The 69655-nt window shown below is 45.8% G+C and overlaps 4 protein-coding genes and 1 pseudogene across 4 annotated transcripts in view; 2 read left to right on the forward strand and 3 right to left on the reverse strand.

Annotated features, from left to right (window-relative positions):
* Positions 1–933: 933 nt before the first annotated feature.
* On the forward strand, positions 934–17356 carry LOC122754178 (glutathione S-transferase Mu 1-like). Its single transcript, XM_044002336.1, has 8 exons — positions 934–963; positions 2027–2102; positions 2293–2357; positions 3196–3277; positions 3413–3513; positions 8947–9042; positions 10711–10821; positions 17267–17356. Exons 1-8 carry the CDS (start codon positions 934–936, stop codon positions 17354–17356), a joined length of 651 nt encoding a protein of 216 aa, XP_043858271.1.
* A 9819-nt stretch (positions 17357–27175) lies between these two features.
* Positions 27176–34835, forward strand: LOC122754177 (glutathione S-transferase Mu 5-like). The gene is made up of 8 exons (XM_044002335.1): positions 27176–27282; positions 27746–27821; positions 28491–28555; positions 28820–28901; positions 29232–29332; positions 32111–32206; positions 32304–32414; positions 34746–34835. The coding sequence occupies exons 1-8, from the start codon at positions 27247–27249 to the stop codon at positions 34833–34835; spliced, it is 657 nt and encodes a 218-aa protein (XP_043858270.1). The 5' UTR covers positions 27176–27246.
* Positions 34836–44943: 10108 nt separating this feature from the next.
* Positions 44944–48984, reverse strand: LOC122755210 (annotated as a pseudogene).
* A 7864-nt stretch (positions 48985–56848) lies between these two features.
* LOC122726232 (glutathione S-transferase Mu 3-like) lies at positions 56849–62300 on the reverse strand. The gene is made up of 8 exons (XM_043963833.1): positions 62172–62300; positions 61265–61340; positions 60340–60404; positions 60093–60174; positions 59744–59844; positions 57966–58061; positions 57773–57883; positions 56849–57271 (listed from the first exon to the last, which is right to left on the reverse strand). Exons 1-8 carry the CDS (start codon positions 62205–62207, stop codon positions 57176–57178), a joined length of 663 nt encoding a protein of 220 aa, XP_043819768.1. The 5' UTR covers positions 62208–62300; the 3' UTR covers positions 56849–57175.
* A 2766-nt stretch (positions 62301–65066) lies between these two features.
* Positions 65067–69655, reverse strand: part of LOC122725625 (glutathione S-transferase Mu 3-like) — a 5551-nt gene continuing 962 nt past the window's right edge. Inside the window, exons 2-8 of the mRNA XM_043962827.1 lie at positions 69384–69459; positions 68655–68719; positions 68408–68489; positions 68218–68318; positions 66159–66254; positions 65966–66076; positions 65067–65490 (exon numbers count right to left, since the gene is read on the reverse strand). Of these exons, the coding sequence (XP_043818762.1) occupies positions 65395–65490; positions 65966–66076; positions 66159–66254; positions 68218–68318; positions 68408–68489; positions 68655–68719; positions 69384–69459 (627 nt within the window). The 3' untranslated portion in view covers positions 65067–65394. The remainder of the gene's footprint in view (positions 65491–65965; positions 66077–66158; positions 66255–68217; positions 68319–68407; positions 68490–68654; positions 68720–69383; positions 69460–69655) is intronic.

The raw sequence follows: 69655 nt of genomic DNA on the forward strand, positions 1-69655 counted from the left end.
GGGGCGGGGTAGGGAGAGATAATATGTGAGCCCGGAATCTTGGCCCTTTGGAATAGTAGCATAATAAAAGCTGAATAGGCCATGACGACTCTCTCGCTCAGCCCTCTGGCTGACTTCTTGGTAACATTACTAGATGTGGGTGTCTGACTCTCCTAACAATTTTGAATCTTAGAGCTGGCAAGGACCCAAGAGGCCATCCTTTCTTTCTCCAGTGGATTAAGGCAAACAGAGGTTAAGTGACTTTCCTAGGGTCACACAACTAAGTAAGTAACTGAGGTCATATTTTAACTCAGGTCCTAGCGCTCTATCCACTGTGCCACCTCATTGCCTCCTAACTCTTACCTGAATATAAATCCCCTCCACAATGTCCCAGCCTTTGCCCAGAGACCTCCAGGGAGGGGAAGCTCCCTCGCTGCCTCCTGAAGCTAACCATTCCAGCTTTGTATAGCATCCATGGTTAGGATGTTTTCCTGGGGTGGTGAAAGCAGATGAGGCCAGAAGGTAAGAATTCAGACAGAGATGGCGTGATCACCCAATCCTACCTGGCTGGGCTGGGGTAGACACCTGGGGTGGGCAGGAAGAGAATGAAGAGCTGGTGAGGTAGGGCCCTCAGAGCATGACAACACAATGTCTCCTCCTCCCCCCATCTCCTGGAGCTAGGGACAAAGGGGTGTTCTGGGGAGATGCTGGAGGGAGATGTAGATACGGAGGCAGTGAGAGTAGATTGAAAGTAGCCTGTAGGCTGAGGTGGGGTGGGGTGGGGTGAGGACACGGGGTGAACAACGTTTGGGTACATGAGGACAGCAAGTGTCTGCCCTCACTGGGATGCACCTGTTTCTGGCCTTTCCTCTTTTGCTTTTCCTGTAGTCCCCTTCTTCCCCTTAAGGGCTTCCTCAGGACAGGTTCAAGTCATTGAAGTATTTCCATCACCAGATGATCCTGGCATATTGGGAAATTCGGGGGGTGAGTCCATGGTATTTGGAGTGGGAACCAGGAAAGGGGAAGGGAAAGGGGGGTGTGGGGGCTCATGTCTTTTCTTATAGTTAACATTTCAGTGACCCAACCTCCACCCCATAGATCACATAATTCAGAAAGGGGCCCAAGAAGTTATGGCAAAAGGGCAATGACTTCTGTTAAGAACTCACGGACACTAGGAAGAGGTTGGAACTAAGAGAGAGACCCTGGAGAAAGCTTAACTCTATCTTCATTTCCTGTCCTTTGTCCACTTTCCTTTTTTTTGTGAGGCAATTGGGGTTAAGTGACTTGCCCAGGGTCACACAGCTAGTAAGTGCCAAGTGTCTAAGCTGGATTTGAACTCAGGTCCTCCTGAATCCAGGGCCGGTGCTTTATCCACTGTGCCACTTAGCTGCCCCTCCCTTTCCTTTTTTAATAGGGCTTATTCCCTACACCTGTTCTACCTACTTCTAAGTTTGTATCCACTGGATTTTTTCTGATATTCTCACCTCTAACAAAAACAAGGTGGTTCTGTACCCCATTTCTCCAGGGCCCTTCACCGAATTTTCCACATGACCATCAATGAGTCATATAAAATAATGTACAGTGATGTATTAATAGATGATGGTGTATTTATATGAAAGAGAGTCATTTCTTGTCCCTCCAATCCCAGTATCATATTTGACCCTATATGGTCTCTATCCAAATACAATGTCATTAACCCGAAAGAGTGTCCTAATCCCAATGGTTGACATTTAAAGCTAGATAATGTGTATGTGAGGATAGTTAGAAGGTATATATGTTTAAGGGGGCCTCCAATTGCCCCTCAAACCATGTCACATATTGATGGTCCCAAAGTCTGTTTCTGACATGACCAACTCTTTCTGTGTGGTTGTGAGAAGGCTTGGTTTATCTCACTAGGATGGAATTGAGAGTCATGGGTACAGGGAGTGGGTGGGGTTTCAGTAGGCTTGCCAATACTTGTGGTAAGCCAATAAGGGCTGTTGGAAGCTCACTTGAGATCCTCAGGCCTCCTAGGAGATGAAGGCACCTTCCTCTTCCTCTTTCCCAGCTTGCCCATCCAATTCGTTTGTTGCTGGAATATACAGGGACCCCATATAAGGAGCTGCTCTATGACTGTGAGAAATGTGAGTATAGAGGCCCAAGTATGTGTGTATGTGTGTGTGGTGGGGGAGGGGGGGCAGTGTAGCCTTATGAGTAGGTTGCACTGACATACACTATTGGCAGGGGAGGTGGGGGAGGCTATTATTATTGGAGCCGCTGAGCATAGAACCATGACCCAGTCGAATAACTTTTTCAATTTTCTTCTTTCTACAGCCTTTGATTATGATAAAAACGAATGGGTTAAAGACAGATACACCCTTGGCCTCGACTTTCCCAATGTATGTTGTTTCAAGGAGTGGGGGATTATTATTGTGTGTCTCTGTATGTGTGAATGCAGGCTGAAGGGACCTCAGGGGGCTCTCATTGAATATTTTCCTCTGGACCCTTGGTGTCTTTGCTGGGATGCTAACATTCCTCATTCTGCTTTCTTGGTCCTACCCTTCACATTAGGTACTGTGGTCCAAACCCCTTCCACATACTGACCAGGCACAGACAATCACGGTGGAAAGTCCTAGGGCATAGACCTCATGTATCATTATCTGCCAATCCCATCTCCTTCCACTGTCCTCTGAAGAATTTGAAACATGTGAGGGCTATCACTCTCCCTTTCTTGCCTTTCTTTTCTCCTGGGAACTCACCTCACCCAAAGTGACTTTCCCACTAAGTACCCTGACATCCTTCTCTTTTCCCTACTTTACTTGGTGATACCCAACCAAGGACCCAAGCATCTAAATCAATTCTATGGGCACAAAGTGTTGCTTTCTCCTTCATTTGGTGCTCTCACTGAATCTCAGTGATTTTGTACGTCGTGTGTGTGTGTGTGTGTGTGTGTGTGTGTGTGTGTGAGAGAGAGAGAGAGAGAGAGAGAGAGAGAGAGAGAGAGAGAGAGAAACGGGGAGGAACAATGTGTGTGGGAGCATTCTATTGTACCCAATTCCATGTTGAGTACACTATGATTTCCTAGAGGGCTAAGTTGGGCCAGGAGCAGTGGGTGTTACTCAAGCCAGAGTCTACAAAATCTCTTAGTTCTTGTGTCCCTAGAAGGAAGGCACATGGGTCTAGCTCCAGGATGTGAGCAGAGAAGAAACATCAGTCATTTTCCTGTTGACCTTACAGCTACCCTACCTGATTGATGGGAAGACCAAGATCACCCAGAGCAATGCCATCTTACGCTACATTGGACGCAAGCACAGGATGTGTGAGTGGTGTGTGTGTGTTTGTGTGTGTGTATGTGTATTGGGGAGACAGGTCGAAGAGTGGTCCAAGACTTCTTGGGGGAAGGCAGGGGCAGGCAGAGCAGGGCAGGATGAGCCTGTGTCATGCCTGTCTACAGGTGGAGATACTGAGGAAGAGAAGGTGCGGGTGGACATTTTGGAGAGTCAAGCCATGGATTTCCGAATGCAGCTGGTGAGAGTCTGCCATGACCCAAACTTTGTGAGTAGGATGCTGCCTTCCTGGGGAGGCAAGCAGTGGTGAGTGCTCTGGGAGAGAGGGAGGGAGGGAAGAAATGGAAGGTCTCTGAGAGAGGGATCTCCTCTCCTTACATCATCTCAGTGTGGTGTGTGTGTGTGTGTGTCTGAGTGCATGCACGCGGAAGGGGGGAGGGAGGTATGTTCAGGCAGGTGGACAATCTACACTTTTTTTTTTTTGGTGAGGCAATTGGGGTCAAGTGACTTGCCCAGGGTCACACAACTAGTAAGTGTCAAGGGTCTGAGGACGGATTTGAACTCGGGTCCTTCTGAGTGCTCTATCCACTGCGCCACCCAGCTGCCCGACAATCTACACTTCTTACTGGGAAGCCAGGTGTGTGTGTGTGTGTGTGTGTGTGTGTGTGTGTGTGTGTGTGTGTGTGTGTGTGTGTGTGCACGTGCGTGTGCCTACACTCATGAGCAGGCTCCACTGCCAGGATATGACTATCACTGATGTTACAGAAGCATTGTCTTCTCCATCCTTTCCCTTTCTTGAAGGGCAGAGATGAGGCCCCTCCACCCACCCATTCCTGGCCTCCGAGGGGACATTAACCTCAGGATTCCCACTTAATCATTGGACAAATATTTACTCAGCACCTGCATAGAGTGTAACACTGTGCCAGGCATTGTGAGGGGTACAGATATGGGACAGGAGAGAAAGCACTGGCCTCAGAGTCAGGAGTCATGTCTCTGAAGCTTGATGCAGACATGTACTAGCTCTGTGATCCCAGTCTTCTCATTTGTAAAATGGGTAAAACCATACCTGCACCGCTGTTCTCCCAAGATTCTTGTGCTTCATAAACTGTAGAGAACAGCATAAATACACGCTCTTATCATTGCCCTTTAAGGAGATTATAACTGTGTTTACAATACATGCAAGAACAAACAATCGTGGACAAATGCAAGACATATAATTAAATGCTATGGTAGGATTAAATATATTATTACGTGCTTTTGGAGCAGGGGGTTCTTATCCTGGGATCCACTGGGGGTTCCATGGATAGATTTCAAGCAGCAATGACCTTGGATAGGGGAAAATATTACACTTTTATTTTCACTAAGTGCTAACTGAAAGTTAGTATTTTCTTCGGTCACTTAAAAACATTCTGAGAAAGGGTCCTTGGCTTCTTCAGATTGCCATTGGGGTCCATGATATGAAAAAGGTGGTAAGTCCCTTTTTAAGAGGCAGTTGGAATGTGAGATGTGAAGTTGGGAAGATGGAAAGGTGGAAAGGGGTCCAGGTGGGATTCAGATGATACTTCTCAGACTGAATAGGTGGGTGACAATGGTAGAATCTCTTAAATTTTCTGAGTCTTTTGTTACGGACTGATAGTAAGTTATAGATTGATGAGGATGTGAGGGTTTCTCCAGCCAATGAAGGTCCAGGTTCTTAATGTATAGCTATATTACCTGTTTGGTTCTGTGGTCTAGAACACAGCTTCTTAAACTGTGGGTTGAGACCCCAAATGGGGTCATGTAACTGAGTGTGTGGGGGCGGTGTTGAAAATATTTGGCAATGGTAAAAGGTTATGTATACCTATTGTATATACCAATAGACCTGGAGTTGTGTAAAAATTTCTCTAGAAAAAGTTTAAGAAGTCCTGGCCTACAGCAGCAGTTTTCAGAGTGTCGTCTGAATTTCAGAAACCCTTTTGGGGGCTCCTCGAGGTTGAAAGGATTTTTATAACAGCACTAAAATGTTTTAATTTCTAATGTGATAAATATAGAAAGACATAATCCATATGAACAAAAGCTCTTTGGGGAGGGGCCCTCATTTAAGAATGTAAAAGGATCAGTGGCAGCTAGGTGGGTATAGTGCATAGAGCACCAGCCCTGGAGGCAAAAGAAAGAAATAAAGAAAGAAAAGGGAGGGAGGAAGGAAGGAAGGAAGGAAGAAATAAAGAAAGGAAGAAAGAGAGAAAGAAAGAGACAAAAAAGAATGTAAATCTAAAAGAATGTAAAAATGGGACTAAGAATCCTGAGACTGCTGGCCTAGACCACGAGCTTGTTATGCTACCCTGGGTAGGATGTGATGAAAGCCTTGAACTAAGAATATAGTTTGTTTGTTTGTTTTTGGCAGGGCAATGAGGGTTAAGTGACTTGCCCAGGGTCACACAGCCAGTAAGTGTCAAGTGTCTAAGTCTGGATTTGAACTCAGGTCCTACTGAATCCAGGGCCAGGGCTTTATCCACTGCGCCACCTAGCTGCCCTCCAAGAATATAGTTTTGAAGGTATAGAAAGGAAGTGGTAGATTTGAGAGATCTTTTAGAGGAATAATTAGCAAGATTTGGGACTATAGTAAGGGAGCAGAATGGGAAATAAATGAATCAACCAACAAGCATTTATTAAATACCTACTATGTGCCAAACATCGGGGACAAAGAGACAAAAATGAAATAATCCCTGCCCTCAGAGAGCTTATATTCTATTGAGGGATGGGGTAAGAAATATGTGCACATGTAAGTAAATATTCAGGGTGCAGCTAGGTGGCACAGTGGATAAAGCAGCCCTGGATTTAGGAGGACCTGAGTTCAAATCCAGCCTCATATACTTGACACTCACCAACTGTGTGACCCTTGGCAAGTCACTTAACCCTCATTGCCCTGCAAAAAAAAAAAAAGTACCCAGTAAATACAAGATAATTATATTAATTTTGGGGGAGAGGCACTAGCATCCAGGAAAGGCTGTAGGTAGGAGGATAAAGAAATTTATCTGATCTTTGAAGAAAGCTAGGGGTTCTAAGGTGGAAGTGAGGAGGAGGACAGCCTGTGTGAAGGCAAGGAGAGAGGAGGTGGAATGTTGTGGGTAAGAACACAAACAGACCGGGATTACAGGAGCATGCTGGAGGCAGTTCTAACCAGCTTGTGCAGGGCCAATTGTTAAATTTTCAGTGCGAGTATTTATACCTCAGAAATCAGCAATTGTTACAAATGAAGGCTTGATTTATTGTTCTGTTGATTGTTCAGACTTAAGAAAGTGTTAATGTTCTAGATTAAACCCAAAATGGGGATATAACTATTTTTTTTTTCTTCTGGAGAGCCCAGTAGTTAGCAGTTTACCAGCACATCCCTGCCTATATGTCTGTGTAAAGGGGACAAGGTCCTTTAATATGTGTAAACTCTTATCAAGACAGCATAAAAGGAATACCTTTCTGTGCCGGAGAGAAGAATTGAATAGGAGGACTTTGAGATAGCAGTTAGAGACCTGAACACTCTAGAACCTGATTGCTTAAAACAAACACTGGGACAATTCAATAGATATATCCACATTCTTTTCCTCATTCTTGATTTTCTGGTTGATAAGCCTGGAAAGGGAGGTGAGAGCTAGGTGATAAAGGGCTTTAAGGCCAAAGAGAGGACAATCAAGATCCATGGAAGCCTGTTGCATTGTAGTGACACCATCAGATCTATGCTTTAGGAAATTAATTTGAGTGGAGAATGGATTGGAGAGGAGAGAGATGACCTAGGAAGATCAGTTAGGAGGCGATAGTTTGTTTAAGAGGTGATGGGGGAGGGCAGCTAGGTGGCGCAACGGATAGATAGAGCACCGGCCCTGGAGTCAGGAGTACCTGGGTTCAAATCTGGCCTCAGACACTTAACACTTACTAGCTGTGTGACCCTGGGCAAGTCACTTAACCCCAATTGCCTCACTAAAAAAAAAAAAGAAAAAGAAAAAGGTGATGGGGGCCCATAGTAGATAGGGTGGTGACTGTGTGAATGGAGAGTAGAGGGCAGATGCAAAAGATGTGGAAATGGAACTGACCCGTCTTAGCACTTAGATAAATGAGGTGGAGGAGAACGAATGGAGGACTCCAAGACTGTGAATCTGGGCGATTGGAAGGATGGTGGTAACCTCAACAGAAATAGGGAAATTAGGAAAATCATCTCTGAAGCCCCTTCAGGATTAGAGATTGTGTGAGGATGTGAAGCCTGAAGAGAAACTGGTAAAGGGTCTGAGTTTGGAGAGGGTAAAGAAGATGAGTCTGGTTTAGACGTTGAGTTAGTGGTGATGATGGGCCACGGAAGTGAAAATGACAAGGCAGCTGTTGGAGATGAGAGGCCAGTGACCAGAGATAAATATCTGGGGGATCATTATCTCAGAAGTAAGTGATGGTGGTCATTGTGAAAGCGATGGTGCCCTCGGGGAGGAAGAGAGAGAGAGAGAGAACAGAAGAAAAGGGACCTGGGAGAAGCTTAAGACCAGATAGTGTAAAGTCTCCAGTCCATCCTCACTTCTCCCCCTCAACCATCTGTTTCTACACCTAATTTCTCACCCTTTATTCCAGGTTTGAAGGAAAGGGTATGTATAGCTTTTTTGCTTGCTTTTTTTTGTTTGTTTGTTTTGTTTTGTTGTTTTTTGCGAAGGGCAATGGGGGTTAAATGACTTGCCCAAGGTCACACAGCTAGTTAAGTGTCAAGTGTCTGAGGTTGGATTTGAACTCAGGTCCTCTTGAATCTAAGGCCAGTACTTTATCCACTATGCCACCTAGCTGCCCCCATGTATGGCTTTTTTTACTGTAAAGTCAACACCTCTGTTGTTGTGCTGGATTTTATCCCTTCCTGATTCCTGAGGGACTTTGCTCAATCCCTCACCACTATCTTCATTCTGTCTTTCTCTTTGTTTCTCTCTGTCTCTCTCTTTCTCCTCCCTTGCCTATAGACATGCACAGCCATCTCATGTTTTGGAAAAATTCCCCAGATGATCTCACCATTCCATGGTAAAGTGGAAAGAGTGCTGGCCCTGGGTTCCATTTTCACCTCTCATACCTCCTACCTTTGTGACGTTGGTCAAGTCCATCCCACCTGCCTGGGCCCTGCCTGGGTGATGGGACTATACCTATCACCTCATACCTTTATTTTTTGTCTCAGGCTCCATCAGACTCCATCCAGCAAATGAGAGGTGTACAGCCTCTGCCTCAATGTTCTTACATTGTCATCTCCATCCCCTTCCTTTTTTTTTTTTTTTTTGTAGTGAGGCAATTGGGGTTAAGTGACTTGCTCAGAGTCACACAGCTAGTAAGTGTTAAGTGTCTGAGGCCGGATTTGAACTCAGGTCCTCCTGAATCCAGGGCCGGTGCTCTATCCACTGTGCCACCTAGTTTCCCCTCCATCCCCTTCCTAACTCTTATTTTGGTTTCTGCTACCACTGGTCCACTGAATCTGAGCTCTTGACATTCTCCAGTGTCATCTTAATTGCCAAATCCAATGGCCCTTTCTTCTTCTTTATTATCTTTGCCCTTTCAGCACCCTTCCCACCCCCTCACTCCCCTTCTTTAATTCTCCTCCCTTGGCTTCTGGGATGCCACATTCTCCTGGTTTTCTCCTTACATCTCTGACTACTCTCACTACTTTCACTGGTTCTTCTCTTCTTCCTCCCAGCCTCTCACTCTGTCTCCACAGGAAACCATGAGACTCATCTACCTACAGCACCTACCTAAAACTCTACAGCTCTTCTCCCATTTCCTGGGCAAAAGGAGGTGGTTTGCTGGAAAGAAGGTTTGTGATGAACATTGTGTGTGTGTGGTGGTGGTGGTGGTGGTAAGGGAGGTGTGGTGGGTCATGGAACAATCAATTAAAATCACCAAATATTTATTAAGTATCTACTATTGGAAAAGCACTGTTTTAAGCACTGAGGATACAAATTTATTTTATTTTATTTTATTATTATTTTCGGGGCAATGGGAGTTAAGTGACTTGCCCAGGGTCACACAGCTAGTAAGTGTCAAGTGTCTGAGGCCAGATTTGAACTCAGGTCCTCCTGAATCCAGGGCCGGTGCTTTATCCACTGCACCACCTAGCTGCCCCGCGGATACAAATTTTAAAAAATACAGTCCCTAGGGGCAGCTAGGTGGCACAGTGGATAGAGCACTGGCCCTGGATTCAGGAGTACCTGAGTTCAAATCTGGCCTCAGACACTTGACACTTACTAGCTGTGTGACCCTGGGCAAGTCACTTAACCCCCATTGCCCCGCAAAAAAAAAAAAATTAAAATTAAAATTAAAAAAAATAATAATAATAAAAAATACAGTCCCTGCCTTCAAGGAGATTATTTTCTACAGTATACAGATTGCTCAAGTGTTTGTTAAACTCTGTACGAGGAAGGAATCATGCTATGGGCTGGGGATACAAAGACAGATATGAATGACCCTTTCCTTTACTGGATAAGCATAACCCAAGGTAGGGAGCGATGGGGGAAGAGAGAGCAGGAAGAGAGATACAGACAGAATGCTATTGGGAAATTTGAGGAGAGAGAACGCTTTTAGCTGGAGAGTTCAGGAAAGTGTCTATAGAAGAAGTGACCCTTGAGTTCAGCCTTAAAGGAAGAGGATTCTGATAGGCAGAAATAAGCAGGATGTGCATGAGGGAAGGATGGAGTACAGTTCGGCTGGAACATTGGGTGTTTGAAAGGGAGTAATGGGAACAACTAATAACGACTTGTGAAATGCCTACTGGATTGTATTAGCTCTGCTCTGTGTTAAGTATTCGTAGGGGCTATGAAAGGTAGGGCATGAGGGGAGTAGAAATATAAGGAGTTTATAATCTAGGGGAAACAGATTAAAGAATGAGAAAAGGCAGAATATAATCAAGTACAAAATGGATTATAAAGAAAGATCACAGGCTAGTAAGTAGTTAAACCCACCTTTGCCACATACTAGCTAGGTGACCCTGGGTAAGTCATTGAACTTCTCCTGGTCCTCTAGTCTACTCTCCAAGACTACATAGGGGGTGTTCACCTACATTGGTAGGGGTAGTTTCCTTCTCTGGGAGTTCCCCATACCAAAAATAACAGCCAGCATTTATATAGGTTTGCAAAGAATTTTACAAATACGATCTCATTTTATCCTTACTACAACCCCTACAGGCAGGTGCTATTATCATCCTCATTTAGTAGATGCTAAGTGACTTGCACAGGGTCATACCACTAGTAAGTGTCTAAGGCTGGATTTGGACCCAGGTCTTCTTGACTCCAAGTCCAATGTCTGGTCACTGGGCCACCCGGCTAGCTGCCTAAGCGGCTGTTCTTTGAATTGTAAGGGGCAGAGGGAAAGGACAGAAAGCCAAGAGGAAAGGGAAGGTAGAAGGGTGGTGTCAGCCCCACAGGTATGGAGGCTTCCAGAGAAGGCTCCTGGCTTCCTTCTCACCCTCTTCTTTTACTACGCTCAGATGACTTTTGTGGATTTCTCCATGTACGACATTCTTGACCTGAACCGCAAGTTTGTACCCACGTGCCTGGACGCTTTCCCAAACCTGCAGGAATTCCTCACTCGCTTTGAGGTAATAGATACCTAAACAATCCCTGATTGAGAGTTCCCTCAGGAACGGGAATGGGATTGGGGGTGGGGAGAGGCTGGGGCGGGGGTTGCTATATACAGAACTGTAACTAGGAATTCTTGCTCCAAGGGGCAAATTCATTTGGGGAAGGGTGGCAGTACAGGGGATAAGTGATAGTTTAACCGACAGTTTCATCCTGCCAGGGTAGGGGCTGGACCATCCCACAAAGGGTCTGCCCCTGCAAGGGTTGGGGTGAGAAGGAAGGCCCAGTACTGTGGAAAAGGACATCTAAGTGATGGCATGCTAATGGTGGTAGCCTAGTGTCTGCTGGTGGCCAGCAGAGGACTGGGTAATGAAGCTTGGACATAGTAATTGTTGGAAGGAAGCTTGGTCCCTTCATGGAGGAAATGAGTACTCCTGGAGAGAAAGTGTGCTTCCTCTTCCTCAGCTAGAAGCTGGCATCATGGGACAAAGCCCCACTTGTCTCACACTAGTTACAACTCTAGGTGGATGTGAAAAATATGGAGGTAGGATGTCAAGGTAGACTTGACCAGTGATTGAATGTAGGTAGTGAGGAAAAAGGAAGAGTCAGAGATGACCCAGAAATTAGAAGAAACATGAATGAATAAATGAAAAAGCACTTACTAAGGACTTACTCACTATGTGCCAGGCACTGTGCTAAGTGCCAGAGATACAAATGTAAAAAGCAAGATACACACTTGCCTTCAAGGAGCTTATATTCAAATAGGGAGTGTCTCTCTCTTTCCCCTTCTCTTTCCCTCTCTCTCTCTCTCTCTCTCTCTCTCTCTCTCTCTCTCTCTCTCTCTCTCCCCCTCCCTTTCTCTCCCTCCTTTTCTCTCTCTCTCCCTCCCCCCCCCCTCTCTTCCTCCCTCCCCCTCTATCTTCTTCCCTCTCTCTCCCACCCCCTCTCTCCCTCCCCTCCTCTTTCCCTCTTTCCCTCCCCTCCTCCTTTTCCCCTTGCCTTCTCTCTCTTTTCCTCTGAACTTCTGGAGACCATGGCCCCCAACTCCTTTTCCTGGGGAGTTGATCCACTGAACCTAGAACTCTTACCTTGGGAATGAGCTGTACTGTCTGGTGAGTGAGGACAAACCTCATTCACACTTGCTAGCTGGCCATGCTTCACATCCCTTCCAGTCATCCAGAAGGAGACTGAGGCTAACCTGGGAACCTTGCCATCTGCCCTGCAACAGCCCTCCTTCCCTTCCTGCTCTGGGAGCATGAATCAAATCAATATGATCATTACTAATTGAAAGACTCTGATATACGATCATGGATTTAGAGCTGAAAGGGACCTTAGAGACCATTAAGCCAAAAATTCATTTTACAGATGAGAAAGCTGAGATTCAAAGAGGTTATAGTGATTATAGTCCAGGATTAGACAGCCAGCAACTATGGGAGGTGAAATTTGAACCCACCTCTTCCTGACACCAAGTCTGGTACTTCATAGAGTACTGGACCTAGAGTCAGGAAGACATGAGTTCAAATCCAGTCTCAGAAACTTAATAGCTGTGACCCTGGGCAAGTCACTTAACCTCTGCCTCAATCTCCTCAACTATAAAATGAGGATGATAAGAACACTTTACCTCACAGAGTTGCTGTGAAGATCAAATGAAATAATATTTGTCAAAAGTGCTTAGCACATGGGGCAGCTAGGTGGCGCAGTGGATAAAGCACTGACCCTGGATTCAGGAGGACCTGAGTTCAAATTTGACTTCAGATACTTGACACTTTTTTTTTTTTTTTGGTTGGGGCAATGAGGGTTAAGTGACTTGCCCAGGGTCACACAGCTAGTAAGTGTCAAGTGTCTTGGCACAGTGGATAAAGCACTGACCTTGGATTCAGGAGGACCTGAGTTCAAATCCAGCCTAAGACACTTGCCCCACCAAAAAACAACAACAACAACAACAAAACAAAACCCAAGAAACTAAGCAGTCCCTGACTGTGAGTAGTTTACATTCTGGAGAAGGGGGAGGGAACTACATATAAATAAACAATTAAATACAAAATAGATCACAGTAACTTTCGGGGTGAGGACAATAACAAGTAGAGGAATCAGGATAGATTTCCTGTAAGATATGACCCTTGGGTAGAGCTTTCAAGGAAGTTAGAGACCCCAAGAAATTGGGGGGGGGTGAAGGAGGGCATTTCACAAGTTCTGGAAGACAGCTGGGGCAAGGCCTTGGAGATGATGGGAGATGGCATGTCATGTGTGAGGAAGGACAAGGCAGCCAGTTTGGCAGGAATGTGGAGGTCAAGACGGAGAGCAATGGGCGATAAGCCTGGGAAGGGAGGCTGGAGCCCGGCTGGAGCCGGCTGTCAAGACCAAAGAGAGGAATGTGAGTTTTATCTTAGCGGCAAAGCAAGCAGATGCTTTGGGGGCTTCCTCGAGTGACATGGCCAGAATGGTGTCCCAGGATATCAATTTGGCAGCTGTGTGGAGAGATGGCAAAGGATAGTGGTGTGGTATGTGGGGGGGGGCAGCTGTGTGGAGAGATGGCAAAGGATAGTGGTGTGGTATGTGGGGGGGGCGGGGGAGGGGGGAAAGCAGAAGCAGCAGGACTAGTAAGGAGGCTGTTACTATAGTTTAGATGAGAAGAAACGGGCCTCCCCGAATCCCATCATCTTGGCATGATAAGGGGACCTCTGTAGTCATCTAGCCCAACTGGTCTCCCTTCTACAATATTTCAGCACAGTTCCTGGATCATAGTAGGCATTTAATGCATGTTTTGGGGACAGCTAGGTGGCGCCATAGAGCATAGAGTGACAGGCCTGGAGTCTGAGTTCAAATCCAGCCTCAGACACTTATTTAAAGCTGTGTGGTGCTGGGCAAATCACTCAACCCTGTTTGCCTCAGTTTCCTCATCTGTCAAATGAGCTGGAGAAGGAAATGGCCAACCACTCTAATATCTTTGCCAAGAAAACCCTAAATGCGTAAGGAAGAATCAGACACAACTGAGAAATGATTGAACTGAACAATACATGTTTTATTGTCTGACTGGTCTTCTCTCCAACCTTCACCTGAGGATCTCCAGGGATGGGGAATTCACTAACATCTAAGGTTTGCCATTCTATGTTTCGGTAATTGTAAGGAATTTTAAAAAATGAATTGAAACCTGCCTTTCTTTAACTTCCATCCACTCCAAACTAGAGTGAAACTAGGGTGGTTGCAGTGTGAGTGCAGGAAATATTGAAGAGATCGAGGGCTTGGCAACTGTTTGGATATGTGGGGTGACAGAGGAGATAGTCAAAGGTAACTCTGTGATTTTGAGTGAATGAAAGTTTCCTGAGGGCAGGGATCTGAATTCAAATATGGTCTCAAACACTTAGTTGCTCTATTGACTCTGGGTAAGTCACTTAAGTTTGCCTCAATTTCCTCAATTAAAAATGGGGATAACAATAGCATCTACCTCCCAGGGTTGTTGTAAGGATCATATTAGATGATAATTGTAAAGCACTTAACATAAGTGCCTGGTGTTGCTGCTGCTAGACGGTGCTGCTGCCTCAACCACCACCACCACCACCACTACTACTACATCCTTAGTGTCTTTCACAGGGCCTGACATATAGTTGTTGCTGTTTGCCTTTCTTTCTTTCTTTCTTCCTTTCTTCCTTCCTTTCTTTCTTTCTTTCTTTCTTTCTTTCTTTCTTTCTTTCTTTCTTTCTTTCTTTCTTTCTTTCTTTCTTTCTTTCTTTCTTTCTTTCTTTCTTTCTTTCTTTCTTTCTTTCTTTCGACATTTGGGGTTAAGTGACTTGCCTAGGGTCACACAGCTAGTAAGTGTTAAGTGTCTGAGGCCGGATTTGAACTCAGGTCCTCCTGACTCCAGGGCCGGTGCTCTATCCACTGCACCACCTAGCTGCCCCACCTGCCCTTCATTCTTGAAGAGGACCATGACATTGGGGTGATGTCATGACTTGCACTGAATTGGATTTAAGTGAAGAAGGGCTGTGCAAGGTCACCAACCTCACTCTTTCCTCCAGAGCCATCTGGGTCCTGTGACAAGATATACATCAGGATGACTAGAGATGGCCCTGGATGTTTTTTAAGGCAATTGGGTTTAAGTGACTTGTCCAGGGTCATACAGGTAGTAAGTGTCTGAGGTGAGATTTGAACTCAGATCCTCCTAACTTCACGACCAGTGCTCTATCCACTGTGCCACCTAGCTTTCCCATATAAAGTAGGCACTTAATATATGGCGTATAGTGCTAACTGGGCATATGGTAGTCACTTAATAAAAACTTGTTGATTACCTGATTGAACCTAGGTGACTGGGAGAATTATGGTGCCATCAATAGAGAAAAGTTAGAGAGGAACAGATTTGGGGGTGGAGGCAAGAGAACAGGACATGAATTTAATTTTCTGCATTTTGAATTTAAAGTCATAGTAATATAGTTGGTTAGATACCCAAGCAGGTATTAGGAAATGTGGAACTGGTGCTAGAGATTTGAGATCTAGATTTGGGACCCATTTACAGAGTAGTGATCATTGAAGCTATGGAAGTAGAAGAACTCACTTAGGGAGAAAGTGCAGGGAGAGAAGGGGAAGGAAGAGAGGAGGAGAGGAGGGGAGGGGAGAGGAGAGGGAAGAGGGGAGGGGAAGAGAGGAGGGGAAGGAAGAGAGGAGGAGAGGAGGGGAGGGGAGGGAAGAGGGGAGGGGAAGAGAGTAGGAGGGGAGGGGAGGGGAAGAGAGGAGGGGAAGGAAGAGAGGGGGAGGGGAGGGGAGGGGAAGAGAGGAGGGGAAGGAAGAGAGGAGGAGAGGAGGGGAGGGGAAGGAAGCGTGATAGAATGGCTAAGGAAGGAAGGGCTGGGTAAAAGGTAGATTGTGACATTGAGAGACATGGGTAAAGATGTCAAGTATGTTGAAAGCTTGGACTCTTCAGTCTGTTGAAGAGTGTGTGGCCACTTGTAGGAAGCAGGCCTAAGGCTCAGTGGAATGTTTCCCAACCAAAGGCTTGGAGGATATGGGCTGGGTTGGGACAGGTAAGAGAAGATTAGGAAAGGGCCAAACCTTCTGTCAATCTTTGCTCCTGCCATACATAGGTGGGGCCAAAGCTAGAAATTTTGAGCCAAATTGTGAAGCAGGTGAGATTGAGCTGCCTGCCTCCTCCTCTCCAGGGCAGCTTTTCTTTTCTTTCTTTCTTTTTTTTTTTTTTGGTGAGGCAATTGGGGTTAAGTGACTTGCCCAGGGTCACACAGCTAGTAAGTGTTAAGTGTCTGAGGCCACATTTGAACTCAGGTACTCCTGACTCCAGGGCCGGTGCTCTATCCACTCTGCCACCCAGCTGCCCCAAGAACTGAATTGTTAATAGTAGCATTCAGGGGACCACGTGGGAGCTTGATTAGGCTGGAGACATCTCAGTGTCCCTCAGATCACATCATGAACCTATTAGTTGAATCTGGTTTTGGGTCCTGGTTGCTTATCAATGGCCAGGGTTAAAATCAGGTGCTTTGATGATGATGGCCTCAGGCCTGGGTCCAGATGACCCTGGGCAAAATCTAGAGGGATCTGAAGTTTCCTCATTTGTAAAATGGGAATAACAACACTTTTTTTTTTTACCAACTTTCTTCTACACTATCAGTATGAGGGGAGAACTTTATCAAGTCATTATGAGTTATTATTCATATTTATTACACATAAGAATTAAAAGGATAAATGAATAAAAACTTTTTTGTGCATTATGTGCTAAGCACTAGAGATACAAAAATTTTTTGGGAAAAAAGAGTCTCTGATCTTAAGAAGCTTAAATTCTAATAGGGGAAAACTTAATAGAAAATATCTTTAGGGGAGTGGCCAAGGTCTGAACCCATGGGCCCTTGGCTCTTCCCTATCATCTCTCTAAGACAGGAGTTTTTAATTTGAGGTCCACAGACCCAGGGATAAATTTCAGGAAATGTATAAACTTGGATGGAATATATATATATATATATATATATCTTTATCTATTTATCTGTCTATATATCTATATATAATTTTTTTACTAGAACTAGCTGAAATTATTATAATTTAAAAAATTATAAATTGGGGCAGCTAGGTGGTGCAGTAGATAAAGCACCGGTCTTGGATTCAGGAGGACCTGAGTTCAAATCCAGCCTCAGACACTTGACACTTACTAGCTGTGTGACCCTGGGCAAGTCACTTACCCCCCATTGCCCCGCGCAAAAAAATAAATAAATAAATGAAAAATTATAAATGAAAAAGAACATTCTGAGAAGGGGTCCACAGTCTCACCAGATTATCAAAGGGGGTCTATGACACACACAAAAGATGGAGGACTTTGCCCTATGAGGAGATGGCAATCACTTCAGTGAGGATCCAACATGGAGCCCTCCCAGCTCCCAGTAGGGCTGCTGAGACATTGTCTCCAGCTGGGAGAGATGAGGGGACAGGACCCTGGGCTCAGGTCTCTTCTTTCCCCTTTCCTCTCTCCAGGGCCTAAGGAAGATCTCGGCCTACATGAACTCTCCACGCTATCTCCCCAAACCAGTGTTTCTGAAGATGGCCAAGTGGGGCACTCAGTAGGACTCAAGAAGGTCCAGAGGCTTGGAGGAATGAGCCCGACTCTGCTGACCCTCAAGAAGTCAGAGGGTCCCTTCACTTTCTTCTGCACTTTCCCCAAATCAGACTTCCCAGTAAAGTGTATGGACCATTGCTCGTTGCTGCTTCCTTTTAGTCCCTTCTCAATTTCCCCAGGTTCCTGGGTTCTCTAAGGCTGTGACTCCCCTTTCTTGCCTCTCTCCACTTACCTCTCCCAGGGCCTTCACCCCTTTCCTCATCTGCAAGGTCCTGTCAGTGTCTCCCCTGCTGGCTGACCTCTCATATTGCTTTGGCTTTGAAGAGATCAACCAGGATCAAGTTGATGAATGGAATGTAGTCTTTCCATCCCTCAACACTCTGGAGGGAGAGCCAAGGAAGGAAGGCACATGGCCTGGTACGGAGGCCTACTGCCCTCCTATCCCCCTCTGCAACCCCCCACTCTCTGGACTGGCATCCAAATCCCTGGGGTAGTCAATCAATCAACCATCAAGCATCTGGTAAGCTCTGGAGATTCAAAGATGAAAAGGAAATAGTTCCTGTCCTCAGGGGGTTTATATTCCAACAGGTGAGACAATAGCATACAGGTAGAATTATATTCAGAATAAATACAAAATAAATAGAAGGCAAGCCAATACAAAGCAGTTGGGATGGGGGTGGTGAAAATCAGAAAAGGTTTCAGGTAGAAGGTGGCATTTGGGGCTTTCCTCTGGAAAGAAATGTGAGCATTTGGGGCCAATATGGGGATTTGTTTTGCTTGACTAGGCATATTTGTTATAAGGGTTTTTCTTGTGTGTGTGTGCTGGGGAAAGGGGAAGTGAGGGGGAGAATTGTTCATTGGAAAATAAAATTTAATTTAAAAAGAGGAAGAAGTAGTGAGGCCTTCTTGGAGATAAAGGGCAAGGGGAAGGACATTCTCGGTGAGGGGAGGTGGTTACTACAGAGGCAGGGAGAAGGGAGATGGAGTGTGTGAGGAAGAGAGGAAGTCAGTTTGGCTGCTCAGTCAAATAGAAGGAGGCCAGAAAGAAAGGCCGGGGCCGAGTTGTGAAGGGCTGTGTGTGCTTCACTTATAGGTTGTGCCAGATCAGATGCCCCTTGTCTCTGTTCTATGTACTCCCTCCATCCCTGGCCTGGATCAGTCTGAGAGGGGACAGGTGGTGTGGAGGCCCTGGGAGTCCTTTAAGTTTGTGCTTGGATTTATGGATGGGTTTCAAATAATAGGAATCCGTAAGCTGTAGATGTATTTCGGTTTGCACCAGCGGAGGGAGCTGCTCTACTGGGAAATCCTACACTTTTGAAAACATGGGTCGTTGGCACACTGATGAGATGTGTTTTGGGGTGGGGAAACTAGCCCACTAGCTAAAGAGTGAACACACCTTGAGAAGTGAGAGAGATAAGCCCATCCGGAAGTCCTCTCATTCAAGCCTTCACTCAAGCTTTTCCCACCCCAAAGGGAACTTTCCACAGTCAGAGGGTCACCCCATCTCTCCACTCCATCTACCATCTATAAAAGCTTTGGCCTTCTGTTCGAGGAGAAATGTGTTTCAGAGAATTATGTGATCTCTAAGCCATTATCCTCCCTTGAGAGAAGTTTGACTTCTTTCTGGTTCCTTTCTCTAGCACCCAAATAAAAGTTTTTTTATTCTAATTGGATTTGTGTGAGAGAAGGTGTAATTCTTTAAAGAGGAATACCTAAGGATTCCCCCCCCCCAATTTCCCCCCATGACAATATGGGTCAATAAAAAAAATCATGCAAGGCATGCAAAATCCACACATGCTCCCTGAAGTCTACCAATCAGTAGCTGTCAAAGCCTTCCTTGATGTTTTAGAGAGGAAGCACTGCATAGGGAGAGTTAGCATGCTAGTTGTGGAGTCTGGAAGATGTGCGTTCAAACCCTATCTCTGCCACTTCTCAGGACTGTGATGTTGAACTAGTCAATTACATTCACTGAGCTAGGTAGCTGGTATGACCTGGAGGCCCTCTGTTCAAATACTATAATTAGCTGCTTGAAATAGGGTGAGTCATTTAATTTCTCTCATTCTTAGTTTGCTCATCTGTAGAATGGGGAGCTTATAGTACAGAGTTGCTATGAAGATCAAATATGATGGCTATAAAGCACTATCCATCTATAAATGAGCTCTTGTTATTTTAGTGACCTGGGTCAAGAGAAAATTCTAAATGTGACACAGAACAGATTCTATTGGCCCTGAATAGCAGTTAGAAGGCATGTATGTCTGTATGGAAAATGACTTCATATGTATAATCAATATAAAATTGCTTTGTCTTCTCAAGAAGGGATGAGGGAGAGAGAATTTGGAACTCAAAATCTTCAAAAAGGAGGGGCAGCTAGGTGGCGCAGTAGATAGAGCACCAGCCCTGGTTCAGGAGGACCTGAGTTCAAATCTAGCCTCAGACCCTTGACACTTACTAGCTGTGTGACCCTGGGCAAGTCACTTAACCCCAATTGCTTCACCAAAAAAAAAAAATCTCAAAAAAGGAATGTTAATTTGTTTATGTGTAATTGGGAATTATTTAACAAAATAAATAAAAATGTTTAAAAAGACACATATGTCTGTGTATTGTATATATGTATGTATATATGTAGCCGTTGGTGGCATGGATAGATATGATCTGAAGTCTGGCCTTTGTGGAGAGGAGAGCTAAGAGCAGTGCCTACACTGTTGGCCCACAAGGAGGGGGAAGCAAGCCTCAGGAGCCACTGAGGCTGAGCACTTTTTTTTTCTAATTTCTAAGAGTAGTATTGGGGATGAATTATATTTATCTTTCACACTTCATATATCTGCTTAGTCTAGAGATAGGAAGTTCAGAACAAAAAAGAAGGGAAAAACCCACTATCCCTAATTGCTCTTAAAGAGGAATTTGTGGGGAGCTAGGTGGCACAGTAGATGGAGCACTGGCCTTGAAGTTGGGAGGAACTGAGTTCAAATCTCACCTTAGACTCTTACTAGCTGTGTGACCCTGGGCAAGTGGCTTAACCCCAATTGCCTTCATCCATGACTGTCTCCAGTCATCCTGATGTATATCCTGCCACTGGACCCAGATGGCTCTGGAGGAGAGAGTGACTTTGCACAGCCCTCCCCCACTTAAATCCAATTCAGTGCAAGTCATGACATCACCTTGATGTCACGGTCCTCTACAAGAATGAAGGACAACCAACACTCTCTCAATCAGGGGCCACATTTCTCTCCATGTACAGCAGACTCTCTCCCTTACTTGGTTATGTGGTAGATGGATTACATAGCTGATGTAGATAATAAACTAAGACTTGTGCCAGGTATATCCTACAGAAAGTACTGCCAGTTGGAGCCAGTCACCCAGTTACCTAAGTGTTTGGCAAAGGGATGCATAGACTTCTTGCCTTTGGAAAGGGACCAGAAGAGTGTGATCAACATCCTAGTGATGATGGATTACTTTAGCCAGAACCAGGAACCAGAAGGTTTGCAGGCTGGACCTTACTATGGAAGATATATTTCTCTATTTAAACTTCCCTCCCAGGTTCTATTCTAGTTAGGGCCAGGATTATGAAAGCAGGTCACTCAGAGAAGTGCTTGACCTGGCAACAACTGGGAAGTCTTTAGAAATCTCTACCACACCCAAGGAGATTCCAAGGCAGAATGCTTCAATGGCACCTTGTTAAATATCCCGAGATACAGTCAGACCAGAGCAGAAACCTCAGTGAAGCCAGAATCCTTCATTGCTGGTATGTATTTATAATGCCACTAGCAATGATGAGGCAGCATTTCTCCCATATTTGTTTATGTTTGGGAAAGAACTTCAGTTACTTTTCAATTTGTATTTTGGAGTGTCAGAAGATGGAAGAAACCTGGAAACCCACAACCAGGATGCCATATGCTTTGTAGAGTAGTTGAGAAGCTCCTAATGCCTACTTATAGCTTCAGCTTATAAAAAAAAAATTGGGAGAGGGTCAGCTAGGTGGCACAGTGGATAGAGCACCAGCCCTGGATTCAGGAGGACCTGAGTTCAAATCTGGCCTCAGACATTTGACACTTACTAGCTGTGTGACCCTGGGCAAGTCACTTAACCTTCATTGCCTCGCCAAAAAAAAATTGGGAGAAACAAACAGTTATGTGATGGCCAAAGTCATTGTTAGGAAGTTCAAATGAATCCTGTTATATAATTGTAGAGTCACTGAAATACATGAAATAAATTGGCTGATGAAAAGAAAACCTATAACAAGTAACTGAGCAACTAGGAAGTCTACCAGACTATAATATGGCACCAGACAGAGGCCGCAGGAGCCCCAAATTCAATGCATTGTCCATCAGTTAACTAGCATTTATTAAGGGCCTACTATGTGCCCTGTATTGTGCTAAGTCCTGGGGATACAAAGAAAGACAAAAGATAGTCTCTGCTCTCAAGGAGTTCACAGTCTAATGGGGTGGGGGGAAGACAACATATAAAAAGCTATGCACAAACAAGGTATTGACAGGAAAAATTGGGGGAAATTGGTTGGACCATCAATTGAATGTGGGATGGTAAATAGAGTGCTGGGCTTGGAGTTGGGAAGACTGGAACTCAATTCTTGCTTCAGACACTTACTGGCTTTGTAACTCTGGTTAAGTCACTTAACCCCTCCAGGGCCAGTACTCTATCCACTCTGCCACCTAGTTGACTTTCAACAAATATTTATTAAGTGCTTAGCATGTGCCAGGCATTGTGCTAAAGTCTGAGGATACAAAGAATGGTAAAAGACAGTCACTGCCCTCAAGGAGCTCACAGATTAAAAGGGAGATGACACACAAACAACTATGTTGAAATAAACTATATATGGGACAAAATGGAAACAATCAACAAAGGGAAATCACTACCATTAAGGGAAATTGGGAAAGGCTTCTTGTAGAAGATGGGATTTTAGATGGAACTTGAAAGAATTGAGAGAGGCCAGGAAATGGAGAAGAGGAGGGAGAGAATTCCAGGCATGCTGAATAGCCTGTGAAGATGGTACAGAGGGAATCCAGAGAGAGAGAAATCTGGAACTGAGATTTCATCAGTAATTGGAACTCTCTATGTGGGAACTCCCTCCAGATATATGCTGATAACTGATCTGAGACTTAATACTCAGTATATAGTCTTGGGGAGCTGAGTATGGCCTCGAGAGTTTAAGTGACTTATGCATGGTCACATAGCTATTATGTATCAGAGGCTAGAATGTGGGACAAGAACCCAGATCTATCTGAATCCAAGGTCCCCCCTCTAGCCACAGTTACACATTGCCTCTCATTAAGTCTACTATATGTTATTTTAAGAGTGTACGTGGTAATGAGGCAGCTAGGTGGCACAGTGGATAGAGCACCGGCCCTGAAGTCAGGAGTACCTGAGTTCAAATCCGGCCTCAGACACTTAACACTTACTACCTGTGTGACCCTGGGCAAGTCACTTAACCCCAATGGCCTCACTAAAAAGAAAAAGAGTGTACGTGGTATCTTGCCTAATTTTCAAGCACTGTACTTTTTTGACTAGAGAGAGAAATGTAGCAAATGTTGGGATATTTGCTTCTTCCCTGTCTCTCCCCATCTGAATAACTGGGGGAGGCATTGCCAAGGACCATGTATGGGCATGACTAAGGGCTAGGAACTGGAAAGGATTGAAGAAGTCAGAACAGAACAGAAAGGGCCCAAGGGGAGAGTAGAGGCAAGGGCAATCTGGGATTTAAAAGACTGGAAATTTTGTCTTCATTTTAGGTGAGGAAATGGCATCAAAAACTTGGAGGGCTAGAAAGATGACTCACTGTCTTGGCTTAAGGGTGTAGAAAGAAACAACACCTTCTTTACTCTGCCCCACCATCTTCACTTCTCCTAGAAGGAGGGAGCGGCAGGTGGAGAATTAAAGTGGAGGCAGTGGGCATAGGAATCAGAAGAGCTCTCATATTTTATTCCATGGCATTATAAACTGCATGTTTGGACATGGGGAGCTGTTCTCAGTGTAACAAGATGAGGAAGGCCTATTGGTGGGTGGGGAACCAACCAAGATTCCTCTCCTCAACCCTTAGGGAATTAGCTAAGACCTAAACATATGTAGCCACACTGCAGACAAGCTAACCCTCCTCTCAGAGTGAAAGGAAGAGAAAAAGGCACACCCTGATGAGCATGTGGGTGGGAGATTGCTGAATGTAATCAAGTATGCCAGATGTGAGAGCAGACACCATCATGAACAGGACCACCATGGACCCCTCAAATACTGAGACCCAGTTGTTTCTCCATTTTATTTCCTTTCTTTTCCTTCTGAATCTTCTTCCATGACCAAGAGCCTCCAGACACACCAGACTATAGCACAGGGACTGTATATTCAGACAGGGGTGTACTGAACAAGTAGAGCTGATTGTTAAATTTTTTTTTTTTTAGTGAGGCAATTGGGGTTAAGTGACTTGCCCAGGGTCACACAGCTAGTGAGTGTTAAGTGTCTGAGGTCGGATTTGAACTCAGGTCCTCCTGACTCCAGGGCCGGTGCTCTATCCACTGCGCCATCTAGCTGCCCCCTGATTGTTAAATTTTTAGTATGAGCATTTTCACCTCGGAAATCAGCAAAGGCTATACAGTAAATCAGGGCTTGATTTATTGTTTTGTGGATTGTAGAGACATAGGAAAATGACAGTGAAAATGCTAATAGAACATTTTTAAACTTAAAAGTGTGTTGTATCAGGGGCAGCTAGGTGGCCCAGTGGATAGAGCACTGGCCCTGGAGTCAGGAGGACCTGAGTTCAAATCCAGCCTCAGACACTTAACACTTACTAGCTGTGTGACCCTGGGCAAGTCACTTAACCCTCATTGTCCCACAAATAAACAAAAACAAACAAAAAGTGTGTTGTATCTACAGTGGGTTTCCCCCCTCAGAGTTGGTTGTTAAAACTTATACCAGCAGGGGCAGCTAGATGGCGAAGTGGATAGAGCACCAGCCCTGGAGTCAGGAGTACTTGAGTTCAAATCCAGCCTCAGACACTTAACACTCACTAGCTGTGTGACCCTGGGCAAGTCACTTAACCCCAATTAAACAAACAAAAAACCTTTTACCAGCACACCCTTGGGTATGCACCATGTAACAGAACAGACGCTGGGTTCATGGTAATTGTTCCAACTGCAGAGCTCAAGGTTAGTGATTCCTCACCCCCTTTCATTGTTTCCCTTTGCCTCTCTCTCTTCCCAGGAGAGTACGCCTATTCCATGTATCTCCATTTTTTAAGAGATGTTTCCATTTTTGTTTGAACATTGGCTAAGAAAAATATGGTGAATCATTGCATTACTGACCTGAGTGTGTCTTTGTGTAAATGCAGTTGGGAAAGACAATAGAGGGAGGAACAAGAGAGAAAAATCGATTTTGCTACTTCGTTATTCATATTCATTGTGGCAACTTTCCTGGCTAGGAGCAGCAGAATAAAAAGAGCTTTTGATTTATTTTTTAGTAACTTTTCAGAGCAGGGAGAGGAAAAAAATTTTTTTTAAAAAGTAGACCCAGATCTTTTTTGATAATGAGCCAGCAATCTGGGTAGAGGAAAAGCTGTGATAAGCTGGAGCTGGTCTGCACATTCGTGGGCGGCTTGGTCATTGTACCTCTCCAAGGTCTCCTTTGAAAAGAAAAGCATTCTTCCAAAGCGGCTAAGGGAGTCATAGTCATGAGAAAGTCAGGACAAAGTTAGGAAGCAATGACTCAGCCCATATGAAGGTGCTCACCTCTGAGGAGTGACTAGGCCTCCAGCTCAGTTTAGCAGCACCAAAGTTGTCAGGAAGAAGGAGAGGACTGGGATGAGTTGAGGTGGTGGGGAGGGGTATCATATAGATATCACTGGTGGGGGGGGGTTGAGATCCTAGCAGAAGATCATAGATTTAGAGCTGGAAGAGATTCCAGAGGCCATCTAGTCCTACCCTGTCATTTTACTGAGGAGGAAACTGAGGCCCAAGGAGATGAAGTGAATTACAGGCAGGGTTTGGATCCAGATCCTCTGACTGGGTAGAAAATTTGCCCCGAAGGTGCTCACTTGGAGCCCTGGTTTCATGAAAGTCTCTGGTGTAAGGATTATAGTCTGAAGGAACTTTTTTTGGTGAGGCAATGAAGGTTAAGTGACTTGCCCAGGGTCATACAGCTAGTAAGTGTCAAGTGTCTGAGGTCGAATTTGAACTCAGGTCCTCCTGACTCCAGGGCTGGTGCTCTGTCCACTGCGCCACCTAGCTGCCCCTTAAGTAGCTCTCTGTGACCTCAGAGGGTTTGTTATTTCAGCAAGTAGGAGGGTATATAGAGAACTTTTCAGATACATGGAAAAATATACACATGTGGGTGTGCACACACCCACAGTGCTTGGCACTGAGTCAGAGTGGTAGAGATTTGGATCCCCCGAGGGTCTAGATTCAAATCTCAGCTCTGCTGCTTACTACCTGGGTGGCCTCAGCAAGTCACTTCCCTTTTTATGGCTTACAATTTCCTTATCAGGAAAATGAGGGGGTTAAACTTGATGACCTCCGGGATGACCCCTTCCAGCTCTAAATGTAGGGGCAGCTAGGTGTCTTGGCGGATAGAGCACTGGACCTGGAATCAGGAAGACTCGTCTTCATGAGTTCAAATCAGGTCTCAGACACTTCCTAGCTGTGTGACCCTGGGCAAGTTGCTTAACCCTGTCTGCCTCAGTTTCCTCATCTGTAAAATGAGGTGGAGAAAGAAATGGTAAACCAGTTCAGCATCTTTGCCAAGAAAATCCCATATGGGGTCATGAAGAGTCAGACATTACTAATGGACATCTATATATATGTATGTATGTATATATGCTATTTTATTATTAACACAATATATAACCTCTGACTTTTCACTGCTACTAAGCAATTTTGTCATTTATCTCTTAGGATTTCTCTATTGCATTTCTCACAGGGATAGTTTCAAAATACTCTTATTTTCTTCAAATTCTCAATTCTACTCCCACCCCTGGGAAGATTCTGTTAAGAGACAGATTTAGGAGCCTTTCTGAGCTTCCCCATCTCAGGACCTTTCTGCATCTCCCCTTGTCCTCCTTCCCTCTGGCCTCTCTCTTACTAGAATTCTACAGAATGTTTTCAAGTACCCCAGGGTGGCTGCTGGTCACTGGCGAAAGCTCGAGGGGTCTTGTGCCTGGATTCTGGGGCTAAAGCAGGTGGTACCAGTTAGGAGAAAGAAAAGGACAGGTAGCTTTGGAAAACAAGCAAGTCTAAAGATCGCTCTTTCCATATACCCTCTCACTCACTAGATCCTGTGGAGCCCCACACTAAGCACCTTTCCAGGTGCCTGGTGTGACCTGGCCATGTCACTCCCCTCTTTAGGTTTCTGCCCTAGATCTGCTGTTCTACCATCTCCAATGTCCCATGTAACTACAAGTCCCCCGCAGAAGGCCTTTATCTCTTCAGTGGTTCAAGGACTCCGCTTTTTGTTCCAAGGCAGAGACGCAACAAACGTCCCTTTATTTCTTGATGTTCTCGGTCTAAGGGTGAGGTGGGGGAAGGAGGAGGGTGCAGCCGCCCTTAAGGAGCCCTGTTAAAGTTGAGCTGCAGTAGGGGGCTAGCAGGGGGAAGGCTGGGGGTGAGTGTGAATATGTGTATTTTGGGGGGGGCGGAGCTGTGTGTGTGTGTGAATGAATGTGTCTGGGGGAGAAGTTGTGAGTGTGTATTTGTATCTGTGTGTGTCGGTGGGAGAGCGGGGGAAATACGTCCGTGCTCACCGCCCTGAAGGGCGGGACAGAGTGGAGGCTGCCCAGTCCCCGCCCCGCCCCGCCCCACCCCCGCCCAATCCCCGCTTCGCCCCGCCCCCCTCCCATCGGGTATAAAAGGCTGTCCCTCGGGCGCACTCGGAGAGTCGGCTCCTAGCCCACCCGACAAACGCCACAATGCCTATCATCTTGGGCTACTGGGACATGCGCGGGGTGAGCCGCCCGCCTCCAGGGGCTTCTCCAGAGGAGAAATTTGTTTTCTGTGGCCTCCGAGGCAGCGTCCACCTGGCCCTTCCCTCCCAGCCCAGCCCCGGGTCCCCAGCAGGAGTGGGGTAGCTTGCAGATCAGACCTGCCCCCATCTCCTTGAGGCTATCTCCTCTGGCTACGCTGAGGGGGCGACATCCCCCTCCTCTGGGGTGCAGTTCTTGAGGCCGATTCCTTGGGGGCCTTCTTTAATCCTTAACCCTAATCCCATCCCCTTCCCTGCTCCTTCCATAGCAGCACCCCACCCAGTAAAGTCAAGGGGAGGGGGAGAGGGAGCATCTGCCCCCTCCCCTCCGCCACCTACACCACGGCGGGGGGTCCCAGAGCTCGGTGAGGACTGCGGGGAGGAGGTTCTGGGCCAACCCCCAGGAGCTCCCCTGAGTCACCCTTGTTCTGGCTTTGCTCCTGCAGCTTGCCCACGCCATCCGCCTGCTTTTGGAGTACACCGGTGCACATTATGAAGAGAAGGTGTACCGCTTTGGGGATGGTAATGGAGAGCTGGGGGAGGGGGGCGCTGTGCCGGTCCAGGTGTGCAAAGTCATGGCTGGACCCCACTGGCCCTGGGCCAGCACTGGCACCAAACAGCAGGGCTTGCCCCTTCCGGCTCTAAATCTGTGATCTCTGTCCTCTGGTCCAGGTGCAGCTCAGTTCTGCCTCCCTCCATGGGAGAAGATTGGGGGCAGGAGAAGGGAGGGAGATTCCCTGATGTGGGGCTAACTAGTCCCAAGTTGGAGCTGACCCAGCCTTCTGAGGAACAGAGTGGCTAGAGCACTGGGCTGCCCTCAGACCCACTAGCAATCTGACTTGGAACAAATCACTGGTCCTCTGTTTGCCTCAGTTTCCTCATCTGTAAAATAGGATTCCCAAGGTTATTAGGAAGATCAAGTGAAATAATATTTGAAAAGCACAGCACAGTGCCTACTCTGTGGCAGGGACACACTAGCTATTACTGATGTAATTCTTCTTTATAATTCCCCTTTTATGTCCAAGTTATCTCCCAAGGAGGGAATGTGGCACCTGGGGCTTCTTTGGCTTTCCCGAGACTCTCCCAGGCCCAGGGAGCCTTCCCTTGTGACCACTCCATGTGGGGTCTTGGTGAAGAAGGGATGGGACGTTGGGGGAGGTGGTGTGGTGTTACTGGCTCTTCTTCCTGCAGCTCCTGAATTTGACAAAAGCCAGTGGCTGGATGTGAAGTTTTCTCTGGGCCTGGACTTCCCTAATGTAGGTAGCTGCCTCAGGGGAGACGCCTCCATCCTTCCCTGTTTCTTTCCCCCTTCCCTGGTATATATGGGGCTTAAATGCCACTCTCAGTGCACCTTTCCTCTACCCACCTCCCCAGCAAGTTCTTGCTTTTCTTCTGCTTTCCCAATTGCCTTTAACCCAGGGACTATAAGTAGCATCCCAGTCTCGTGGGGGAAGAGGTGCTAGGGCCCAGGGACCCTCACCACTTATTGTTTCACTGACCTGTCCCTCTTGTTCTTCCAGCTACCCTACCTGATTGATGGGAACACCAAGATCACCCAGAGCAATGCCATCTTGCGCTACATTGCCAGACAATACAACCTGTGTAAGAGTGGGCATGCTGGCAGGGTGGGGAGAAGCCTGAGTTTTAGGGGCTGCTGTCCTAGGCCTGAATTGATAACTTCACTTGTGTTAAGGGGATGGTAATGCCCCAAATCCCCTTCCTTCCAAAATCCTGACAGGTGTACAAGTGGTACAAGTAGTCCTTTCCCATTTGACAGATGACACATCTTAAGCTCAGGAAGATGAAATAATTTACCCCAAGGCCCATATAGACAGGAAGTGCTGGAGCCAGGATCCAGAGGTATCTCCTGCCTCCTATCATAGAGAGCCTCCTAGGATAATAGACACACTTACTTGTCCTACCCATCTGTAGGTGGTGACACCGAGGAAGAACGAATTCGAGTGGACATACTGGAGAACCATGTCATGGATGTCCGCCTGCAGCTGTCTCGGCTCTGCTATAACCCAAACTTTGTGAGTTTTCTGATTATTGAATTATTATTAATTCATCATTAAATTAATTTTCATCACTTAATAATAATAATAATAATATCAGCTGCCTTGGCAACCTGTAGAATATCACTGCTGCTACATCATTTTTATTCTGTCCAACTCTCTCCAGCCAGCCACTCAGTAAAGAAGCATTTATTAAATGCTTGCTATATGCCAAATATCACATTAAGGGCTGGGAATGCGAAGAAAAGCACAACCAGCCTCTTCCCTCTAGGAGCTCACATTTTGGTGGAAGACAAAAGAGATGCAGAGTTGCTGGTAGGAGATCTGTGAGGAGAAGGCAGAGGCAGCTGGGGAGGTCACAAAAGCCTCCACTCTGCATCTCCCCTGGGGCTTTGGGATCCCATCCAGCCTGGCTGATGCCAGTGGGCATTAGTTCCCTAGCCACCCCTCCTAACTAATCCCAGCCTTCGGAATGGACTACCCTTGCATTGCCAGCCTTTGAGTCATGAGCTGGAATCCACCAAAGCCCTCCTTCACAAGCTGGTCCCTTCCTACCTTTCCAGTCTTAAATTGCTTCCCGCTACATACCAGGCAACCCAGCTACAGACCCACCTGCTGCTTCTCAGACACTTTGTTCATTCCCCACCTCTGTGCTCTCTCTCTCCTCACCTCAGCCTTTTAGAATCCTTCTGGATTCAGCCCAAACCCCACCTTAGGACACCTTCCCTAGATGCTCTAGGTTGCCCTATAGCCTTCCCTCCAAGGTTATCTTTTGTCCATACAATGAGATTGTTGAATATTAAATATAGTTTTTGTACCCATCCTCCTACAAGATAATAAGCAGGTCAGAGACATCAATAACATCTCCTACAATTTGTCCACCCAGATCAGAGAAGACAATTTCTGCTTCTCTTACCAGAAGTAGGTACTTTGCAGAAACCAGATCAGAGAATGGATAAGAAAAAAAACACAATAGCAATTTATTATTTTGTCCCAAGAAGAAATATATAACATGTGATCATGTGGAGACTCCCCTCCTAAGAAGAGAGCTCAGAGAATCCCCATTTCTGAGGGTATATATGGTTTTTTTGTCCACTGATTACAGGGCATTGTCAGTTTCAATACTATGATACAGAAGCAAAGGCAGTTTAATAATTTCAGTTATAACAAGTATGGAGGAAATATCGAAGCATCATTGATAAGATTATAGGATTCCAAAAAAATTTTTAAAAAAGGGTTTGGCAAGGATGAGGACACCCAGATGTCACCATAAGATAGGGACTTACTATCCTGAGGGAAAAGAAGACACTAGAGTAGGGCCTTTTATCTGTTAGCTATCTGGGTTCAGTTTTGGACTTCAGTTGAAGGACATTTTGCTCCTATTAACCCAAGGTTTCATAAAAAATACTTTTGGATAATAAGGTACCTCCATCAAATCCAGGTGATCCATATATTCATATTAACAAGATCATATTTGTAAAGTGCTTAACACAGTGCTTGGTACATGGTAGCCACTTAATAAGTCCTTCCTTCCTTCCTTCCTCCCTCCCTTCCACAGTTCTTCCCCCTGTGTCATACCATTGGCAAAACTCAACATAATTGTTAATGTAATGATAGAAAATTATTAATAGGAATTGTAATCTGGACTGCCCTAATCTATTAGCCATCACGACACATCAAATTCCAATATTGTCCTTCTATTTGTACCCTTAAAATAAGAAGATTAGGTTAAGCTGAACCACACCCTAGGTCCCCTAACCTAGCCCCCACCTCCAGGGATGTTGCCTTGTGGAGAGCCCAGCTCAAGTGCGATCCCAGCTTCTAGTGTCCTTGCCCACTTCCATAGGAATTCATGGCATGAAAGGCAAACCATCCAGAAGGAATTGGTTTTCCTGGCCTGGTTTGCCAAGGGCCACTGGGGTCTCATGACCAGGCCTTGCTGCCTCATGCTGTTTATTTGCTCCTAAAACTTTAAAAACTTTTCCATGGGTCTCTTGGGTTGGGAACCCCACTGGACATCTCCCAGAGTGGCAGGTTTGCTGCCCTGTGTTCTCAGTTAAAGAGGTTTGATTCCTGAACTCATGGCTTTGATTTCTTTCAGGATTTGACAGCAACATAGTATCCAGAGGGGTCAAACTGGAGGCTGGCCCATTGGGCCCAAACCAGATTAAAATATAATTGGGGAACATTTAGCAAAATAAATAACAACATAAAATTTGAGTTTGATGCCACCGGTGTAGTAGAAAGACCACTGAATCTGTGGGTTCAGATCCCACATCTGATATTGATTCCCTGAGTGATTTGGGGCAAGTTACTTTATGTGTCTGAGCCTCAGTTTCCTCATCTGAGAAATGAAGGGGCAGGATTTGGGGGAACTTTGAGATCCCTCCTAGTTCTGACTCTGTGAGGTCTGGGATTGGGAGACCACCCAATCTCTGCCACCTGTCATCAGGGCCCTAATTTCCTCATAGGAGGGAAAGGAATGTCCCCTTTGTTTGTTTGTTGTTTTTTTAGTGAGGCAATTGGGGTTAAGTGACTTGCCCAGGGTCACACAGCTAGTAAGTGTTAAGTGTCTGAGGCTGGATTTGAACTCAGGTACTCCTGACTCCAGGGCCAGTGCTCTATCCACTGCGCCACCTAGCTGCCCTAGGAATGTCCCCTTTGGAGAAAGTTGTCAGGGATCAGGTGTGTGCTTTGGCCCAGGCCCAAGCAGAGATCTAGAGGAGAGCCCATGTCTGTCCTCGGAGAAGCTCCCTCCTTGTCTGTTGATGGCAAATGTCTCTTCTTGCTTTCCAGGAGATGCTGAAAATTGAGTACCTGGAGCAGCTCCCAGGGCAGCTGAAGCTCTTCTCGCTGTTCCTGGGGAAGTGGAGTTGGTTTGCAGGGGGAAAGGCAAGTCAGGAGGAGGGTTGGCTATGTTGTTCTCACTGGGAGCTAAGCAAGGAGCAGAAGACTCACTGACTTGACTGTTCCCTTCTCCCCCTGCCAGCTCACTTATGTGGACTTTCTTGTGTATGATGTCCTGGACCAGAACCGCAAGTTTGACCCCTGTTGCCTGGACGACTTCTCAAACCTCAGGGATTTCTTAGATCGGTTCGAGGTGATGCTTCAGCCATTCCAACACTGGAGGCTGTATTCTCCTTCTTATATGTCCTGGCACTGGAGGGGTGGAGTGGACAGGCTGTGTTGGGTTCCTTTCCAGGCCCCCAATTCTTATGCAAATCAGTCAGTGGTTGTGTGTACTTATTCCTTTAGGCTACCAGGCTCCAGGTTCATTTCCTTGGCTTGGGTTCCCCAGCCCTATGACTGACTGCCTAGGGCCAGGATCTTGATTTCAGTTTTCTGGGTTGGAGGGTCATTGGTTAGTTTGATAAGGGGGTGGGGGAGAGTAGGGTTTAGGGAGGAGCATGGGGCCTAGGGTCATGGTTATTTAATTCCTGGAGGGTGGTTGTTTGTGGATGGACAAAGTGGTGGGAAGGATTTAGGCTGAGCTTCTAGTCTAATTGGACACAGTGGATAAATGAATCATGGTTTCTACTTCTGTAGAGTTGCTAAAGTTTTAGGAATGTTTTACACCGTTGGGGTTAGGGTTTGAGTGAGTGTGCTTGCGTTTTTATCCATGGGGTACTGAATTCAGATTTTGGATGGGCTTCTGGACACCTGGCTCTGCCTTTCTCTTCCCTCTGCACAAATTCAACTGGTTGGGTTGTGGTGTTTCCTACGTCAGAGCTTACTTTTTTTTTCTAGGTCTAGAAGGAAACTTGTGAAGTGACTTACTCATTGTTATTCTGGGAGGTAGCCTACAATGCAGGTTCTCCAATTCCTAGTTTCTTTTTATCATTAAGCAGTTAATGTTTTTTTGTTTTTGTTTTTGTTTTTGTTTTGTGGGGCTATGAGGGTTAAATGACTTGCCAAGGGTCACATGGGTATTAAGTGTGTCAAGTGTCTGAGGCTGGATTTGAACTCAGGTCCTCCTGAATCCAGGGCCGGTGCTCTATCCACTGCACCACCTAGCTGCCCCGTTTTGATAGTTTTTAAGCCATCTTCAGCAGACTTTTGGCAACACAGACATTCACTTCATCCCTTTATTAGAAATATATGAGGTCATTGGGACAGTGATTCCTAAGGGATAGAGACTGGACTTGTGATTTCCCTGATATAGGAAACTCCCAGGTGAAGAAACTCCCTCTTCTAACTCAGGTCAGCACTTCTTTGTAACTTAACAGACTTAGAGGTTCAATGGGGCCACGAGGCAGATATATGTTGGAGGTGAGACTTGATCTCAGGTCTTCCTGGCTTATAGACCAACTCCCTAACTATTATACCGCAATGCCTCATTTTTTTTTTGGCCTTTGTCCATATCTGTGGTGCTCAGAAGTGTGCACACAGTAAACACTTAACAAATATTTGCTGACCATTGTCCATCTGTGTGCCCCTTTTGATGTAGAGAGAAGCCACCTCTGCCTGCTAAATGTTGAGGGAGAGATATGTAGATGCTCATTTGTAAAGGGCTAAAGGGAGATTATTGGGAAAAGAGACCAAGATGACACAGGAAATTTGTCCTTGCTGGTGGGGAGGACAAAGGCATAAAGTATCTATGGAAAGACTGGCAGAAAATATCCTGCTTCCTCATTTATTTCAAGGCTTCCCAGAAGGAAGAGTTCAGACTTTGACTGGAGATAAAAGCAGGGCATAACTAGGAACCTTGCTTTAAAAAGAATTGTGACAGCCAAAGGGACCATGGCTTAGGCTGGAAGGAGCCAGGCTTATTAGCTATGCTGAATGCCTTGGAGTAGAATGTGCCCTGAGTTTGGAGTCAGTGGACCTGGGTTGGAATTCCAGCTTTGCTACTTGTTAATTGGAACCTTGGACAGCTCACTTGATTTTTCTGGGTCTTTATTTTTCCTACCTGAAAAAAATAGGGTAGGGTTAGACTGGCTGATTGCTTAAGCTCCAGCTCCCAGTCTTATGTTCTCTGAGAGGAAGATGTGCAGGGAGGGCTCCCTTTCTGAAAAGAGGTTGGTAGCAGCAGCTGTGATGAACATTGAAGGCTCTGTAGGGTGTGGAGGTCTCTCTCTTGCTTGCATAGATATAAGATGACCGAGGAGGAGGGCTATTTGGCTGGCTGGCAATCAGTGTATATATCTAGACATAGGAAATGTCTAAAACTTGATTCCGTCAGTTTAGCGGGGACACTAGTGCTGCCTGTTAGAATGAAGAATCACATGATAGATGACCCTTCTTCCTGTTCTGGCAACCAAACAGTTTCAAGTGTGTCTTATTCAGGGGCCACTCCAAGCCCCAGACCGCAAACCCAGGACCTGTTGGTGGGCCTGCTGAGCCTGTGCCAGGATTGCTTGGGTCCTGTCTCAGGGTGAGGAGGGTGAGAGAGGCTGAGCTCAGGGCTCTTGTTCTCCCTCCCTCCCCCCAGAGTCTGACTAGTATTGCTGCCTACTTAGCCTCTGACCGTTGCCAGCCCTATCCAATCTTTGCAAAGATGGCTTTCTGGGGTAATAAGTAGCATTACCCACGGACCAAAGGCCTGGGAGCAACAGTCATCGCCGACTCTGCTGATCCAGCTACAGTGCAGGGCTGCTAGAAGATTCCTGGTCCTCATCTTGGAGCCTGGGATTTCTAATAAAGTGCTGTAACTATTACTCTGTGTTTCCTTTTGATTTTGTAGTCCTCTTCCTCAGCCATCTGCCCAATTTGCTACCTCTCACTTCTCTCCAGGGGTCTCATCCTTATCTCTGCCAAGGCATTCTTCAGTCCCCTGTGCAAGGATGGGGGCATGTGCGTGTGTGTGCATATGTGTGTGTGTGCGTGCACACACACAGAGGATGGAGTGCTGGGCTTGGAATCAGGAGCCTCGAGTTCAAATCCAGCCTCAGATACTTATTAGCTAGATGACCCTGGACAAGTCATTTAATCTCTGTTTGTCTCATCTTCTCTGGCTATAAAACAGGGCTAATAACAGGACCTATCTTCCAGGGTTGTTGTGAAGATCAAATAAGATAATATTTGTAAAGCACTTAGCACAATGCCTAGTAGGGCCCTAGTAGCAAAGTGTAAAGCACTTAGCAGGGTATGGACCAAAGACCTTATGGGCTAGCATGATCTCTTCTTCGCCTCTCTTTCTGGGCCACTAGTCTTGTACCAGCACACTGCATTGGGCATGTGACTACTAAGTGTAAAGCACTTAGCACAGTGCATAGTAGGGCCTTTGTAAATTCATATTCCCTTTTCTCCTTCTCCCCTTGAAAAAGGAGCACATGGGAGACCAGGACTCCTGAATTCAATACCTAGCTCCCTTGGCCTTGAGAGGGTGACCTGATGTCCTCAGGTACCAATTTGGGCTTTCCATGTTCCTTGGGTTGGCTCAGTAAAGCATGAGGTAGATTGGGGTGTTGCCCCCTTGTCCTACTCCCTTCCCTGTTCTGTGCTGGGTGTGCCACATTTTAGGAAGACCATCAAAAAATTGGGATGTCCATGGGGGGAGGGATAACCAATCTGGCGAATATCCTCAAGTTCATTTTATATGAGGAACGATTGAAGGAACTGGGGCTGTTGATATGGGAGAGGAGAAAACTTGCAGAGATGAAGCAGCCATGACAGCCCTCTTCTCATGCTTCTTCCAGTGCAGGCTCCTGCTCTGGACCCTCCAAGGTAGCTTCTGGGTACAATTCCTTTCCAAGCTACTCTAGAGGATGTTGTGTTCATTCATATTGAAAATAAAATAATTACACCTGATGTGTCACAGATGAGACCTTGTTCCTCCCTCTGCCTTTTACCTAACTGGGGGCAGGATATGGACCAAAGACCTTATGGGCTAGCAGAATCCCTTTGCCTCTCTTTCTGGGCCACTAGTCTTGTACCAGCACACTGCATTGGGCATGCCTTGAACAGAAGACTTTTTATTTGATTCTGCAGGCAATAGGGAGTCACTGGAGTTTATTGAGTAGGGGAGGTGACATGAGTGTTAGGAAAGTCACTTTAGTGGTAAATGGAGAATAGATTTGAGTAGGGAGAGACTTGAGGCAAACAGACCACCGGCAGCTATTGCAATGATACATGTGCGAAGTGATAAGGGTCTGCACCAGAGAGGTGGCAGAGTCAGGAGAGAAGGGGGCAAATTTCAGAGATGAAATTGACAGTCCTCAGTAGCAGATTGGATAGGGGGCTGAGAGTAATGAGCACTAAGGAAGGGGTGCTTGAAGCCCAGGGATGGTGCTATTAGTGCCCCCTAAAATTTCCCCCCTTGGGTAAAAGTGCTTCCCTCTGTCCAGTTCTCTGAGCCCTGGATTTAGGGTTGTCTATGTCTGCAAACAACTGTGTGGCTTCCTAGCTGTAGGGTTCTCTCCTGTAAATGGGAGTGGGGGTAGTGGTGGGGGTGGGGCTAGAGAATCTCTAAGGTATCTTTCAGCTTTGGAGTGCTAGGCTTCCAGGGAGAGTAGGATTGGCCCCAGCAGGGGAGGACAGAGGCAGGAGGTTCTGGGACAAGAAGCTGATGGAACTCAAAGGACCCTCCTAACACTCTCTTTGGGGCTAGCTCTTACAACCTCCCCCTTTATACAAACAGCCTCTCTTCCTTCAGAATCCTCTTTGCCTTCAGCCTGCTCTAACTAATTTTATGCCCTAGCTCAGTTTCTTCCTTCTTTTGTAGTTTTCCTTTCTTCTTTGAATGCTGCTGTTGCCAGGCCATGAGGCCCCTAGAAACAGAGGGGGAGGCAGAGAGAGAACAATGGGGACTGGAGGTGGGGCTAGAACATGGGATCAGGTGTGCCCTGAAAAATTCAGTAAAAATGGAAGGGTTTCAAGGTGGGTTAGCCTAGGAAAGCCTATCAGAACTACTCAGGAATTAATTGTGTTGCCATAAAGTTCAGATTCTTTAACGTATCTCAAGGTTTTCCTAGCTGGCCCCTGTCCAGTGTTGTCTTTAGGTGCTAATTCATAGAAGGTAGTACAGGAATGTCATTAATGGTGGGATTTCAGGCACTTGGAATAGCTGCCACATGTTAAAGATGGTAGGAGAGGATTCTGGGAAGATGGCAGAGTGGGTCAGAAAACATTTGGCTCTCCAAATTTCCCCCACAAAAAGATAGACCATTTCCTCAGAGCAGCAGAAATAAACACAGGGTAAAGCAGATGTCCTCCTGAGACCATCTGAGAAGACTTTAGGAAAGACCAGACCTCCAGGGCTAGAGGTTCTGCCAGAGTGAAGTGTAAACACCTCCAGGCTGACTCTGCAGAATCCACAAACAAAAAGCCCTGGTGGGAGCTGGATGGAGAAGCAGCCTCAGCCTTAGAAACCTTTCATCTTGTTTGTGGGTTGTTTTTTTTTTTTGCAGGGCAATGAGAGTTAAGTGACTTGCCCAGGGTCACACAGCTAGTTAAGTGTCAAGTGTCTGAGGCTGGATTTGAACTCAGGTCCTCCTGAATCCAGGGCTGGTGCTTTATCCACTGCGCCACCTAGCTGCCCCCAGAAACCTTTCATCTTACAGAGAGTGTGGGGGTCTGATGGCTGAGTAGAAGACTGAAGGACTTTCTACAGTGGAGGAACTCCCAGCACAATTGTGCTGCCCAGATGTGACCTAGTGTGTGACTGGTGAGTGCAGTAGCAGGGGGTGGGGACCCTGCTGGACCTGGACACTTTCAGGAGAGTAGAGTCCCCACTTTCTTTTGCAGGCCAGAGAGGCCAACTGTAGTTTGCAGCATAGGAGGGACCACAGGAGGCAAGATCATTTGCAGGAGGCAAGATCATTTTGGGGACACTGTGACTGGGGGCCCTAGCTGTGGCTTAGGAGTGAAGAGAACTAAAGTTTGGGCCCTGAGAGAGATATCAGAAAATAACTGCTAAAAACAAAATTAAAAACAGACAAATAAATAAAAATGAGTAAGCAAAAGATAACTCAACCATACATAGTTACTATGGAGACAGAGAAGATCTGCATTCATATTAGAGGAAAATAATGGAGCTAAAAAAAGCCACTCCTTTTTCTTTTCTTTTTTTTTCTTTTAATAGAATTTTATTTTCCAAAATATATGTAAAAACAAAATTTTAACATCAATTTTTAAAAAAACTTTGTGTTCCAACTTCTCTTTCCTCCTCCATTTCCACCCCCCACCCACAAGAACTCAAGCAATTCAAAATAAGTTATACATGAGTAGTCATGGAAAAATTCCCATATTAGCTAATTGTGAGAGAAAGTAGTCAAAAAAATCCAAAACTTCAGATTAAGGAATTGTCAAAGAGGAAAAGTAAAAAATATTACAAATGTGTTTCCATCTGTTTTCAGATACTATCAGTTCTTTCTCTGCAGATGGGCTGCAATCTTCATAAGTCTTTCATGGTTATATTGGATCATTGCCTTGCTGAAAATAACCACGTGCTTCCCAGCAGATCATCCCCCACTATTGCTGTTATTTTGTATACAGTACATTTCACTCTGCTTCAGTTCATGTAGGTCTCTTTTTTCAATGAGAAACAGCAAATGGTCCCAAAGCACAAAAAAAGTTCTTGGATGAACTTAAAAAGGACTTTCAAAACCAAATAAGGGAGGTTGAGGAAAAATTAGAAAAAAAAATAAGAATAATCCAAGAAAATCAAGAAAATTCTGAAAAGTCAACCAACTTGAAAGATCTGAAAACAATGTGTAGTATTTATGATATAGATTTTCTTGAAATGGAAATTTATTGTTTTATATTGAATCTGCTCCTATGTTCTGTTGTGTATATGACAATATATTTTTTCTTTTCTTATTTTGTATTTAAGTCTAAAATAAATTTTAAAATTTACCAAAATAATTTACAAATTTACAAAATAATTTCTTGAAAACTACAATTCTGCAAGGGGAAGATAATGATATCCTAAGATAACAAAAAATCATAAAACAAAACCAAAAGAATGAAAAAAAATAGGTCAAGCATTTAATCAGAAAAACAACTGATCTGGAGAACAGATTGAGGAGAAATAATATTAGAATAATCAGAATACCTGAAAATTGCTATTAGAAAAATCTTGATATGATATAAGAAATTATCCAGGAAAATTGCCATGAAGTTCTAGAATAAGAAGGTAAAGCAGAAATAGAAAAAATCCATTCATCACCACCTGGAAGAGATCTCAGGAGAAAAACCTACATAGAAAAGCCCAATTTCAAAGCTCCCAGATCAAGGAGAAAATATTGGAAGCAACAAAAAAACCCCAAAACAATTTAAGTATCATGGAGCTACAATAAGGATTATATAAGACCTAGCAATTTTTTTTTTTAGTGAGGCAATTGGGGTTAAGTGACTTGCCCAGGGTCACACAGCTAGTAAGTGTTAAGTGTCTGAGGCCGGATTTGAACCCAGGTACTCCTGACTCCAGGGCCGGTGCTTTATCCACTGTGCCACCTAGCTGCCCCGAGACCTCGCAATTATTAAGTTGAAAAACTGTAGGTATTGGAGAGCAAAAGAGCTGGGCTTATGACCTTGGGTAACTTACCAAAGTTAAATATAAGTTTGAACAACAACAAAAAGGATATTTAATGTAATGAAAGACTTTTAGGTTTTTGTGACAAAAACCACAGAATTTAAGGGAAAATTCAACATATAACATCCAGGAGAAATATAAGATAAACATTAAAGATTAAGTATAAGTGACTCAATAAGGATAAAGTATTTACTTCTTATATGTGAAAATATTAGCAGTATTATGACTGTCAGTATTATTTGGATATTTTTAGAGAAAGGCCTAGGCTGAGTTTAGTATGATGGGGTGATTCTAAAAAAGTAAAACTCCAGGGCAAGAGAAAAAGGATCTTATACAAATGAGGCATGAAAGGAAAATTGGATGCAGAAGAAGCTATTGTGGGGAGGGCAGGTAGTGATGGAATCTTACTCTCGTGAGGAATGGGTTAAAAGGGGATAAGGAGGGGGGCGGCTAGGTGGCGCAGTGGATAAGCACCGGCCCTGGATTCAGGAGTACCTGAGTTCAAATCCGGCCTCAGACACTTGACACTTACTAGCTGTGTGACCCTGGGCAAGTCACTTAATCCCCATTGCCCTGCCAAAAAAAAAAGGGGGGGGATAAGGAGGGAGGAGAGGATAAGGGAGGGACTTTTTTGTGGGGCAATGAGGGTTAAGTGACTTGTCCAGGGTAAAGGGAGGAATTCTTCAAGGGCTAAGGAGGGTAAGGAATAGCAGGGCAAGGTAGCAGCAGGTAGAAGTAAAGCATAGGAGTGAGGAGTGAGGAGGGATAGGGTAAATAGGGTGAGGATAGTGAAGAAAAATAGGAAGGAAGAAAATACACAACAAGTAATTGTAGCTTAGAATGTAAATGGGCTGAATTTACCCACAAAATGGAAACATATAGCACATTAAAAGTTCAAATTCAACAATAGCACATTAAAATGTTGAATTCCACAATATGTTGCTTTTAGGAAACATAAAAATGAGAGATACACATGGATATAAAATAAAGGGCAGGAGTAGAATTTATTAGGTAAAAAAAGCAGGGATAGTCATCCTGATTTTAGACAAAGTTAAAGTTAAAATAGATTTAATTAAAAGAAAAAATAGAGAAACTACAACTCTGTCAGCAATAGTATTCAATGTTGTTTTAGACCATTTAAAATAGCTAGACATTATAAAAAATCTGTGTATATACCTGTCAAAACAGACACAGGAACTATTTGAACACAAATATAAAATATATTTATACAAATAAACTCAGATTCAAATAATTGAAGTAATATTTATTGTTCATGGGTAGGTAAAGAAAATATAATTTTGAAAATGACAATTTAACCTAACTAATCTACTGATTCAATGTCATAACAATTAAATCAGTAAAAATATTTTATTGTTGAAAAAAATAATAACAAAGTTTAGTTGGAAGAACAAAAAGCCAAGAACTTCAAAGAAACCAGGAAAAAAAGATGTAAAGGAAGTAGATTCAGCAGTATCTATAAAGTAAGAGCATTTTTGAAGTGTAAAATGGATAATTTTGATTATTTTCTTTTTTTTTTCATTTTTTTTGGTGAGGCAATTGGGGTTGTGACTAGCCCAGGGTCACACAGCTAGTAAGTGTGAAATGTCTGAGGCCAGATTTGAATTCAGGCACTCCTGAATCTAGGGCCGGTGCTTTATCCACTGTTCCACCTAGCTGCCCCAATTTTGATTATTTTAAATTAAAATGTTCTTGTACAAAAAAACCCAATAATGTAGGCAAGAATAGATAGAATACAGAAAATCAGGAAGAAATTTCCATAGACAATCTCCCAGATAGGATGTGATTGGGTTGAAATATTGTTGTGGTATAGGAAATGATGCTCTGCTTGACCTTGGAAAGATGAGGGCTTGTGAAGGAAGATGCTATCAAGCTTCAGAGAAACAGATGAAAAATAAGCAGAGTATGATCTTGTATATGTGTATATTTGTGTATTTCTATGCTTAATTGCAGCCTTCTTTATGGTCTGGGGTGGGGGGAGGGAGAGGAAAACAAAATAAAGTAAAAGGTACAGAGCAGAGAACAAAAACAAACACCACCAAGGAAGCAAAGAAAAGCTAGGCAGATTTGAAAACAATGTATAGTATTTATTATATACATTTTCTTGAAATGGAAATTTATTGTTTTATATTGAATCTGCTCCTATGTTTTGTTGTGTATATGATGAATTTTTTCCCTTCTCATTTTATATTTAAGTCTAAAATAAATTTTAAAATTTACCCCCCCCAATTTTTTTTTTTAGTGAGGCAATTGGGGTTAAGTGACTTGCCCAGGGTCACACAGTTAGTTAAGTGTTAAGTGTCTGAGGCCGGATTTGAACTCAGGTCCTCCTGATTCCAGGGCCGGTGCTCTATCCACTGCGCCACCTAGCTGCCCCACCCCCAATTTTTTTTAAGTGCCTTCAGGATGAAAATGTTAAAGATGGTAGTCAGGAGGATAATAATGAGGTTATATAGGGTCTAGATGGGTTCCATTACTAAACAAAAGCTTTCCACTCAAAGCTTTGTAGGTGGAACGGTCCTTAGAGGACACTTAATCCAACCCATTTATGAAGGAACTGGGCCCAGACTTTTAAATGATGTGTATCTGAGGTTACCTGGCTCTTATATGGTAGACTCAGGATTTGAACTCATGCTGTTTTACTCTAGACCTCAGATTCTGTGTCCTCCCCCCCTTCCCCCCCCCCAACCCCAGAGCAGGACCCTAGGCTAAAGTAGGTTTGCATTCCTTTCCCCAGTGCAAAGGCACATCCCAGCTCTTAGGACAATAGCTTAACTTTGGATCAAGATATAGAGGAAGGTAAGAGTCAGGGCAGGGGGCACTCCAGACCTTTGGGCACTTTCCTCTCTAGGTTATGCCTGGGGTTGCCCAAGCCTAAGTGGTCTGAACAGGGAGAGCTATGTGAGTGAGATTTTCCCCATCCCTTAGATATAAGTGATTTAATTATGGTAATAATCAGTTTATAGACTACAAAACTGTGATTTAACGTGTCTAGGTATTCTTTAGTAGCTTAAGCTAATAATAATGAAGGAAGTAAGACAGATACTAGTAGAGCAAATTCAAATGCTATATTGCCATCAGGTCTAAGAAAACATCTGACATTCATCTATTCCTCTTGCAATCATCTGGTTATAATCTAGTGCCACCTCAATGACCAGCAACCAAGGAGGCATAGTTTTAAGTGGAAAAATGAAATTTAAGGGGTTAGCCACTTGGATGATAAAAGACTGATTCTTTCTTTTTTCTTTTCTTTTTTAAAAGTATTTTATTATTTTCCAGTTACATGTAAAGATAGTTTTCAACATTTGTTTTCATAGGATTTTTAGTTTCAATGTTTTTCTCCCATCCTTCCTTCCCTCCCCCCTCCCCAAGACAAAAGACAATCTAAGTTATATATGTACAATCACATTAAACATATTTCTGCATTAGTCATATTGTAAAAGAAGAATCAGAACACAAGGGAAAAACCTCAAAAAAGAAAAAAAGTAGCCAAAAAGTAGAAACCATATGGTTCAATCTGCATTCAGGACCCACAGTTCTTTATTCTGGATGTGGAGAACATTTTCTATCATGAGTACTTTGAAATTGTTTTGGATCATTGCACTGCTGGGAAGAGCCAAGTCTACCACATTTGATCATCACACAATGTTGCTGTTACTGTGTACAGTGTTCTCCTGGTTCTGCTCATCTCACTCAGCAAGAATGATGTTTCTTTCTCTATATTTCATACTATTTGTACATGTACCACTTGGGTTGTGTTTAATTTGTGGGAGAAGTTATTGTGTTTAAATATCCTTGTATCCTGAGGCTCAAGGTCTTTGGGTCCTAGATCTGAGACTGGCTTTATTGTGAGACAGGATCCCTCTCTCAATAAACCTGTTTTCTTTGACTTGGAGACTGATTTTTCTTCGTTTAACCCTGAGACTTAGAAATTTTCCACATAGCTAGAGGACCGAGGGCAGTGAGACTGCAGAGTTCCCTTTCCTCTTTTGTTTCCTATTTCTCCTGTATATAGCTTGTTTGTACATATTTTGCTTGTTTTCTTCTCCATCAGATTGTAAGCTCCTTGAGAGCAGGGATTGTCTTTTGCTTTTTAAAATCTCCAGGGGCAGCTAGGTGGCGCAGTGGATAGAGCACTGGCCCTGGAGTCAGGAGGACCTGAGTTCAAATCCAACCTCAGACACTTAACACTTACTAGCTGTGTGACCCTGGGCAAGTCACTTAACCCCAATTGCCTCACCAAAAAACCAAAATCTCCAGTACTTAGCCTGGTGCATAGTAGGTGTCCAATAAATATTTATTGATTTCCAATTCTTCACCACCACAAAAAGAGCTGCTATAAATATTTTTGTACAAATAGGTCTTTTTCTCTTTTTGGGGATGTTTTTGGGATATAAACTTTGCAGTGGTAATGCTGGATCAAAGGGTACACACAGTTCTATAGCCCTTTGGGCATAGTTCCAAATTACTCTCCCTATGAAATGATGTATATTGAAGTGAGCAGAGCCAAGAAAACATTGTGCATGGAGACAGTAATATTGTTTGATGAAGAACTTTGAATGACTTGACTTTTCTCAACAATACAATGATCCAAGAAAATCCCAAAGGACTACTGATGAAACATACCATCTACCTCTAAAGAAAGAACTGATATTGATGGAACATACTGAAGCATGCTATTTTTCACTTTCATTTTTTTTCCTTTTAATCAGGTTTTCTTGTACAAAATGACAAATATGGTAACACTTTGCATAATCATACATGTATAAACCATATCTGAAGGGGGTAGGGGAGGGAGGGAAGGAGGCATAAAAATTGGAATCCAAATCTATAAATAAAAATTTTTATTACTTAAAAAAAATAAATGTTTATTGACTGACACCAGGAAAGGCAAGCACCTGTAGCCATTGGATGGAAGAAGTCCTACCTACAATTTTCTTCCTGAGTGTCCATTTTAATCACTACAGTCCCATTCCCTTTTCATCTGTTCATCCTTTGGTGCCTCTTACTACAGACACTGAGATGACACAGAGCACACACAAATTCATGTTTATTTTTAATTTCCAGATCAGTTTCACAAGACAGGATAAGGAAGGTCAGGGAAGGAGGGAGGCCCTTCTTCTAGCCTCATTGACATCTACCAGTCTTCCCCATCCTCAGCCCCTTCCCCCGCCTCAATGACCACACCTCCCCCAGACCCATCTCCAGAATAGTGGGGAGCAGGCTGGAGGGAGACGCAAGTATGTCTCAGAAGCAACAATGGCAGGACCAGGGAGCCCAGTCAAGCAGAGCAGAAAAGAGCCAATAGGAAGCCCCTCTCCTGTTGGGTCTTGGCACAGTTAAGCCTTTTTGTTGCCCCATTTGGCCACCTTATTATTGATGGGCAGTTTGTAGAATTTGTCAGAGTGCATGTAGGCTGCAATCTTCTCCAGGGCCTTGGGTGAAACAAGAGGGAAAAAAAGGAGTCAAGACCCTAAGCTCCACACAGTGTGCATCCTCCCTCACCACAATAATACACACCTCTCATTGATACAGAGCTTTTCAGAGTAGGCAGTGCAAGTGTTATTCCCATTTTACAGATAAGACTGAGGCTCAAAGGTTAATCTTAAATATTCAATCTCCAAGTCATATCAGCTTTGTCCTTCACTGTACCTCATCTCTCAAATAAATAAATGACTAGGACACACCCTTACCTGCTCAATTTCAAAATGCCCCCAGAGTAACGAGCCTCCCCCATCTCCTGAAGACTACTGGGAGGCCATAGAAAGAACTCTGAATGGAACCTTTTACACATTTCCACCCAGGAACAAGGATAACTATTGGCAATGGAAGACAGGGGCTGGCTCCCCACTGGCCTCAGGGTCCCAGGCTGAATAAGGAGAGGGAGCCTGGCATTGAAGGAGGGGATAAACTGCATCTTTACCACAAAGTGGGAAAGGAAATCCTTCAGATTTGGGAATTCATCTCATGAAGATAGCTAATGTGGGCTGGTGAGTGCTTAGCATAGTGCCTGGAATATAATGGGTGTGCTTGTTGGCTTGGTGAACACAGCTTAGGAGAAAGGGAGCCTTAAATGCTATCTGATGCGAGCTATTATTACAACCTCCCTGTTCTTCAGACCCTAATTTGTAAAATGAACAACTGCTAACATCTCTGCCATCTTCAGATCTGTGATCCTGTGATAGAATGGGCACCTGGAAGGTGCTGGTTTGAAGGGAAAAAAGACAGCAAGCTGCCTAGTGGAAGAAAGTGATGTCAAGCAGGCAGGCTGCAGGGATGATGATGAGAGACCTGATTAGTCTGGATGAGTCAGAAAACTAACCTGGATGGCAGAGGGGAAAGTGGGTTGGTGGAAGGGAAGGATGCCCACTGGTTAAAAGCACTGGGTCCTCCAGGGAAGGTGTCTGGAAGGCCAAAGGACAAAACTACTGCAGTATGCAAAAAAGCCTGAATTCCAAGCATTGTAACTTATAAGACTTTCCCAGCTTCTTTTAAACCCGTATTTTCCTTGTAGTTTAGAGCACTAAAAATCATTACATCTCCTCACCTCATCTAGAGCCCTGGTATTGTGTGCTTTTTTCTTGTAGCAGCAAAGAGCAGGGACAAGGAAAATTAGCTGATACCAAGGGCAGATAATCCCCTACCCCTTCCAGGGTCAACTTCCCCCCAGAAGGTGTTCTCTGTCCAGAATGATGAGGGAGCTGAAGCTTGAGTGTGGGCCAGAACATTTCAGAGCTACTTCCGAGTGATTTACCATCAGAAAACCCAAGAGTCACACCTGCTGGGTTAGGCCCCCAGGGTTTAAAAGTTCCTAAAACAGGGATCAGGGAGAGAAGCCTGTGGGACTCACAGACTCTGCTTGCTGACTTCATCCTTGGTTTCTCCCCTATTCCAGTTTACATAGGAGAAACTTACAAAATCTGTGCTGTAGTTGACTCTAACCAGCTGCATACGGATGTCCATGACCTGGTTTCCAGCAAGTCCACACGAATCTTCTCTTCCTCAGTCTCACCACCTGCAGGTGGGTAGGAGGAGAATGTACCCTCATCATCCCAGCCCTGGAGACCTTGGGACTTCCTTTACTGCCCCTGTGCCCCCACTTACACATGTTGTGCTTTCTGGCAATGTAGCGCAAGATGGCATTGCTCTGGGTGATCTTCCGTTCCCCATCAATCAGGTATGACAGCTGGAAGAAGAAGAGGGACAGGTCAGTCAGTAGGTCAGTCAGTGATGGTCCTTAGCACTTCTGCTCCAGTGCCCTGAATCTGCACAAGACCCCTCCTAGCCCCATTCCAGCCAAGGCATAGAAAAAAATCAAGAAGGGTTTGGACCTCTCCTGATGCAGACACCTACATTAGGGAAGTCCAGGCACAACTTGAACATCACATCCAGTCACTGACTGCGGTCATAGTCAGGAGCTGTGGGGAAGAAGAAGCAGTAACCCTAGACCTCCCCAAAGTTCCACCCCTTTTTCCCCAAGACCCCACATGGGAAGGCAATGGGGCTCTCTGGGTCTGTTCAAGGCTGAGAGATGACAGAGAAGCCCAGGGTCCCAAATACCCAGCCTGCTGTGCTTGGAAGGTATCTTGGGACTAAAGAGATAATAATCTGGCACAGCTGGACTAGCCCATCTCAGTCTAGGGAATTATTAGCCCCAAGTCACTTATATTGCTCCCCCCCAGCCCAAACTTTTCCTTGTTGCCCATGAAGGCAGGACAGAGTTCTAGACTAGAGTAGAGGACAGGATCATAGCTTTAGAACTGGAAGGGGCAGGCCCTACAGTGGGCACAGCAATGTTGGCAGAGGACCAGTGGGGCCCAGTCATAAATTTGTATACCCAGCCAGCCCCCACTCCCACCCCCATGTACACACATACAACCACCACTAGCTCTAGGGGAACCCTTATTATCCCTGCAATGATACTTCTTAAGCTTTTAGCCTCAGTACTGGAGTCAAAAAGGAGGAAATCTAGAACCTCTCCTGTGCCTTACCCATCCCCCCCAAGACTCCACCTGAGAAGCTTCTGCTGGGCCCAAGGCATCAGAACAAAGGCAGATGCTGTAACCCCCTAGACCCAGACTTTGATCCTGCCATCTTGGTGGGCATCACAGACCAGCCCTGTTTTGCAAAGAGCCATTTTTAACTTGGGCATCTTTGCCAATATTAAGTCACTGATGTACCTGAGCCTTTTTTCCTGGCCCAGAGCTCCTTCCTAACTACGGTGCAGGCAAGGGGTAGGTAGAGGCTGGTCCCTTTCATTGAGAGCTCCCTTCTCTTGTGACTTACCTTCCCCAAATTGGTATAGCTTCTCCTCATAATTAGTACCAGTGTACTGCAGAAGCAGGCGAATGGCATGGGCCACCTGAGAAGAGGACAGACAGCAGGAGTAAAGAGTCCCCCTCAGGGATCCAGTTTCCTCTTTGGCACCCCCCCCAACCCTCATTAGGCAGCTCTCATTTACCCCTACTCTGAGGAGGGAGTTTTGGGTGCCCTAACTTTGGTGGGAATAGCCGACGATCTGACTGCCCCATGCTGTAGCATCTGCATTCTCTCCTTCCTCCATAAGGACACAAGTAGAGACAAAGACCATCGGATTATCAGTGAGCCCCCCAAATTTTAGGGTACTTTCAAGCTACTGAAAGTGTGCTAAAAGCCTGTGTAAAGGGAAGGGCAGCAAATTGGGGCTCGGAAGTGCTGGTGGTTAACAGGGAGGGAGCGAGGGCCGGAGTGGAAATTAATTTCACTTGCAAGGCAGGTGGACCTATGCAGGAAGGCACCCCTCCAAGGCAAGCCCAAGGATGCCAAAGGGGCCGGGGAGGGTGGAAATGCACTTTGGGAGAGAGGCTGTGTGCAGTGCTCCCAACTCCTCACACTCTCTCCAATCCCCGCCTTGAGCCCTGAAACTGGCTGCGGCGGGAGAAGGCCGGGGAAGTGCTCCCTTCATCACTGAAAGGGCGGGAGATCTGGGGAGCAGCGTCAGGCCACATGGAAACTTCTTCAAGATCCTTCCCTGCCCCCCAGACAAAAGAGGCCCGGGCTCAGCTGCGGGCCCCAGGGTGGCCTTGGTTAAGCCCAGACCTCTTGCTTCCCCATCCCCGATACTCGCGTCCCCTCCACCCTCTTGGTTGGGGAGAGCGCTCACTCCGCGGAGATCCCAGTAGCCCAGAATCATAGCCATGATGTCAACAGGGAGGATGACGAAGCTCTGATCTCGTGATGAACGCGGAGCATTTATCCCCAGCTCGAAGAGGGCAGGCCTAGTTGGGAAGGGGGCAGATCTAGGTTGCTTCCCTTCTCCATCGGGCCTTCCACCCCAAGGCCTAGGCCAATGCCCAGTCCAGAACTTGGGGGCGGGGCATTGTCCGGGCTAGAAACTGCCCAAATCCTGGAAAAACTAGGAGCCTTAGGAGACCCCGACTTCCTTTCGCGGTGCCTACAACGTAAGCGGGTGGCGTGCCTCGGTACAGAAGTTTGCCCCACTTTGAACTGGAGCCTCCAATCCTACCTCTTTAGGAGAAAGTTGGTCGCCAGGCAAAGATATCGAACCCTTCACACACATTCAGTTTTAGAGTCCTGAACTGTGGGAAATCAGTAGGTCAGTCCACGCGCATGTATCAGTTGGTGTCTTTGTGGGGGGTACTTTGATAAGGGCTGAGAATACAAAAAAAAAGTTGGGGGGGTAGCCCCATCGAGGACTTGACCTCCTAATGGTTGAGACAACGTGTAAATGACTATTAACATAGGAGGGTGTATATGCAGTGTCCATGGGAGGTCATCTCGGAGTGAGGGCGGTAGCAGAGAACCTCCAGCAGGGATGAGGTTTGACCTGAGTCTTGAAGGAGGCCTCGAGGCCAAGGCCAAGAGAATGAGCATTTCAGGAACACAGTGAACAGCCTAGAAATGGGGAGTTCCATCATCGTGTAAGAGGAACAGCCCCAAGGCCAGAGGCACTGGATCATGGAGTTCCAGGAGGGGAAGAAGGTGTAAAAAGATTGCAAGGGTAGGAAGGGGCCGGCTTAGGAAGGGCTTTGAAAACCCAACAAAGGACTTTCTATCTGATGCCTCCATGTTGTAAGGAACCACTGGAATGTACCGAGTAGGGAAGTGATAGGATCAGAGCCAGGTCCAGGAAAATCACATTGGCTAGCTGAGTGGGGGATGGGGAGTGGAGACACAAGGGAGATGACCACGTGGGAGAGATGTCTCCCTGAGGGATTCTTATGCAGAGACTCCAATAGGTTTGCCAGATGGGGATCCAGGCTCTGTGCTGGATGACCCCTTCAAATACTTTTGACAACATCAGGATACAGTGGAGCTCCTGGGCAGTTAATGATAAATTGGTGGCATTTATAGAGAGCTTTAAGTTCTGCCAAGTACTTTATGTATATTATGTATATTATTATCTCATTTCCTTCTCACAACAATCCTTTGAGTCAGTATTTATTCCCATTTTAAAGATGAGAACCCTGAGGCTGAAAAAGTTAAGTGACTAGCCCAGTGTGTGAGTTGAGACTCAAAGTCAGGTCTCCCCCTTTCCTAAGTCTGACACTATGTCTTTAAAATCATCTAGTGCACCTTTTATTCTACAAATGAAGGAATACATGGCCCAGGGAGGGAGGTTGTGTCTCAGCTGGTAAGTATCAGAGGTGGGATTTGAACCTGAGGTTTTTTCCATTGGACCACACTGCCTCTAAAGTCTTTTCCAGCTCTAATGCATAATGTTAGGGAGCATAATCCTCATGTTAAAGATGAGGAAAGTAAGACAATGCGGTTGAGTGATCTGTGTAAGGTTATACATGTTTACAATGTAGTTAATAAGTGGTGAAGTCAGGATTGGAACTCAGGTCCCCATGATGTTTCATGCACATTGATCCAGCCATACTGGACTTCCCTTGAGCCACCATGTTCCATTTCTGCCCCCTCCCATCTCCATGCCTTTCCACTGGCTGTCTGCCCTGGCTGGAATGCTTTTCCTTTTCATCTTTGCCTCTTGGAATCCCTAATTTCCTCTGAGACTCATCTCCAGCCCCACCTTCTTCATGAAGCTTTTCCTCATCCCTCCAGCTGCTAGTGCCCTCTCTCCCATCTATTCATTAACATCTATTCATTGAGTGTGGGTATAAGGTGTGTGTGCGTATGTGAGGGGTCTAGGCTTTGTTCAGGGAATACCAGTACACCTGGTGTGAGGGCTGCCCAGAGCCTCTCAGTACTACTGACCACCTTTGGTGTCTACCTGATCCACCTCTCACCTGTGACCCCAAGAAGCTGGTGCATGGGCAGCATCCACACCCCAGGAAACCATTTCAGCAAATGGACTAAGCAAGGTTCAGGGCAACTGAGGTCTTTCAAACCTGTTGTTGAGGGGGGGGGTGTCTACCCCAAGCATGTGAAAACTTTCCCTGGTGGGATGGGTAGCTGAGAACAATTTGTTCCAATGCCCGGGAAGGCAGCTGAAGCAGAGGCTGTGGAGCACTTAGAGCTTGGTTCGACATCAAAGGCGTCAGTGTCAGCCACTGCAGCTTGAGCCATTTCTCGTTGTCTTGACTCTGTCCTTCCACTGGACTGTGATGGCTCTGGAGGAGAAAGTGAGGCTGATGACTTTGCGCAACTCTGCCTCTCTCAAATCCAATTTATGCATAAGTCAAATGATATCACCCATACCATTTTACCGTTTCCCCACGCCTTAAAGTCCTGTGGTGACAGGCAAGTGATGAAGCAGCGGGTGCAGATACTTTGGGAACTGTAGTCACAACCCTGCAGACAAGCAGTCTGGGACCTAGGATAGTGTTCTCACTGGTAGCAGCAGTGGCATTCCGCAGCCCCTTAGGTTTCTGAGCAGCCTTTTAAGGACTGTACTACTTACCTCCTGGTGTGAGAAAGGAACTAGAAAAAGTGCCCTAGGGGGCAGCTAGATGGCGCAGTGGATAGAGCACCGGCCCTGGAGTCAGGAGTACCTGAGTTCATATCCAGCCTCAGACACTTAACACTTACTAGCTGTGTGACCTTGGGCAAGTCACTTAACCCCCATTGCCCCGCAAAAAAAAAAAAAAGAAAAAAAGAAAAAGTGCCCTAAAATCTTTGCTTACCCAGTTCTGGCATGATTCTTGAACCAGGTGGGGATCTACCACGAAGTCAAAAGACAAAAAATTGTAAGAAACTTCTGCAAAAATGATTCCACTAATTCCAATTATTCAACTCAAGAGCTGTATATGTAATGTGTGTACTTATAGACAACACAAAATCCAGTCAACTTGAAATATGACCAGCTCTTCTTGCAAGAGAACTCAGCAGGCATCATATCCAAATAGCAGCCCTGAGTGAACCAAGACTGGCAAATGAAGGTCAGCTTACTGAAGTTGGAACTGGATATACTTTTTTCTGGAGCAGCCACAGTGAAGCGGAGCACCATGATTCTGCTGTAGGTTTTGCAATCAAAACCAATCTAGTCAAGAAACTTGTATGTCTGCCAAAAGGAGTGAATGACAAGGGGCAGCTAGTTGGTGCAGTGGATAGAGCACTGGCCCTGGAGTCAGGAGTACCTGAGTTCAAATCCGGCCTCAGACACTTAACACTTACTGGCTGTGTGACCCTGGGCAAGTCACTTAACCCCAATTGCCTCACTAAAAAAAAAAAAGAAAGAAAGAAAAGAAAAGAAGGAGTGAATGACAGGCTCATGATCATGCAATTACCACTTGCAGGAATACCCCATGCCACCATCATCAGTGCCTATGCTCCCTCCATGACAAACCCTGATGAGGTCAAAGAAAAATCATACGATGGCCTAGAGACCCTTACCATCAATATGCCAAAAGAGGACAAGCTAATAATTCTTTGGTGACTGCAATACTAGAGTAGGCTCAGGCTACCAGACACGGCAGGGAGTCCTTGGGAGGAATGGAGTTGGAACAGCAACAGCAGTGGTCACTGACTACTGAAGGCTTTTGCATCTCATGACCTTCTCATCACCAATGCTGTCTTCCATTGACCTAAATGCAAGAAAACCTCATAGCAGAAAATCCTCACAGCAGATACTGGCATTTAATAGACTTTGTAAGGAGAAGAGACAGACAGCATGTGAGGGTGATGAAGACAATGTGTGGTGAAGAGTGCTCAAAGACATCCTCTCCAAGGTAAATATTCACATTTTTTAAAAGTGGTGGCCCAGGGGGCAGCTAGGTGGCACAGTGGATAGAGCACTGGCCCTGGAGTCAGGAGGACCTGAGTTCAAATCCGGTCTCAGACACTTGACACTTACTAGCTGTGTGACCCTGTGCAAGTCACTTAACCCCAATTGCCTCACAAAAAACAAAAGTGGTGACCCCAAGGCAAAACAACTACCAGAAAACTTAATGTCAACAGATTAAAGCACTTCTCTGAGTCAGAGCAGTTTGTTGCTTACTTTGAAGGAAAGTTGAGCCAACACAGTTGGCAACAGTGGAGCAGAAAAGGAGTGGGCAGCTTTCAGAGATATGGTAAACAGCACTGCATTTGCTCATGTGGGTCAGAACATTTGCAAATGTCAAGATTGGTTTGATGAAGATGATGGGAAATTCAGAAGCTGCAGAATGAAAAATGAGAACTCTACAAGGTTTACCAGCAGGATAGTTCATTTGTCCCTAAGAAGGCAACATTCAACTCCATCAAAAGTGAAGTACAAGTGAAGCATAGAGAGATGCAGGATTATTGGTTCAGTAAGAAGGCAGATGAAATTCATTTTTGTGCTCATGGTAACAATCCAAAGCACTTTTGTGATGCCCTGAAGGCTCTTTATGGACATATGGTTCATCTCAGCTACTCAACTACTCAGTGCTGATGGAGCCACATTGATTAGTGATAAGGACATGTTCCTGGAGAGATGAGCTAAATACAGTGTTCTCAACAGACCATCATCAATCAATGCTGAAACCACTGACTGTTTACCTGAGGTTGAAGTCAACCCTTTCTCTAGACAAATTTCCAACTGAAGAAGAAGTTTTGAATTCCATTAGGCTCCTCTCCTGTAGCAAAGCACCTTGTGCTGATTCTATTCCAGTTGAGGTTTACAAGGTGTGTTTGTGTGTGGTTCTGTGGTCCATTGCTCATACAATAGCTGACTGAAATTTTTTGTGTTATATGGCAAGAAGAGGTTATTCTCCAGGAGTTCAAGGATACCTCCATTATCCATCTCTATAAAGGTAAAGGAAATACCTTGTCTTGTGATAATCACAAGTGGGGGGTTTCAGTCATTGCTGGCAAGATTCTTACCAGAATGCTCCTTAATAGGCTTATGCTTCACCTGAAAGATAGTCATCTACCTGGGAGCCAGTGTAGCTTAAGAAAGGGCTGAGGCTTGGTTGATATGCTACCTGACAACTCCAGGAGAAATGCCAAGAGCAGCACAGAGGTTTTCACACAACATTCATAGACCTGACCAAGGCCTTTGATACTCTCAGTGGTGAGGTCTTATGGAAAATCATGGCAAAACTTGGCAGCACGGAGAAGTTAATCAGTATTGGACATCAATTTCACAATGGCACGCTTGCCCAGGTTCTGGATGATGGACAATGCTTGTGCTTTACCACTTTACCAATGGAGTGAAACAAGGCTGTGTGCTTGCTCTCATGCTTTTTAGCATGAAGTTTTCAGCCATGTTGTCAAATACCTTCAATGAGGACAAACATGGCATGATGGTTGGCTACCACACTGATGGTAAATTCTTCAACTTGAAAATGTTATGAGCCAAGAGTAAAGTGGAGGAAGTGTTCATCCATGATTTTTTGTTTGCGGGTGATTGTGCACTCAATGCAGCCTCTGAAGCCACGACGCAACAAAGTATGGATCCATTTCCTGCAGCTTGTGCTAATTTTGGCCTAACAGTTAACACCAAGAAAATGCAGGTGCTCCAACAGCCACCACGACACCATTTGTACATGGAACCATTAGTTACAGCAAATGGAGAAGTGCTGAATACTGTGGATAAGTTCAATTACCTTGGTGGTACACTTTCTAGGGATGTACACATTGATAATGAGGTTGATGCATGCATTGCCAGAGCTAGCTCAGCATTTGGGAAGCTCTGAAGGAAAGTGTGGGACAGAAGAAGTATTAGGCTGATTACCTAACTGAAGGTCCACAGAGCTGTTGCATTGATCTCATTGTTGCATGCCTGTGAAACCTGGACAGCATACCAACACCATGCCAGGAAACTGAATTGCTTCCATTTGACTTGTCTTAGGAAGATTCTGAAGATCCCCTGGCAGAGTTAGAGAGCAGGCACTGAGGTCCTCTCCAGCTAAACTACCAAGCATTCAAACTCTACTGCGGAGAGAGAAACTCCAATGGCCTGGCCACATTGTTTAAATGCCACATGGAAGCTTGCTTAGATGACTATTTTATTGGAGAACATATAGAAAGGAAGTGTTCACATGGTGGTCAGAAAAAACCTTCGAAGGACACTCTCTTTTTTTCCCTTTTTAAATTTTTTTTTCTTTTTTTCCCCTTTTTTTGGCTAGGCAATTGGGGTTAAGTGACTTGCCCAGGGTCACACAGCTAGTAAGCGTCAAGTGTCTGAGGCCAGATTTAAACACAGGTACTCGTGACTCCAGGGCCTGTGCTATATCCACTGTGCCACCTAGCTGCCCCTAAGGACACTCTAAAAGTCTCTCTTAGGAACTTTGGAATGGATTGCATGACAGGGGAGACACTGGCACAGGGGAACATGGCATGGTGTACCCTAATTGGAGAAGGTACTGGGCTCTATGAGCAAAGCAGAATTGAAGTAGCTCAAAAGAAATGTGAGATGCACAAATTCAAAGACTCCACCCCCAACCATTCACATGGATTATTTGTGCATGAGCTGTGGTAGAGCATTCTGAGCTCATATTGGTCTGATCAGCTACAGTTTTACAGACTGTAACTTGACTCTAACATAGTGGTGTCATTTTGGTCCTCTTTGAGAATGAAGAACAGAAACTAACCAATGTATGTGTATGTATCCTCCATTTTGGGGATGGTAATGGAGAGCTGAAGGAGGAGGGGCCATTCCTATCCCCATGTGGATAGTGTGAAAACTGGGCCCCACTGGCCTCAGATTCTGTTGCCCACCAGCAGGGCCCTGGGCTAGAATCAGCTTCTACTTTTTTCTCCAGGGCAAAGGCATATGCCAGCTCTCAGAAGAATAGCTTAACAATGCATCAAGGGGCAGCTAGTTGGTGCAGTGGATAGAGCACTGGCCCTGGAGTCAGGAGTACCTGAGTTCAAATCCAACCTCAGACACTTAACACCAGCTGTGTGACCCTGGGCAAGTCACTGAACCCCAATTGCCTCACTAAAAAAAACAACAACAAAAAAACCCCCAAAAAAACAATGCATCAAGATAGGGGAGGGCAAGAGCCAAGGTGGTGGTGGTGGGGCCCTCCAGACCTTTGGGTTCTTTCCTCTCTTGGCTGTTTAAGCCTAAGTAGTTTGAGCTGGGAGAGCTAGAGAACCAGGGCAGTGAGATTGTAGAGAGTTCCCTTCCCTCTCTTTTTTTTTTTTGTGTGTGAGGCAATTGGGGTTAAGTGACTTGCCCCAGGGTCACACAGCTAGTGTTAAGTGTCTGAGGCTGGATTTGAACTCAGGTCCTCCTGAATCCAGGGCCGGTGCTCTATCTACTGCGCCACCTAGTTGCCCCCCTTCTCTCTGAATCCAGGGTCGGTGCTCTATCCACTGCACCACCTAGCTGCCTCCCTTCTCTCTTTTGTTTCCTATTTCTCCTGTATATAGTCATTTGTGCATATTTTGCTTGTTGTCTCCCCCATTAGATTCTAAGCTCCTTCAGGGCAGGGACTCTGTTTCGCCTTTTTAAAAAAATCTCCAGTGATAAGCATAGTGCTTGGCACATAGTAGGAGTTTAATAAATGTTTATTGATTGATACCAGGAAAGGCAAAAGGGTCCAAGTAAAAGAAGCCATACCTACATATTCATCTCCTGAGTGCCCAGTTTAACTGCTATAGTCCCATTCTCTCTCCATCTGTTGACCCTTTGGTGCCTCTCACCACAAACACTGAGATGGACACAGAGCTCACCCAAATTCATGTTTATTTTTAATTTCCAGAGAAGGTTCACAAGATTGCAGGAAGGGATGAGGGAGGTCAGGGAAGGAGGAAGGCCCTTCTTCTAGCCCCATTGGCATCTACCTGTCTTCCCCATCCTCAGGCCCATCCCCTGCCTTAGTGACCACACCTCCACCAGACCTATCTCCAGAACAGTGGGGAGAAGCCTGGAGGGAGACACAAGTATGTCTCAGAAGCGGCACAGGCAGAAGCAGAGAGCCCTGTCAAGCAAACCAGGCCACTCAGAGCCTAGAAGGGTCAGTAGGAAGCCCCTCTCCTGATGGTTCTTGGCACAGCTAAGCCTTTTTGTTAGCCCATTTGGCCATCTTGCCATTGATGGGCAGTTTGTAGAATTTGTCAGAGCGCATGTAGGCTGCAATCTTCTCCAGGGCCTTTAGTGGAACAAGAGGGGAAAAAAGGAGTCAAGACCCTAAGCTCCACACAGTGTGCATCCTCCCTCAACACAATAATAAACACCTCCAGTTGATACAGAGCTTTTCAGAGTAGGCAGTGCAAGTATTATTCCCATTTTGCAGATAAGACTGAGGCTCAAAGCTTAAGCTTAAGTATTCAGCCTCCAAATCACATCAGCTTTGTCCTTCACTGTACCTTATTTCCCCCACTCCACAAAATTAGTAGGACACAAGCTTACCTACTCAATTTCAAAATCCCCCCTCAGAGTAACTAGCCTCCCCAGTCGCATGCACATCACTGGGAGACTATTGAAAGAACTCTGGTTTAGAGAAAGGGAACCTTTTACACAGGTTATCCCCAGGGACAAAGATAACTACTGCCAATGGAAGACAGGGGATGGCTCCCCCTGGCCTCAGGGTCCCAATCTGAATAAGGAGAGGGAGTTTAGCATTGGAGAAGGGGAAAAGCTACATCTTTACCTCAAAGCGTGCAATGAAATCCTTCAGATTTGGGAATTCATCCAGGCACTTGGGCTCAAGTATTTGGTTCTGGTCTAGGACATCATATGTGAGGAAGTCCACAAATGTGATCTAAGGTGGGAAAATTTCATAGATTGGAGGGGTCTTAAGTCCGTAGGGAAGAAAGTCCCTCCCTTCCTCCCCTGGCTCCTACCTTGTCCCCTGCAAACCATGTCCTCTTCCCCAGGAACTGGGAGAAGAGCTTCAGCTGCCCTGGGAGCTGCTCCAGGTACTCGGGTTTCAGTTTCTCCTGGATCAGAGGGGAATAAACAGTCAGAATCCTCCCCATGTTGCTTTTTTCCCTTTGGATTTCCTCTCAGCAAACAGGACCATGAGCTTTCCCTTGTGCCTCCCTTCAAATTGGCTGACTTTGAACCCTCTTCTCTAAGGAGGAATGAAAGCCTAATCTACCTGAATCTTGGATAGCAAATTGCTTTTTATTATTACCACATCTGTATATTTTCCCCCCAATTATAAAGTCACTTAAAGGATTCTTGTAAGAACATTCTTGGGGTTACATGAAGGATGGATGACTTAGCAAAATGAATCTGGGGATGTGGGTGGTCCTCATTACTGGAGCCAAGAAATAACTTGGTTGGTGAAGAGGGTCAAGGTGTGGCACCCAGCCTTACTACTCTACAAAAGGAATTGGGAACTTTACAAAAGTGTCCCTTAGCCACACTATGGGTAAGTCACTAAGGTCACCAAGGCAGCTATCAGAGGTGGCAGAGTGAAGAGTCCTGAACTTGGCGACAGGAAGATCTATGTCATGTACTCACTGTGTGGGCAAGTCACTGAGGCTCTCAGACTGAGTTTCTTCAAGGGTAAAATTGGGATAACAGCATCTACCTCAGAGCGTTATTAGAAGGATCAAGTGAGTAACAGGTAGGTTTCAACTCCACATCAGGTGAACTTTTCAGCAAGATAGCTCTCAAAAATAAACCACTACTCCACATTCTTACCCACTCTATTTTAAAATGAACCCCAACTCCAGAGTAAGTAATCTACCCCCATACCATGTAAGTAATAATGTGGGCATATAAAAGGTGCTTAATAAATGCTTGTTGACTTGGAGAAACCAGCTTGGGAGAAAGGGAGCCTTAAATGCTATCTGATATGAGGTATTATTATAACCTCCCTGTTCTTCAGACCCTAATTTGTAAAATGAACAACTGCTAATGTCTCAACTATCTTCCAATCTCTGATGCTATGATAGAACGGTCACCTGGAAGGTACTGGCTTTAAAGGAAAAAAGACAACAATCTGCTTAGTGGAAGGAAGTGATGTCAGGAAGACAGGCTGCAGGGATGATGATGAGGAGGACCTGGTTTGTCTGGATGAGTAAGAAAACTAAAGTGGATGGAGGAGAATAAAGTGGGTTGGGGGAGGGGAAGGATGCCCACTGGGAAAGGAAAGCACTGGGAAAGGGGCTGGAAGAACAAAGGACACAATTGCTCCACTACGAAAAAAGCCTGAATTTCATCCAAACTATAAAGATGCTTTGTAACTTATAAGATTTCCCCAGTTTTCTTCTTTTAAACCCATGCTTTTCCTGTAGTTTAGAGCACTAAAAATCTTTACATCTCCCCACCTCATCTAGGCCTCTGATACTGTGGGCTTGTTTTCTTGCAGGAGCAAAGAGCTCGGCCAGGGAAAGTTAACTGATACCAAGGGCAGATTACCCCCCAAACCCATCCCTGGATCACCTTCTCTACAAAAGCTAATCTCTCCACAATGATAAGGCAACTGAAGTTTCAGTGTGGAACAGGACATCTCAGAGCTACCTCAGAGTGGTTTACCATCAGAACACTACACCTGCTGGGGTAAGCCCTCAGGTTTGAAAGTTCCCAAAACACATGGAACAGGGAGATAAACCCAGGAAGATAAATCCCTGGTCTCTCCCCCATTCTAATCTATGTAGGAGAAACTTACAAAATCTGGGCTGTAGCTGACCCGAGCCAGCTGCAGACGGAAATCCATGACCTGGTTTTCCAGCAAGTCCACACGAATCTTCTCTTCCTCAGTCTCACCACCTGCAGGTGGGTAGGAGAAGAATATACCCTCATCATCCCAGCCCTGGAAATTTTTTTTTTTTGGTGAGGCAATTGGGGTTAAGTGACTTACCCAGGGTCATACACCTAGTAAGTGTCAAATGTCTGAGGCTGGATGTGAACTCAGGTCCTCCTGAATCCAGGGCCCCTGCTCTATCCACTGTGCCACCTAGCTGCCCCAGCCCTGGAAATCTTGAGACTTCCTTTACTGCCCCTGTGCCCCCACTTACACATGTTGTGCTTTCTGGCAATGTAGCGCAAGATGGCATTGCTCTGGGTGATCCTCTGTTCCCCGTCAATCAGGTATGGCAGCTGGAAGAAGAGGGACAGGTCAGTCAGTGGGTCAGTCAGTGATGGTCCCTGGCACCTCTGCTCCAGTGCCTTGAATCTCCACAGGGCCCCACCAAACCCCATCCCAGTCAAGGCAAAAATAGGCAAGAAGAGTTTGGAAGCAGCTCCCCTGATGCAGACACCTACATTAGGGAAGTCCAGGCCCAGCTTGAACTTGACATCCAGCCACTGGCTGCGGTCATAGTCAGGAGCTGTGGGGAAGAAGAAGCAGTAACCCCATGATTCTGCCCCTTTCTCCCCAAAACCCCACATGAGAAAGCAATCAAAGCCTCTCTGGTCTTGGTAAAGGCAGAGAGATGACAGAGAAGCCCAGGGTCCCATATACCCAGCCTGTTCTGCTTGGAAGGTATCTTGGGACTAAAGGGATAATAATCTGGCACAGCTGGGCTAGCCCATCTCGGTTTAGGGAATCAATAGCCCCAAGTCACTTATATGGCTCCCCACCACCCAAACTTCTCCTTGTTGTCCATGAAGGCAGGACTGAGTTCTAGATTAGAGTAGAGGGCAGGATCATAGCTTTAGAACTGGAAGGAGCAGACCTCACAGTGGGCACACCAACGTTGGCAGAAGGCCAGTGGGGTTCAGTCATAAGTTTGTATATACAACCTTCCCTCACTCCCATATACACACATACACCCATCACCAGCTCTAGGGGAACCCTTGTCATCCCTGCAAATTCTGCTGAAGGTTTGAGCCTCTGTACTCCAGTCAGTAAGGAGGAAATTGTGACCCTCTCCTGTAACTTACCCTTCCCCTCAAGACTCCACTTGGGAAGCTTCTGCTAGGCCCAAGACATCAGGACAAAGGCAGAGGCTGTAAATCCCTAGACCCAGACTTCCATCCTGCCATCTAGGTGGGCATTACAGACCAGCCCTATCTTTCAAAGAGACATTTTTAACTTGGGCATCTTTGCCAGTCTCAAATCACAGATGTACCTGAGCCTTTTTTCCTGGCCCAGAACTCCTTGCTAACTACAGTGCAGGCAAGGGGCAGGCAGGGCCTGGCAGAGGCTGGCCCCTTTCATTGAGAACTCCCTTATCCCTTAACTTACCTTCCCCAATTTGGAATAGCTTCTCCTCGTAATTAGAATCTGTGTACTCCAGGAGCAGGCGGATGGCATGGGCCAGCTGAGGAGGGGACAGACAGCAGGGGTACAGAGGTGAGACTCCCCTTCGGTGATCCAGTTTCCTCTTTGGCGCACCCCCAACCCTCATTAGGCAACTCTTATTTTCCCTTCTCTGAGGAAGAACTTGTGGGGGCCCTAACTTTGGTGGGAGTAGCAAAGGACCCTGACTCCCCCATGCTGCAGCATCTGCATTCTCTCCTCCCTGCACAGGAACACAAGCTGAGCCCCGAAAGTCTCAGGGTGCTTTTAAGCTACTGAAAGCGTGGTAAAAGCCTGTGTAAAGGGAAGGGTAGCAAATTGGGGCTCCGAAGTGCTGGTGGTTAACAGGGAGGGAGTGGGGGCCGGAGTGGAAATTAATTTCACTTGCAAGGCAGGTGGACCTATGCAGGAAGGCGCCCCTCCAAGGCAAGCCCAAGGATGCCAAAGGGGTCGGGGAGGGTGGAAATGCACTTTGGGAGAGAGGCTGTCTGAGGTGCTCCATTCTCCTCAGACCTTCCCCAACCAGTTTTGCCCTGCCCCCACCGGGCTCTAGGAGAGGAGTCCTCCGTTCCTCCCTCCCTCCCTTACTAGTAGGGAGGGAGGCTTGGGGAGCAGTTTGGTGGTGGGGTCTCACTAGCAGCGGCCGACCACCGCGCACCCTCCTCAAGTCCCCTACAGCCCATCATCACTTAAATCCAATTCAGTGCAAGTCGCGACTTCAGGCAGATGGCATGGTTCTATTCGATAACGAAGGATAAACAACAAACAACTCCCCGCTACTCGCGTCCCTTCACCCCCATCCGGATTTCTCCACCCTCCCCTCCCTGTCCCTGCCGGGATTGGTAGCGCTCACCCCGCGGATGTCCCAGTAGCCCAAGATCATAGCCATGTTGTCAACAGGGAGGATCACGGAGCTCGGAACTCGAGATGGACGCGGAGCATTTATCCCCTGCTCTAAGGGGGCAGGCCCATTGGGAGGGGGGCAGATCTAGACTCCGCCCCTTCTCCACCCCCAGCCTTCCACCCCAAGGTCTAAGCCAATGCCCAGTCCCAAGCTTGGGGGCGGGGCAGTGTCCAGGCTGGAAACTGCCTAAGTCCTGCAACCACTGGGAGCCTTAGGAGACCCCGAGTTTCCTTCGCGGTGCTTGCGCCGCGGGGTGCCTCGGTGCAGATGTTTGTACCACCTTGAACTTGAGCCTCCAATCCTACCTCCATGGGAGAAAGTCGGTCCCTGGGCAAAGATATCGAACCCTTCACACAAATTCCGTCCTAGAGTCCTGAGCTGTGGGAAATGAGTGGGTCAGTGCACACGCATGTATCAAGTGCCGTGTCTGTGCGTGGCACTGTGATAACCGTTGGGATACAAAAAAAAAGGAGTGGGGTCAGCCCCCTCGAGCTTTCCTTTTAATAGAGGAGACAACGTGGGGATACAGTGAACAATCTAGGAATGGGGAGTTCGTGGTGTGAGAGGAACAGCCCCAAGGCCGAAGTCGCTGGATCATGGAGTTCCAGGAGGGGAAGAGGGTGTAAAAAGACTGCAAGGGCAGGAAGGGGCCGGCTTAGGAAGGGCTTTGAAAACCCAACAAAGGACTTTGCATTTTTCATGCCTCCACGTTGTAAGGAACCACTGGAATGTACCGAGGAGGGAAGTGATAGGGTCTGAGCTTTAAGTTCCGTCAAGTACTTTTTGTATATTATTATCTCATGTCCTCCTCACAACCACCCTTTGAGTTAGAATTATTCCAATTTATAGATGAGGACCCTGAGGCTGAAAAGGTTAAGTGACTTGCCCAGTGCCTGAGATGAGAGACAAAGTCAGGTCTCCCCCTTTCCTAAGTCTGACACTATGCACAGGTTCTTCCATGGATATTATGGGAACAGAACTATCCCTGAGATAGATAGAAGAAAGGAGAGCAGAAGGGTGAGAATTGAGCACTGGGGATCACCAACATTAGGGGGCAGTAGGAAGCAATGGAGCTAGTGAAGGAAGAGGAGTATTCAGGGAAGCCATTGCAGAACCCAGATGGTAACAGTGTCATGGAACACAGGGAAGGAATCTCAAGAAAGTAGGCCAGCAAGTAGGCTAGCTTTAGACATCCTTATCGTGCTTTTCAATTCCACTGGCTTTAATTCACCAGACATTTGTTAAATAGCTACTCTATGCAAGGTGGGCCTGAGTCATAGATCCATAGACCTACAGCTGGGAAGGACTTTTAAAATCTTTTTGTGTATCTCTTATTCTACAAATGAAGGAATACATGGCCCAGGGAGGGAGGTTGTGTCTCAGCTGGTAAGCATCAGAGGTGGAATTTGTACCTGAGGTTCTTTCCATTGGACCACACTACCTCTAAAGTCTCTTCCAGCTCTAACGTATGGTGTTAGGGAGCATAATCCTCATGTTAAAGGTGAGGAAAGTAAGACAGTGCAGTTGAGTGATCTGTGTAAGGTTATACATATTTACAATGTAGTTAATTAGTGGTGAAGTCAGGATTGGAACTCAGGTCCCCATGATGTTTCATGCACACTGATCCAGCCAGACTGGACTTCCCTTGAGCCACCACGTTCCATCTCTGCCCCCTCCCATCTCCATGCCTTTACAGTGGCTGTCTGCCCTGGCTGGATGCTTTTCCTTTTCATCTTTGCCTCTTGGAATCCCTAATTTCCTCTGAGACTCATCTCCAGCCCCACCTTCTTCATGAAGCTTTTCCTCATTCCTCCAGCTGCTAATGTCCTCTCTCCCATCTATTCATTAACATCTATTCATTGAGTGTGGGTATAAGGTGTGTGTACATATGTGAGGGGACTAGGCTTTGTTCAGGAATACCAGTGCACCTGGTGTGAGGGCTGCCCAGAGCCTTTCAGTACTACTGACCACCTTTGGTGTCTACCTGATCCACCTCTCACCTGTGACCCCAAGAAGCTGGTGCATGGGCAGTCATGAGGACAATAAACAGGTTATATAGGGCCTAGCTGGGTTCCATTACTAAACAAAGGCTTTCCACTCAAAGCTTTGTAGGTGCAAGGTTCTTTAGAGGACACTTAATCCAACCCATTCATAAAGGAACTCAGGCAAGATATCAAATGATGTGTATCTGAGGATACCTGGCTCTTATGTGGCAGACTCAGGATTTGAACCCATGTTGTTTTATTCTAGGCCTCCAATTCTGTGGCCCCCCAGAAGGACCCTAGGCTAAAATAGCTTTCTATTCTTATCCCCAGAGAAAAGGCATATCCCAACTCTCAGGACAGTGGCTTAACTTAGGATCAAGATAGGGTAGGTCAAGAGCCAGGGCAAGGGGCACTCCAGACCTTTGGGCTCTTTCCTCTCTGGTCTGTTCCTGGGACTGCCCAAGCTTAAGTAGGTCTGAGTGGGGAGAACCAAGGCAGTGAGACTGTAGAGAGTTCTCTTCCCTCTTTTGTTTCCTATTTCTCCTGTATATAGCTTGTTTGTACATATTTTGCTTGTTGTCTCCCCCATTAGATTGTAAACTTCTTGAGGGTGAGAATAGTCTTTTGCCTTTTTTTTGTTTAAATCTCCAGTGCTTAGAATAGTGCCTGGAACATAGTAGTTGTTTAATAAATGTTTACTGACTGACACCTGTAAAGGCCACCAGCTGCTGCCACTGGGTAGAAGTCGTACCCAAAGCTCTCTTGCTGAGTGCTCAGTTTAACTGCTACAGTCCCATTTCCTCTTCATCTCTTCATCTTTTGGTGCCTCTCACCACAAACACTGAGATGGACACAGAGCTCACACAAATTCATGTTTATTTTTAATTTCCAGAGCAGGTTCACAAGATTGCAGGAAGGGATGAGGGAGGTCAGGGAAGGAGGGAGGCCCTTCTTCTAGCCACATTGGCATCTACCTGACTTCCCCATCCTCAGGCCCATCCCCTGACTCAGTGACCACACCTCCCCCAGACCCATCTCCAGAACAGTGGGGAGCAGGCTGGAGGGAGACACAAGTGTGTCTTAGAAGCAGCAAGGGCAGGACCAGGGAGCCCAGTCAAGCAGACCAGGCCACTCAGAGCAGAGAAAGGCCAGTAGGAAGCCTCTCTCCTGATTGGGTCTTGGCACAGCTAAGCCTTTTTGTAGCCCCATTTGGCGATCTTGCCATTGATGGGCAGTTTGTAGAATTTGTCAGAGTGCATGTAGGCTGCAATCTTCTCCAGGGCCTTGGATGGTACAAGAGGGAAAAAAGGAGCCAAGACCCTAAGTCTTAGGGGGCAGGCTCCTCCAACACAATAATAAACACCTCCCATTGATACAGAGCTTTTCAGAGTAGGCAGTGCAAATATTATTCCCATTTTATAGATAAGCCTGAGGCTCAAAGGTTAAGCTCAAGTATTCAGCCTTCAAGTCATATCAGCTTTGTCCTTCCCTGTACCTCATCTCAAAAAAATGACTAGGAACCATCTTTACCTGCTCAATTTCAAAATGCCCCCAGAGTAACTAGCCTCCCCCATCTCATGCAGAATACTGCAAGGCTATCAAAGAACTCAATGACACTTTTTGCACAGGTTGCCCCCAGGGACAAGGATAAATATTTGCAGTGGAAGACAGGGGCTGGCTCCCCTCTGGCCTCAGGGTCCCAGGCTGAATAAGGAGAGAGAGTTTGGCATTGGGGGAGGGGATAAACTGCATCTTTACCTCAAAGCGTGCAATGAAATCCTTCAGATTTGGGAATTTATCCAGGCACTTGGGCTCAAACAATTGGTTCTGGTCTAGGACATCATACACGAGGAAGTCCACAAAAGTGATCTAAGGTGGGAAAATGCCATAGATGGAAGGGGCCAGAAGGTTCTAGGAAATAAGGTCCCTCCCTTCGTCCCCTGGCTCCTACCTTGTCTCCTACAAACCATGTCCCCTTTCCCAGGAACTGGGAGAAGAGCTTCAGCTGCCCTGGGAGCTGCTCCAGGTACCCAGGTTTCAGTTTCTCCTGGATCAGAGGGGAATAAACAGTCAGGATCCTCCCCACATTGCTTTTTCCTCAGCATCTCCTCTCAGCCACCAGGACCATGAGCTTTCCCTTGTGCCTCATCTAAAATTGGCTGACTTTGTACCCTCTGCCCTAAAGAGGAATGACAGCCTAATATTCCCCTATCTTGGATAGCAAATTGCTGTTTATTATTACTGTCATTATACAGTTTTTTCGTTGCATTATGAAGTCACTTACAGCATTGTGGTAAGAACATCCCTTAGAGTTACCTGAAGGAAGGATGACTTAGCAAAATGAATCTGGGGATGTGGGTGGTGCTCATTCCTGCAGCCAAGAAATAGCCTGGTTGGGGATGAGAGTCAAGGTGTGGCACCCAGCCTTACTAATCTACAAAAGGAGTTGGGAACTTAAAGAAAAAAAGTGACCCTTAGACACACTATAGGGAAGTCACTAAGGTCATGAAGGTAGCTATCAGAGGTGGCAGAGTGAAGGGTCCCGGACTTGGACACAGGAAGATCTGGGTTTACAACTCTATGTTATGTATTCATTGTGTGGGCAAGTCACTGAGGCTCTCTCAGACTCAGTTTCTTCAAGGGTAAAATGGGGGAAATAACAGCACCTGCCTCAGAGGGTTTTTGTGAGGATCAAGTGAGTAACAGGTAGTTTTCAATTCCATATCAGGGGAACTTTGCACCATGATAGCTCTCAAAAATAAATGACTACTCCACATTCTTACCCACTCTGTTTTAAAATTCACCCCATCTCCAGAGTAGTCTACCCCCATCCCATGCAGATAGGTAATATGGATATATAATGGGTGCCTAATAAATGCTTGTTGACTTGGGGAACCCAACTTGGGAGAAAAAGTGCCTTAAAATGCTGATGCTAGGGTCAGCTAGGTGGTGTAGTGGATAGAACACCGACCTTGGATTCAGTAGGACCTGAGTTCAAATCCAGCCTGGGACACTTGACACTTACTAGCTATGTGACCCCGGGCTAGTCACTTAACCCCAATTGCCTCGCACACACAAAAATGCTGATACTAGCTATTGCTAAAAATCCCTAATTTATAAAATAAACAACATCTAAGGTGTCTGCTACCTTCAAATCTGTGATCCTGGAAGGGGCTGCTTTTAAAGAAAAAAAGACAGCAAGCTGCCTATTGGAAGGTAGTGATGTCAGGAAGACAGGCTGCAGGGATGATGATGAGTTGTGAAGTAGTTGGGCCTCAGAGGAAGACTTGGTTAGTCTGGATGAGTCAGCAAATGAAACTGTATGGCAGAGGAGAAAGTGGGTTGGGGGAAGGGAAGGATGCTCACTGGCTAAAAGCACTGGGATGTCCAGGGAAAGGGGCCAGAAAGACAAAGGACACAACTGCTCCACTATGTAAAAATTCCATCCAAACTTTAAAGACATTTTGTAACTTATAAGACTTTCCCAGCTTTCTTCTTCTTTTGTTTTTGTTTTGTTTTCCCGAGCTTTCTTCTTTTAAATCCATTCCTTTAGTTTTTTATGTTTAAACCTATTCCTTTTAGTTTAGAGCAAACTCCTTACGCTGTCCCATGTCATCTACTTCCCCATTATTGGGTGCTTATTTTCTTGTAGGAGCAAAAGCAGGGAGAAGGAATATTAGTTGATACCAAAGGCAGATAATGCCCTAAACCCTTCTTTGGTATATGAGCCCCCAGAAGGTGTTCTCTCTCCAGAAAGATGAGGGAGCTGAAGCCTGAGTGTGGGCCAGGAAATCTCAGAGCTACTTCAGAGTGATTTACCATGAGAACACCTAAGAGTCACACCTGCTGGGTTAAGCCCTCAGATTTGAAAGTCCCTAAAACACAGGGATCAGGGAGACAAATCCAAGAAGGAAGCATTTGGGACCCACAGATCCTGCTTCCTTTCTTCATCCCTAGTCTCTCCCCCCTCCCCGCCCCGCCCCATTCCAGTCTATGTAGGAGAAACTTACAAAATCTGGGCTGAAGCTGACTCTAACCAGCTGCATACGGATGTCCATGACCTGGTTCTCCAGCAAGTCCACACGAATCTTCTCTTCCTCAGTCTCACCACCTGCAGGTGGGTAGGAGGAGAATGTACCCTCATCATCCCAGCCCTGAAGACCTTGGGACTTCCTTTTCTGCCCCTGTGCCCCCACTTACACATGTTGTGCTTTCTGGCAATGTAGCGCAAGATGGCATTGCTCTGGGTGATTTTCCGTTCCCCATCAATCAGGTATGGCAGCTGGAAGAAGAGAGACAGGTCAGTCAGTAGGTCAGTCAGTGATGGTCCCTGGCACATCTGCTCCAGTGCCTTGAATCTCCACCCGGCCCCACCAAACCCCACCCCAGCCAAGGCAAAAAAAGTCAAGAAGAGTTTGGAGGCAGCTCCCCTGATGCAGACACCTACATTAGGGAAGTCCAGGCCCAGCTTGAACTTGACATCCAGCCACTGGCTGCGGTCATAGTCAGGAGCTGTGGGGAAGAAGAAGCAGTAACCCTAGACGCCCCAAACATTCTGCCCCTTTCTCCCCAAGACCCCACATGGGAAGGCAATGGGGCTCTGTGGGTCTGTTAAAAGCTGAGAGATGACAGAGAAGCCCAGGGTCCCATATACCCAGCCTGCTCTGCTTGGAAGAAGATATCTTGGGACAAAAGGGATAATAATCCAGCACAGCTGGGTTAGCCCATCTCAGTCTAGGGAATTACTAGCCATAAGTTACTTATATTGCTCCCCACCACCCAAACGTCTCCTTGTTGCCCTTGAACGCAGGACTGAGTTCTAGATTAGGGTAGAGGGCAGGATCATAGCTTAAAGGGCAGGCCCCACAGTAGGCACACAAATGTTGGCAGAAGGTCAGTGGGGCCCAGTCATAAGTTTGTATACCCAGCCAGCCCCCACTCCCACCCCCATGTGCACACATACAACTACCACCAGCAATAGGGGACCCCTTATCTTCCCTGCAATGGTACTTCTTAAAGTTTTAGCCTCAGTACTGGAGTGAAAAAGGAGGAAATCTAGACTCTCACCTGTGTCTTACCCATCCCTCCCAGAGCTCCTTGCTAACTGCAGTGCAAGCAAGGGGCAGGCAGGGCCTGGCAGACCCTTCATTGAGAGCTCCCTTCTCCTGTAACTTACCTTTCCCAAATTGGTATAGCTTCTCCTCATAATTAGTACCAGTGTATTGCAGAAGCAGGCGGATGGCATGGGCCACCTGAGGAGGGGACAGACAGTGGGGGTAGGGAGTGGAGACTCCCCCTCAGTGATCATGTTTCCTTTATTACACACCCCCCTACCCTCTGTAGGAGCCTCTCATTTACCCTTACTCTGAGGAAGAATTTGGGGGCCCTAACTTGTGTAGGAATAGCAAAGGACCCTGACTCCCCCATGCTGCAGCATCTGCATTCTCT

This window comes from Dromiciops gliroides, chromosome 4, assembly GCF_019393635.1.
Source record: "Dromiciops gliroides isolate mDroGli1 chromosome 4, mDroGli1.pri, whole genome shotgun sequence".
Lineage (NCBI taxonomy): Eukaryota > Metazoa > Chordata > Mammalia > Microbiotheria > Microbiotheriidae > Dromiciops > Dromiciops gliroides.

Coding starts and splice junctions, on each gene's coding strand:
- LOC122726232 (XM_043963833.1), bottom strand. CDS start 62,207: ATGGCTATGATCTTGGGCTACTGGGACATCCGCGGG. Junction 59,845..60,092: donor TGCCAGAAAGCACAACATGT/GTAAGTGGGGGC, acceptor ACCCACCTGCAG/GTGGTGAGACTGAGGAAGAG. Junction 58,062..59,743: donor TCAGCTACAGCCCAGATTTT/GTAAGTTTCTCC, acceptor CCTCTGATCCAG/GAGAAACTGAAACCCGAGTA.
- LOC122754178 (XM_044002336.1), top strand. CDS start 934: ATGATCCTGGCATATTGGGAAATTCGGGGG. Junction 9,043..10,710: donor GGTGGTTTGCTGGAAAGAAG/GTTTGTGATGAA, acceptor TACTACGCTCAG/ATGACTTTTGTGGATTTCTC. Junction 10,822..17,266: donor AATTCCTCACTCGCTTTGAG/GTAATAGATACC, acceptor TCCTCTCTCCAG/GGCCTAAGGAAGATCTCGGC.
- LOC122754177 (XM_044002335.1), top strand. CDS start 27,247: ATGCCTATCATCTTGGGCTACTGGGACATGCGCGGG. Junction 27,822..28,490: donor GGTGTACCGCTTTGGGGATG/GTAATGGAGAGC, acceptor TTCTTCCTGCAG/CTCCTGAATTTGACAAAAGC. Junction 28,556..28,819: donor TGGGCCTGGACTTCCCTAAT/GTAGGTAGCTGC, acceptor TTGTTCTTCCAG/CTACCCTACCTGATTGATGG.